Raw genomic sequence first — 63,604 nt, 5'->3', positions numbered from 1 at the left:
TTCTTTCTCGTCTATTCTGCTGTCTCCAGGCACTGCCACATCCACTATCCAGACTTTTTTGTCTTTCTTATCGACAATTGTTAAGTCCGGGGTGTTATATTATTATTATTAGTAGTAGTAGTATTTAGACATGAGGCCACCCGAAGATCTTAAAGCTGTAGACAAGGGGGGCAGGGGCCTTAAGCAAAACTCGAGAAGGTGGCAGCCTAATTCCATATTATAGCAATGAAAGATTCACGTCTAGGTCCAAAGTTCACCGTCAAGAGTCAAGTCTGTCCTGACAAAATCTTTAGCTGAGGGCTTTTCTTTCCAAACTCTGAGGACAGGGCAGTGAGTGAATAGCTTCCTTTGCTATTGCATTCTCCACATTGCTGAGTCAGCAAAACAGAAAATGACTGCCGGTCAAATCCCAGCGTTTCTGGAGAGATTGAGGGTTGAAACGCGCAGAATTGTGACAGCGCCTTTCATTTCACCTCCCAGGCAGAAGAGCGATGGATTTCATCCTGACTGTTCAGCAGGACCACTCAAAACAGTGGATTTATTCCCCCACCCCACCCCACCTCATTCTTCGCTGTCCTACATTGCAGGCAATAAGAAGGAAATACGGTCGGGCCAACGTCTGAAGCAGTGGTTCTCAACCTTTTTAATGCCGCGATCCCCAACCGGTCGTAAGTCGAGGACTATTCAACTGGTCGTAAGTCGTGGACTACTCAACTGGGGCAGCACCGTTTGCAGAATGGGACTTTTGGCGGGCTCAGCAGGGCAGAGACAGCCTGGACAATTCCTATTGGCTTTTGAAAGCCAATAGAATTAGACTCTATTCAAGAGAGTCTCTTCTATTGGCTTTCAAAAGCCAATAGAATAAAAGGGAGAAGCACAGCTAAGGAAAAGGGGGAAAAAATGGCGGACTGCGTTGTTTGGCGACCCCCGTGAAATGGTCGTTCGACCCCAAATGGGGTCCCGACCCACAGGTTGAGAACCACTGGTCTGAAGCCACTTTTTTTTCCTTGAATCCGTTTAAAACAAACGCTGCAGTAGGTCGCTGGAGACTCAGTCATCCAGGCCAAAAGCATCTCAAAAGGTTAAATCACGGCGGGCGACTGAGCCGAAGTTTGTTCATCTGAGATGTTTTGTTACTCCTCCGAGTAACTTCGTCAGTCAAAATAAAAAAATAAAATTAGTCAGAGAGCTGTTGGCATGTACTGTCTAGAGGGATTCTCAGTCAACCATGTCATGGTTATCCCAAGAGCGCTTTTTTCACGAGGCAACTGGACTTCCTTGTTTTTCTTCGAAGACGTTTCGCTTCTCATCCCAAGAAGCTTCTTCAGCTCTGACTGGATGGTGAGGAATGGAAGGATTTATACTCCTTGCAGACAGCTGGTCATTTGCATCCTTTTAGAGAGTCATGGAGGCCACTTGGAGATTTATCTCTGTGTCCTCAGGGTCACCTGAGTGGTACAAATGGGTGTGGAGCCTTTTCTTTAAGACGTTTCCCTTCCCATCCAAGAAGCTTCTTCAGCTCTGACTGGATGGTGGGGAATGGAAGGATTGATACTCCTTGCAGACTGCTGGTCATTTGCATCCTTTTTAGAGAGTCGTTGAGGCCAGTTGGAGGTTTCTCTCTGTGTCCTCGGGGTCGCCTGAGTGGTGCAAATGGGAGTGGAGCCTTCTTGGGACCACGGAAAGGACCGAGAAGGCCCCACCGCCCTTTGCACTACTCAGGTGACCAAAGACAACACAGATAAGCCTCCAAGTCCAACGTTATGATATTTTTTGCCATGCTCGTTAAATGAATCCAGCTTCCCCCATTGAGTTTGTTAGAAGCCAGTTCTTGTTACGGTTGCGGTACACCATGCTTTGTTAAAAAGTCCATAACCATGTACCAGTAATCAGGAACTACTAAGATTCAACTTTTAATTGTCTTAGGGATTGAAAGGGTATGTGGAATTCCCACATGCCATTCCTCCGTACCTTTATGGGGATGAACTTGGAAAACAGGGGGAAGCATCTGTCTAGGAAATGATCAAATATGACATATCATGAACGGTTGCAGAAGCTGGATATGTCTAGTCTAACAAAGAGAAGGACTGGGGGGGGGACATGATAGCAGTGTTCCAATATCTAAAAGACTGCTACAAAGAAGGGGAGGTGTCAAACTATTCTGCCCTAAAGAAGAGGGAGTCAAGCTCTTCTCCAAAGCCCCTGAAGGCAGGACAAGAAGCAATGGATGGAAACTCATCAAGGAGAGAAGCAAGCTAGAATTAAGGAGAAACTTCCTGACAGTGAGAACAATTAACCAGTGGAACAACCCGCCTCCAGAAGCGGTGAATGCTCCAACATGGGAAGTTTTTAAGAAGAGACTGGACAGCCATTTGTTCGAAATGGGATAAGGTCTATTCAGTAATTCCATTCCATTCTGTTCTGTTCTCTATTCTCTATTCTCCATTCTGTTCCATTCTACTCCACTCATTTTCATCTATTCTATTCTATTCTATTCTATTCTATTCTATTCTATTCCATTCCACATTCTATTCTATTCCATTCCATTCCATTCCACATTCTATTCTATTCTATTCTATTCTATTCTATTCTATTCTATTCTATTCTATTCTATTCTATTCTATTCCATTCCATATTTTCTATTCTAGTCTATTCTATTCTATTCTATTCTATTCTATTCTATTCTATTCTATTCTATTCTATTCTATTCTATTCTATTCCATTCCATTCCATTCCATTCCATTCCATTCCACATTCCATTCCATTCCACATTCTATTCTATTCTATTCTATTCTATTCTATTCTATTCTATTCTATTCTATTCTATTCTATTCTATTCTATTCTATTCCATCTCTATTCTATTCTATTCTATTCTATTCTATTCTATTCTATTCTATTCTATTCTCTTACGAGCTCACCTTTTAGCTTTTGCTGAGATGTGTGCCAAGTTTTTCTTTCCTGATCAAGCTTGCTGCATAGGGGATCTGAAAGAAAACAGAGGAACATCTCATTCAGCACCAAAAGGCACATTAAAACACAGTAGAGGTTTGCATCCAAAAATCCTGCCAGACAGGCAATCCTACCTATTATGTAGACCATAAGACTGATGTGGATAAGAGTAATGTGCGCGGATTTCATTTAAAATGAGTAAATATATAATCGAACAAAAGGGGTAGTCTTGTAGAAAATTATCCTTTACTAAAGTAAAAACAGCAGGGTGCAAAATGTCATTGAGTATTGTAGGCAACTTTACCCCCTGTGGACTTCACCTCCCACAATTCCTGAGCCAGTCATGCTGGCTCAGGAATTCTGGGAGTTGAAGTCCAAATGTCTTAAACTTGCTGAGGTGGGGACACATTGCAATAAATCAATCTGTATTTTTTTTTTTTTTGCTCCCATCTACCAAGAGGGTAGTTGGGTGCTATGGTGACTCAGGAATTCTGGGAGTTGAAGTCCATATTGCGTCAAGGGGGCTACAGAGGCTCCACCTTGTAGTACAACAGAGTACTTCAAGTTTTAACTTTTAGATCAGTGTTTCTCAACCTTGACAATTTTAAGGCATGTGGACTTCAACTCCCAGAATTCCACAGCCAGCAATGCTGGCTGTGGAATTCTGGGAGTTGAAGTCCACATGCCTTAAAATTGTCAAGGTTGAGAAACGCTGTAATTTAGATGATTCTGGACATATCAAGAACCTTTTCAAAGCACAGTGTTCCCTCTCCCCACCCCTCACAAATCTGTTTAAAGCGGATTTATGATCCTCTTCTCATCTGCCACTTTCAAAGTTTCAGATAACACACTATCAATCAGTGTTTCTCCACCTCATGCAAGTTTTAAGGAGTGTGGACGTCAACTCCCAGAATTCCCCAGACGGCATTCTGGGGAATTCTGGGAATCGAAGTCCACATCCGGGAGTTAAAGTCCGCATCCTATCATCCCAACTCACCACGGCAACCAGATCTAGGCTGCAAGACTCTGCACAGCCACTAGATGGCAGCAGCGCATCTGAGTTCCCAATTTTTGTACCCCCCCCCCCCTTGATTGTAATGCAGACTGGATTTCTGCAGCAGGGGTTAGACTAGAATAGAGCTGGAAAGGGACCTGGGAGGTCTTCTAGTCCAGCCCCCTGCTCAAGCAGGAGAACCTATGCCATCTCAGACAAGTGACTGTGACGATAGACTTCCTTCTTTTCCGCTAGATGCGGGAGGAAATAAACAGCAATCATGCTTCCACTTTTCTACGCTGTTCCCACAATTTGCTCAACTGGATGTGTGTGTGTGTGTGTGTGTGTGTGTGTGTGTGTGTGTGTGTGTGTGTGTGTTAAGCTTCTGTGCATGGGTCTCTTCACTGAAAAAGCAAATATATGAGCAATTACTTTGGTGGGTCATTGCACAAAGCACTGTTTTAACATAGGGGTCTTCCAACTTGGCCCTTTGATGACTTGTAGACTTCAACTCCCAGAATTCCTCAGCCAGGCACAGGTGCCTGGCTGAGGGATTCTGGGAGATGAAGTCCACAGTCATCACAGGGCCCAGTTGGAAGAACCCTGTGTTATATATAGCATTTCCTGATGTAAAAAGTAGTTGAGGAGTGGCGCAGACCTGGTGGATTATTCCTTCAATGAAGAATATAAAGAATATAAGCCGTTTCTTGGGTTTGCAGATTCCTCCATTGGACCTAAATGTTCTCCTTTGCCCTTTCTGGCCCATTTTATTGCTCTAAATGCAGAGATAGATTGCCTTGTAACAATAATGAAACACGATTATGACCTGTCGTGTAATAAAGACTTTTATAATATGCATTGTCGATCATTTGGCTGAGATGAATCTTGTTGAGATTTCTGGACCACGGGAAAGAGCAATGAATGATCTGTGGAAAATGAAGGAATTCTCCAGTTGGTTTTTGAAATACTTTGTGCCACAGAGAGAGTAGGGTTTAAAACAGGGGTCTTCCAACTTGGCCCTTTTATGACTGGTGGACTTCAGCTCCCAGAATTCCTCAGCCAGGCACACGTGCCTGGCTGAGGAATTCTGGGAGCTGAAGTCCACCAGTCATAAAAAGGCCAGGTTGGAAGACCCCTGTGCTAGAGGGTGCAGTAAAAAAAGTAAGCAGGCAAGGGTGCTGGGAGACTGGGATGCCTATTCCATCACCTTGACAAGAAGTGACATGGATGTGTGGGTGGGAAGTTGTTCTCTGTGTGGGCAATAAAAAATTAGCTACCGGTTCTGCTGAACTGGTGCCAACCGGCTAAATCCCACCACTGCTTATAACCATCATGATGTACAATGGAAATTCTGGACTGTGTTAAGGCCGTTAAGTTGAGGGTTAATTGTAGTGGTTTAGGCACCAGCCTAGAAATGAGAAGACCCGTAAGTTTTAGTCCCACTTTATGCACGAAGCCAGCTGAATGATTTTGGGCCAGCCTCTCTTTCACAGCCCTTAAAAGCAGGCAATGGCAAACTCCTTCTGCAAAGGTGGCCCAGAAAAATGGCAGGCAGTTGCCAGGAGTAATGCAAAGGCAGAAAATAATTAAAGTCACACTAACGCCAAAATAAAAATAAAAATAAAAAATAAACCCCAAATTCCTTTGTTCCAACCAGGGCAAATATTCACAGATATCAGAATGAGTGCATTTTTAATCCAGAGCCACTCCGCAGAGTATCTTACAATTTGTAATTGCTGAACCATTTCTTCTCGGTAGGCCAGCTCCCGCTTCATCTGATCTTGAAAATTATCTGCGCAAAAAAAAAGGACAAAAAAAGAGAAAAAGTACATGAATAGTTTTCTTGTTAATCACTGCCAATTCAATTCCCCCCCCCCCGCCCCAAAAAAGCTGCAGTTTGTTACTCTCTGGTAATTTTGCATTGAAAAAAAAATTGGTTACTGAAAAAAAAGCAGACCTGAATGTGCAGAGGTGTTAACCTTACATGAAACGAAGCATTTAAGCAATTATCCTTGGTCTATATACAAGTGGTCCTCGGTTAATGACTGTAATTGGGAGTGGATTTTCGGTCACTAGGCCAGGGGTAGGCAACCTTGGCTGTTTTATGACTGGTGGACTTCAACTCCCAGAATTCCTGAGCCAGCCATGCTGAGGGGAAAGGGAGAGGTTTCCAAGCTGAGCCAGGCTGGCTCAGGAATTCTGGGAGTTGAAGTCCACAAGCCATGAGGGGGGCATAGTTCCTCCATGCTGGCTCAGGAATTCTGGGAGTTGAAGTCCACCAGTCCTAAAAGAGCCAAGGTTGCCTACCCCTGGTCTAGACTCTAGGCCTAGGGTAGGGGTCATCAAACATGACCCTTTTATGACTCGTGGACTTCAACTCCCAGAATTCCTGAGCCAGCCATGCTGAGGGGAAAGGGAGAGGTTTCCAAGCCAAGCCGTGATGGCTCAGGAATTCTGGGAGTTGAAGTCCACCAGTCATAAAAGAGCCAAGGTTGCCTACCCCTGCACTAGGCAATGTGGCCGTAAAGCGTGATGTCACATGACTGCATTGCTTAGCAATGGCAATCCAGGCCCTCCCCATTGCCCTCATTAAGCGAGAATCATGCTTCGTTAAACAAAGACCCTCCTTGCAACTTTCTGCCAGCTTCTAGCAAGCAAAGTCACTGGGGAAGCCAGCAGGAAGTTGTAAGTCCCAGTTCACAAGCCTTCCCACAGGGAGGGAAGTAACTGCTACTGGGTGGGGGAAGGTGCACAATGGCTGCAGTGGCATGGTGAGCGATTTTAGGCCCAGGGTGATTGTTACTAAGTGGGGGAGACTTATTTGAATGATTTTCAACCTTTCCTGCTGGCTTCCCCACTGAGTCAAGCAACAGACCCTATACCAGGCATGTCAAACTCGCAACGTGACATGACGTCGCGGGACGTATCGCGACTTTTCCCCCATTGCCGGCAATGGGGTGGGTGCAGTTTCAGTGTGATGCATCCAGCCTGCGGGCTGGCAGTTTGACATGCCTGCCCTTATTAGACATACCCAATTCCAGCAGCCTTTCCTTATATGCTTTAGCCCCCTGATCATCTTTGTTGCTCTTCTCTGCACTCTTTCTAGAGAGTCTCAACATCTTTTTTTATATCGTGGTGACCAAAACTGGATGCCGTATTCCAAGTGTGGCCTTACCAAGGCCTTGTAAAGTGGTATTAATACTTCATGTGATCTTGATTCTCTCCCTCTGTTAATGCAGCCCAGCACTGTGTTGGCTTTTTGGGCAGCTCCAGCACACGGCTGGCTCCTATTTAAGGGATCGTCCACTAGGACTCCGAGATCCCTCTCACAGTTACTACTATTGAGCAAGGTACCCCCTATACTATATCTGTACATTTGGTTTTTCTTGCCTAAATGTAGAACCTTACTGTTTGGTATACTGTGTTCAAAGTGGTTAACATGCATTCCTCGTCCTAACCTTTACAACAACCTTGTTTATCTTGCCTTTTTTTTTTTAAAAAAAATGTTTCTTTGGGTTGACCTACGTGGTGCATTGTCTCTTTAAGGCTCTTGACTCAGCGAATGGGAGCCTATAAATTAGTTCCTTGGCTTTTTTTCTGATGATCCATTGTCCTCTGCTTTCTTTGTGTCCTTGGGTTTCTGATAATAAATGTTTCCTCCCTTGACAACGACAACGGGCAAAAGCTTGGGGAGGTGTTTTGTATCTGTGTAGCTCTACTACATTAACCAGAGGGAGATCTTGGTTAGATTTCTCTTACCGTGGCAGAGATTGAGCATCATAACCTTTGTTCTGTGACAATGTGAGCTTCTGTTTGTGTTTCACTCAAGCTGGGGAGAAGATACTTCTAATCAACAACCAAAAAAAGCTACCTTATTATAGAAAGTGGAAGAAAAAGATCTTTCAAAAAGATGTTGAGACTCTGGAAAGAGTGCAGCGAAGAGCAATAACGAAGATTAGGGGACTGGAGGCTAAAATATATGAAGAACAGTTGCTGGAATTGTGTATGTCCAATTTAATGAAGAGAAGGACGAGGGGGGACATGATAGCAATGTTCCAATATCTCAGGGCTGCCCCAAAGAAGAGGGAGTCAAGCTATTCTCCAAAGCGCCTGAAGGCAGGACAAGAAGCAACGGATGGAAACTCACCAAAGAGAGAAGCAACCAAGAACTAAGGAGAAACTTCCCGACAGTGAGAACAGTTGTGGCTGCTCCATCATAGAAGGTTTTAAGAAAAATGGACAGCCCTTTGTCTGAAATGGTGTAGGGCAGGGGTGTCAAACTCAATTTCATTGAGGGCCGCATCAGCATTGTGGTTGCCCTTGGGGGGCGGGTGTGTGTGTGTGTGTGTGTGTGTGTGGCCAGGTGGGTGTGGCCTACTGGGTGAGTGGATGGAGTGGGTGTGGCCTAATGGATCGGCATGGCCAGCACTACATCGTTCGCGTCAAGGGTGCCTGTGGGGGCCTGGGCAGGAGTGGGACAGATCTGAGGGTCTCTGGCAGAAGGGGGTGGGACTGGGACAAGCGCCAAGGCATGGTCCACTGGAGGAGCCTCACTGTTCCTCTCAGGCCATGTGGGGAGGGGGCTGGATGGTGGTGCGGCCTGCCGGGAGCCCTGATCAGCAGAGGTCACATGCCCAGCCTGGCCATCGAGCACCTGCGGCACCAAGCCCAGCCCCACTTCCCCAAGGGGGTGCCCAGCTACACTTACCTCTTCCTCAAGGCTGCTGCTGCTGTGCTTGCTCTCCTTAGCCAGGTGGCTCATGATGGGTACGAGGGCAAAGTCAGAGGGAGGCCCATTCCGTCTCCATGGAAGGAGACCCGGCTTTGTATCCAAAGCTTCCTTAGCAATAGGATGGGAGACCCCAGGATAGGTCAGGAGGAGGGGGCAAGGGGATGATGAAAGGGCAGCAGGGCAGGACTAAGGCAAGACTTCCCTCAGACCCTCCCTCTCCCTTCCTTCCTTCCTTCCTTCCTTCCTTCCTTCCTTCCTTCCTTCCTTCCTTCCTTCCTTCCTTCCTTCCTTCCTTCCTTCCTCCCTCCCTCCCTCCCTCCCATTTTTCCTTCCTTCCTCCCTTCCTCCCTTATTTCTTCTCCCTCACCTATCACTCCCTCCCTCCCCCCTTCCTTTTTTCCTTCCTTCCTTCCTTCCTCCCTCCCTCCCTCCCTCCCTCCCTCCCTCCCTCCCATTTTTCCTTCCTTCCTCCCTTCCTCCCTTATTTCTTCTCCCTCACCTATCACTCCCTCCCTCCCCCCTTCCTTTTTTCCTTCCTTCCTTCCTTCCTTCCTTCCTTCCTTCCTTCCTGAACAGAGTGGTGGGAAAATATTTGAGATGAGGGAGGGAGAAAAACAGGCACGAAATGCAGCTGGGGAGGTGTCACCCTTCGTGAGGAAGGAAGAAATGCACCATCGCCTGGAAGTGGCCAGCACATGGCTCTCACCTACTTCACCTATCTAGCTTGGTGGGCTCTGAGGGAGGGGATGCCATGAGCAGCGTGAGAGTCAACATTACCTGAGCAATGCCGCTCAGCCCTCAGCCTGCCCGGTCTCGGCAGGCAGCGACGTGTTCTCCTCACAGTGCCGAGAGGTTGAGCCGGGCGGTGCGAAGCTTGCTAGCTTTGCACCTTGCTGCCTGCTGAAACTGGGCAGGCTGGGGGTGAGGCAGCATTGCACTTCTCATTAGATTTGCGCCACCCGGCTCAGCCTCTCGGCGCTGTGAGGAGAGCGCCCCGCTGCCTGCCGAAACCCCTTCCCCAGAGCCCATCAAGCCAGATATGCGAAGTAGGCGAGGGCCATTTGCCGGCCACTTCCAGGCGATGGTGCATTTCTTCATTCCTCACAAAGGGTGACACCTTCCCAGCATCCACCCAGGGGACTGGACCGACGCGGCAGGGGCTGGTTCCTCGCTGTTTCTGGACGGCCTTGTGGAGCTAAGACTGAATGCGTTTCAGCATAGATGGCCACCTCAAAATTGTACATTGGCTCCTGGCCAGCCTGGGCCAGGGCCAAGGTAGTGGGGGCCGTTCCCTCACTGTTTCCAGGATGGCTTCACAGGCCACATGAAAGCACTTCGCAGGCCGCATCCAGCCCCCGGGCCTTGTGTTTGACATGTCTGGTGTAGGGTCTCCTGATTGAGCAGGGGGTTGGACTAGATGACCTCCAAGGTCCCTTCCAACTTTATTATTATTATTATTATTATTATTATTATTATTATTATTATTATTGTTATTATTGTTGTTGTTGTTGTTATTATTATTATTATTATTATTATTATTATTATTATTATCGATCATCGCACAGTCAGCCAGATGTTCAGACTGGATTTGGCATTTTGTCTACCTATCGAGTCCGTACCCAGGACCTGGGATAGGCAGATGTGGAGGTTTGATGGTATTACAGATATCGTCGCAGGATGGAAGCAGTTCCTAGTAAGGCCGCCTTTTGCAATTGACTAATAGCGAATTTGTCAATGCCAGTGGTGTTCAAGTGGTGCTCCAGTTGTTTTGGGATTGCACCCAAGGCGCCTATGACTATTGGTACTACCCTTGCTTACTTTTGCCACAGTCTTTCTATTTCTATTTGTAGGTCTTTTTGTATTTTGTTATTCTGCTGTCTCCAGGCACTGCCACGTCCACTATCCAGACTTTTTTGTCTTTCTTATCAACAATTGTTAAGTCTGGGGTTATTATTATTATTATTATTATTATTATTATTATTATTATTATTATTATTATTATTAAGGTCCCTTCCAACTGTGTTATTCTTGGCTAGTATTAAAACAGGATATTTTAATACTCTGGACAATCTGTGTTCTTGAGCGATTATGGTTTGTCACGCAGCCAGATGTTTAGACTAGATCTGGCATTTTTATCCACCTGTCAAGTCCTTCCAAAGGACCTGGGATAGGGAGATATGTATGTTTGATGGTAGTAAAGTTATTGTCGGAAAATGTAAGCTGTTCTGAGCGAAGCTGCCTTTTTAAATTGACTGTGATTTTTTTTCAACGCTGATGGAGTTCCAGATGTTTTGGGATGGTACCCAAGGCACCCATCACTTTTGCTACCATCTTTGCTTTCTTTTGCCACAGCTGTTCTATTTCTATTTGCAGATCTTTATATTTTGATTTCCTCCAGTTCACATTAAACCATCGTAGTGATAGTGTGTTTGAGTGTGTCCCCTCTTGAAAATAACACAGGTATTTGTGCCAACGCTCCTAGATGTGTGACTGCAATACTCAAAAGGGTTAATTTAGACCATTGTCTGATGCTATGTCAACATTAAGAAAACCAAGATCATGGCATCCGGCCCTCTCAATTCCTGGCCAATAGATGGGGAAGAAATGGAGGTAGTGACAGATTTTATCTTCCTGGGCTCCAAGATCACCTCAGATGGGGACTGTAGCCAAGAAATTAAAAGACGCTTGCTCCTGGGGAGGAAAGCTATGGCAAATCTAGACCGCATACTAAAAAGCAGAGACATCACCCTGCCAACAAAAGTGTGTATAGTCAAGGCCATGGTTTTCCCAGGTGCAACGTATGGATATGAAAGTTGGACCATAAGAAAGGCTGAGCGCCAAAGAATGGAGGCCTTTGAACTCTGGGGCTGGAGGAGACTCCTGCGAGTCCCCTGGACTGCAAGGCGATCCAACCGGTCAGTCCTGGAGGAGATCAACCCCGACTGCTCTTTAGAAGGCCAGATCCTGAAGTTGAAACTCAAGGACTTTGGCCACCTAATGAGAAGGAAGGACTCACTGGAGAAGAGCCTGATGCTGGGAAAGATGGAGGGCAAGAGAAGAAGGGGACGACAGAGAAGGAGGGGGCTGGACGGAGTCCCTGAAGCAAGAGGCGTGAGCTTCAATGGACTCCAGAAGATGGTGGAGGACAGGAAGGCCTGGAGGAACGTTGTCCATGGGGTTGCGATGGGTCGGACACGACTTCACAACTAACCACAACAACTGATGCTATGAGATCTATATCTGATCATCCCGTTATTAGCCTCATTGGCTAAAGCTTCTGGGCGTTTTGCGGTTCAGCATTATCTCAAGTTCAACAAATTAAAAGCCAAAGGACAACATCTTACTGAAAACTGGGAATGAGGTGGTTCCTTTCAGCACTTGGAATTCCTGCTCAAGCCTTCTGCGCCAGTCGATCTGTTCAAATAAGACCTTCTGAAGCTCTTCTAGACCAAATAACGAAGAAGGAAAAAGAACAAAGAAAGAAAATGAATTTTGTGAGCATACGGACGTTTAGCCCCTAATGTTCACAATTATAAAGGGAAAAATACTTTTGGCCGCTTAAGGCTGGCTGCAACGTGCCTTGAGCAGCTTCGGATAGATTTTTGCGCAGAAATCTATGAATACAAATCAATGCAATATATTATTTTAAAGTATTCTAGCCCAGTGTCGTGTATTGATTGATACATATGCATTAATCTCAATTATAGCCACACAAAAGGCCCATATATTATTCATATGTTGCTTGTCAAGCTTAAAATATGATTGGGAATAAAAAAAAACATGTATTACCCTTAATTGTCTTGATATTCCGCTAAAACAAAAGTCAGCCTTACTAGGAGATTTGCAACTGTTTATAACAATCCCCCCACCCTTTTTTTTACCTTTTCCCATGTTTTCCATGTCCTTTTTCAGAGAATGGGGGGCACTGGGTTCTTGAATGGGGTCACCTGAATGAAAAGAGAATTTTTTCTATATTACTGAGTCATTTGTACAGCAAACAAACAGGACAAGGCACGGATTTTGACGGAGAGTAACAATGGCAGAAAAAAACAGTCGCAACCAGCCTGCTTTCCATGGAGGACCTGCACACTGCATGAACCAGAAAAGGGGCTGAGAAAATATCTACAAACATCCTGGACATAAAATGTTTCAGCTTCTCCCCTCTGGATGCCACTTTGGGCATTGAATGCCAAAACAATTAGACACATAGTTGTCCCCCCCCCCGTGCCATCACTCCACTGAACAGCTAATTTCTGGAGCACTGTCTTAGGCCTCAAGATATTTACCCATGTAGTAGGGTTGATTTGCTATTATCCTTCTCACCTTCTCATCTTTTCTCATCTTTCCTACTACCTTCTTCTGTTGGTATCTATGATTTATGACTTGTTGTTGTAGCTTATGCTTAATGTTTGTAACTATGATCTCTGTTGTCTGTATGTACACTGAGAGTTTATGCGTCAGAGACGAATTCCTTGTGTGTCCAGTCACACTTGGCCAATAAAGAATTCTATTCTATTCTATTCTATTCTATTCTATTCTATTCTATTCTATTCTATTCTATTCTATTCTTTCTCCTATTCTATTCTATTCTATTCTATTCTATTCTATTCTATTCTATTCTATTCCATTCTATTCTACTCTACTCTACTCTACTCTACTCTACTCCACTCCACTCCACTCCATTCTCTCTCTCTCTCTCTCTCTCATCTATCATCTATGTATCATCTATCTATCATCTGTCTGTCTATCTGCCTGCCTGCCTGCCTGCCTGTCTGCCTATCTATCTATCTATCTATCTATCTATCTATCTATCTATCTATCTATCTATCTATCTATCTATCTATCTATCTATCTATCTATCTATCTATCTATCTATCTATCTACAGTATCTACCTATCTATCTACCTCTATCTCTATCTATCTACCATCTACCTACCTACCTATGTCTGTCTATCTATCTATCTATCTATCTATCTATCTATCTATCTATCTATCTATCTATCTATCTATCTATCTATCTATCTATCTATCTATCTATCTATTTAGCAATTATACAATGGAGAATACTAAACCATCAGCTCAAGACTCAAACCTACTCTGAGGCAATCTGCAGCAGTTTCTTCTTTCTAATGTTATAATATTGCATCTTACTGGATACAAGACAGGTTGTCCTTGACTTATTAACACAATTGCAACCAGAATGTCTGTTGCTAAGCAAACCGGTTGTTAAGTGAGTTGCGGCCAATTTCACATCTTTTTGCCATGGTTCTTAAGCCACGTCCCTGCGGTTGTTAAGTGAATCCTGTGGTCGTTCAGCGAACCTGGCTCCTCCCCTTGACTTTGCAGGTCAGACGTTGGTCGGGAAGGTCAAAAATGGCGTTCATTGACCTTGGGATGCCATAACCGTCCTAAGTACATGCTAGTTTCCAAGCATCTAGATTTTAATCATGTGACCAGAGAGGTGCTGGGATGGTCCTAAGCATGAGGACTGGGTCTAAGTCCTTTTTTCAGTGCTGTTGTAACTTTGAACAATCACTAAACAAATGGTTGTAAGCCCGGGACTTCTGGTAGATGTAAGCAGACTGCTCAGTACAATATCATACGCTAGTATTAAGGCTAGAGTTTTTTAATTAATGAAATTGGTGGATTAATCCATTAGAGTCTGAATAACTAGTGAAGGGCAATGTTCGTTAACTGCTGCTGTGAGTCACAAACATATTTTTGGCTCACAAAGAGAAGCTCTCTCTAATGTGTTATAATTATAAACAAAAGGAAACGCTCAATAATTACTGGGTATTCCTCTGTTTTTTTAAATAATGGATGCCTGTTTTGTTTATTAAATTCTAAAATTATCTTACGTTTCCATCACTTCATGGTACAAAATGGCCTTCCTCTTGAAGTTTGGCAATATATATTTAAATATAATTGATGGAGTAATTAAAAGGAAGATGCTTAATCAACTGGAAGTTGTTAATGGGTTGGCAGCTCATATTTCAACGAATATGAAAGATATGAAATTTCCTTCCTGTCTCCCAGAGCCTCAATTAACGTCTTCCTTCTTTCAGGTGGAAAAGATTCACAAGGGGTTAGGAGAACCACACATCAAAGGATAACGGTGGAGAAAAATACAACTAATTTTTGAAGCAACAAGGAACCGTCTATCACACCAAACAATAATTTTAACCATTGGTCCGAGTAACATGATAGATGATAGATGATAGATGATAGATAAATAGATAAATAGATAAATAGATAGGTAGATAGATAGATAAAGATAAATAGATAGATAGATGATAGATAGATAGATGATAGATAAAGATAGATGATAAGTAGATACATGAAGATAGATAAATAGATGATAGATAGATAAAGATAGATAGATATATGAAGATAGAAATAATAATAATAATAATAATAATAATAATAATAATAATAATAATAATAATAATAATAATAATATGACAAAGTAGCAACAATGGTGCATTGGAAGATCTGCAAAAAATATCATTTGCCTGTAAGCAAAAACTGGTGGGATCATAAAATAGAGAAAGTCATAGAAAATGATAAATTAAACTGCTCTGGGACTTCAGAATTCAAACAGACAAGCACCTGCAACATAACACCCCAGACTTAACAATTGTTGATAAGAAAGACAAAAAAGTTTGGATAGTGGACGTGGCAGTGCCTGGAGACAACAGAATAGACGAGAAAGAACTGGAGAAGATAACAAAATACAAAGACCTACAAACAGAAATAGAAAGACTGTGGCAAAAGCAAGCAAGGGTAGTACCAATAGTCATAGGTGCCTTGGGTGCAATCCCAAAACAACTGGAGCACCACTTGAACACCATTGGCATTGACAAATTTGCTATTAGTCAATTGCAAAAGGCGGCCTTATTAGGAACTGCTTCCATCCTGCGACGATACCTGTAATACCATCAAACATCCACATCTGCCTATCCCAGGTCCTGGGTAAGACTCGATAGGTAGACAAAATGCCAAATCCAGTCTGAACATCTGGCTGACTGTGCGATGATCGATAATAATAATAGCTTTATTGTCATTGAATGTGTATACACAGTGTACACATACAACAAAATTTACATGACACCCAAAGACCAGCTCCCACAGACATAATCCCCAAACACACTCCCACACACCCCTAAAACCACCCAAAACATCCACCCAACAGACCAAGTAATACTGTCCAACAGTTCACTGATGGTGGCCCTTTAGTTCATTATTGAGTGCAATTACAGCAGATGATAGATAAAGATAGATAGATACATGATACATAAATAGCTAGCTAGCTAGCAAGATGATAGATAGCTAAAGCGATAGCTAGATAGAAGATAGACAGATAGATACAGGTAGGTAGGTAGGTAGGTAGAGAGAGAGAGAGAGAGAGAGAGGGATGATAGATACATGATAGATACATAATAGATCTGAAGTCCACCAGTCATAAAAGAGCCAAGGTTGCCGACCCCTGTCTAGACCAGGGATCTGCAACCTTGGACAACTTTAAGACTTGTGGACTTCAACTCCCAGAATTCCTGAGTCAGTATGCTGGTTCAGGAATTCTGAGTATTGAAGTCCAGGAGTCATCAAAGAGCCACGGTTGCCTGCCCCTGTACTGTGGGGATGCCGTAAGAGACGTAAGTGTGAAAAATGGTGATAAGTCCCTTTTTTTCAGTAACTCTGAACAGTCACTAGACCAGTGTTTCTCAACCTTGACCATTTTAAGGCATGTGGACTTCAACTCCCAGAATTCCACAGCCAGCAATGCTGGCTGTGGAATTCTGGGAGTTGAAGTCCACATGCCTTAAAATGGTCAAGGTTGAGAAACACTGCACTAGATGAATAGTTGTAAGTCCAGAACTACTATATATCTCCTTCTCTATTGCTTTTGAACGTCACTGTTACTATTTATTATTACTTATTAAATTTATACATTGTCCATCTCACAATTCGAGGCAACTCGGGGCAGCTCACCCCCATGACAAATTCACTTTGGTTTTGCAACTCACAGTGGATTCTACTGTGAAAAACGTCTATGGGGATTCCGTGACCCTGGGAGAAACCATTGTAAGACCCTTTTTTTTAGTGCGGTTGTAACTAAACCACCGTTCTAACTCGAGGACTACCTGCATTGAGTTGGGATGACCAGCAATATAAGTCCGCAGAAATCCTTCAGTCCTCTTACTTGATTCTTTTCTAACTGGATATGCCAGAAATTGAACTGGGATCTTCTATGTGGAGGGGGCACAGAATAGGAGTCTTTCAGTATCTCAGGGGTTGCCCCAAAGAAGAGGGAGTCAAGCTATTCTCCAAAGCGCCTGAAGGCAGGACAAGAAGCAACGGATGGAAATTCATCAAGGAGAGAAGCAACCTGGAACTACGGAGAAACTTCCTAACAGTTTAAACAATTAACCAGTGGAACTACTTGCCTCCAGAAGTTGTGAATTCTCCAACATTGGAAGTTTTTAAGAAGAGACTGGACAGCCATTTGTTTTTAAATGGTATAAGGTTTCCTGCCTGAGTAGGGGGCTGGACTAGATTAGCTCCAAGGTCCCTTCCAGCTCTATTCTATTCTATTCTATTCTATTCTATTCTATTCTATTCTATTCTATTCTATTCTATTCTATTCTAATTAACCAATGGAACAACCTGCCTCCAGAAGCGGTGAATGCTCCAACACTGGAAGTTTTTAAGAAGAAACTAGACAGCCACTTGTCTGAAATGGTACAGGGTTTCCTGCCTGAGCAGGGGGTTGGATTAGATGGCCTCCAAGGTCCCTTCCAACTGTATTATTATTATTATTGTTGTTATTGTTTTTGTTTTTATTTTTATTACTTATAACTACAACTGAGCCCAGAATTTATGTTGCTAAGTGGGAAATTTGTTAAGTGAGTTTTTGCCCCATTTTATGACGTTTCTTACCAGAATTGTTAAGTCGATCGCTGCAGTTGTTAAGCTAGTACCACGGTTGTTAAGTGACTCTGGCTTCCCCATTGATTTTGCTTCTCAAAAGGTCACAAAAGGTAATAATAATAATAATAACAACAACAACAACAACAACAACAACAATAATAATAATAATAATGTTGGAAGGGACCTTAGAGGTCATCTAGTCCAACCCCCTGCTCAGGCAGGAAACCCTATACCATTTCAGACAAACGGCTGTCCAGTCTCTTCTTAAAAACCTCCAGTGTTGGAGAAGGGAGGGAGGGAAGGAGAAAGGAAGGAAGGAAGGAAGGAAGGAAGGAAGGAAGGAAGGAAGGAAGGAAGGAAGGAAGGAAGGAAAAAAAATTAGAAACTTGGAAGGGACCTTGGAGGTCATCTAGTCCAACCCCCTGCTCAGGCAGGAGACCCTATACCATTCCAGACAAAGGGCTGTCCAGTCTCTTCTTAAAGACTTCCAGTGTGGGAACATTCACAGCTTCTGGTGGCAGGTCGTTCCGCTGATAGGCAGGTCATTCCCCTGATCACATGACCCCGGGACACTGCGACCGTCACGAGCCAATTGCCAAATTTTGATCCTGTACTACGGGGATGCTGAAAATGTGTGAACAATGGTCGTCAGTCACTTTTTTCAGCCCCGTTCTGACTTCGAACTGTCCTAGGATGAAAGGATTGAAAGTCGAGGACTACTGTATGTCTCCTCCTCTATTGTCTTTGAACATTTTATTTATGATCACTTATTAAATTTACATGCTGTCCACCTCACAGCTGGAGGCAACTCTGAACGGCTCACCCACCATGACGAATTCACTTTGGTTTCGCCACTTATGTCGCCATAAATGCAGTAATTGTTCTCGCGCTGCTAGACTCTTCACAAGCTCACGTTACTATCTTGTGCAACTGGGGGACAGCAGTGCGATAACGGGCAGAACGCGTGGCGTTCCACCTCCAAAAGGCAAGTATCCATCTCAATCTAGGGCTGCACAAACACGACACGGGATGTCTGGGGAGATTCTTGGTCATCATTGTCTCAAAGGTGCTTATTTTTTTTATTCCAAAGGCAACTGGGTTGCTTTTCTTTCCTGACGTTTCGCTTCTTATCCAAGAAGCTTCACCAGTCCACCAGTCATCAAGGGGGCCGTAGTTCCCCCATGCTGGCTCAGGAATTCTGGGAGTTGAAGTCCATGAGTCATGAAGGGGCCATAGTTCCCCCATGCTGGCTCAGGAATTCTGGGAGTTGAAGTCCAAAAGTCATGAAGGGGCCATAGTTCCCCCATGCTGGCTCAGGAATTCTGGGAGTTGAAGTCCACCAGTCATCAAGGGGCCATAGTTCCCCCATGCTGGCTCAGGAATTCTGGGAGTTGAAGTCCACCAGCCATCAAGGGGGCCGTAGTTCCCCCGTGCTGGCTCAGGAATTCTGGGAGTTGAAGTCCACAAGTCATGAAGGGGCCATAGTTCCCCCATGCTGGCTCAGGAATTCTGGGAGTTGAAGTCCACCAGTCATCAAGGGGCCATAGTTCCCCCATGCTGGCTCAGGAATTCTGGGAGTTGAAGTCCACCAGCCATCAAGGGGGCCGTAGTTCCCCCATGCTGGCTCAGGAATTCTGGGAGTTGAAGTCCACCAGCCATCAAGGGGGCCATAGTTCCCCCATGCTGGCTCAGGAATTCTGGGAGTTGAAGGCCATCAGTCATCAAGGGGGCCGTAGTTGGAAGAGAAAAAAACCACCTTTGAGATAAAATGGGATGATGGTTAAACCAACAGAAAAAAAAAGAGGGAGAGTATGTGATGACTCCGTAAGCTTTCGACCACATCCGTTGTGTCTCTTGAAGCAGCCCCCTGATCCTCAAAAGCTTACTACCATCTAAGTAGAATTAAAACCTTGCAAACTCTCAGATGTGTTTCTGTGTGCCTTAATGTAGCGGATCTCAGAGAAATAGGTCAGGCAGACAGATGATAAATATCCGGGACGGTGTTTCTGATTTCAATAAAGGAGAATATTCACAGCTCAGGGTTGATGTGAGGGGGGTCCTGGGTGAGTTTGCTTGTTTTCTTGCAGATGTTTCATTACTGAAGTAGGTAAACATCACTGATGATGTTACCTACTTTGGGTAAGAAAACATCTGCAAGAAAACAAGCAAGGTCAGAGAGCATCCAGCATGCCTTGTTTCTGATTTTGACCCAGGCTTTAGTTTATCATCACTTGCCACGCAAGAAATTAAGCGACACCTCCAGTCACCTTAATAATTCCCTCCATAACATTTTTGATACTTAATATTTTTGCATCTTATGATTTATAATTGATCACTTTGTTGCTTGTATGTACACTGAGAGTTTCTGCACTGGAGACAAATTCTGTGTATGTCCAATCACCCTTGACTAAGAAAAGAATATTCTATTCTATTCTATTCTATTCTATTCTATTCTATTCTATTCTATTCTATTCTATTCTATTCTATTCTAATCTATTCTATTTTTATTCCATTCTATTTCCATTCTATTCTATTCTATTCTATTCCTATATTTTCTTTATTCTATTCTATTTCTATTCTATTCTATTCTATTCTATTTTTATTCCATTCTATTTCCATTCTATTCTATTCTATTCTATTCTATTCTATTCTATTCTATTCTATTCTATTCTATTCCTATATTTTCTTTATTCTATTCTATTTCTATTCTATTCTATTCTATTCTATTTTTATTCCATTCTATTTCCATTCTATTCTATTCTATTCTATTCTATTCCTATATTTTCTTTATTCTATTCTATTCTATTCTATTCTATTCTATTCTATTTTTATTCCATTCTATTTCCATTCTATTTCTATTCTATTCTATTCTATTCTATTCTATTCTATTCTATTCTATTCTATTCTATTCTATTCCTATATTTTCTTTATTCTATTCTATTTCTGTTCTGTTCTATTCTATTCTATTTTATTCTATTCTATATTTTCTTTATTCTATTCTATTCTATTTTTATTCCATTCTATTTCTATTTCTATTCTATTCTATTCTATTCTATTCTATTCTATTCCATTCCTATATTTTCTTTATTCTATTCTATTTCTGTTCTATTCTATTCTATTCTATTCTATTCTATTCTATTCTATATTTTCTTTATTCTATTCTATTTTTATTCCATTCTATTTCCTTCTATTTCTATTCTATTCTATTCTATTCTATTCTATTCTATTCTATTCTATTCTATTCTATTCTATTCTATTCTATTCCTATATTTTCTTTATTCTATTCTATTTCTATTCTATATTTTCTTTATTCTATTCTATTCTATTCTGTTCTGTTCTCCATTCCATATTCTATTCTATTCTTTTCTATTCTGTTCTGTTCTGTTCTGTTCTATTCTATTCTATATTTTCTTTATCCTATTTTATTCCATTCCATTCCATTCCATATCCTATCCTATTCTCCCGCACCTCGTTCTAACGTCCATTTCTCTTCTGATCATCCTTTCACTTTATTTAGAAGGCTACCGTTTCCTCTGTCCCCTTCTTCTTTCAGACTTTTTTTTTTAAACTAAAAAAAAATCGGGAAAAACCTTCCCTACAATGCATTCCTGGGCCTGCCATAACCCCAGGTTTCTACAACCTGGAGGAAGGTTTGTTTGGTGTTTGCAATTCCGAGTTTGCAAATGTTTTCCTCCTGGTTTTACGCACAAGATTTGAGACCCCAATTTTTGCAACTGCTTTCCATCCTCTCTCTCTCTCTCTCTCTCTCTTTCTCTCTCTCTCTCTTTCACTCTCTCTGGCTTGCTTTCTCTGTCTCATTTGACAGGCAAATTTGCAGACGTAGCCCGAGGATAACAACCTCGTTTGACAGTCAATTAACCGTGAATAGTCAAAGCCGAGACAGTTTGCATTACATAAATGGGAAATTACATTCCTCCCCCCTTCTTTTTTTTTTTTTTTTTTCCCCTGTCTCTCCTGAAACAAAACCTCCTTTCCTTGCAGCCCTCCCTGGCCAATACCCAACTTAGTATCAAAACTTCTAATCATGTTTTTTTCCCCCTCCCCTCCTTCCTTCCTTCCTTCCTCCCTTCCTCTCCTCCGCAAAAGCCTTGGAGACATTTAGCAATCAGTAAAAGGTGGTTCCATTTAATTTGTATAATGTAATTTTTGTCAATGTATTATACATTTTGTGTAGAGATCATTATCACGGAGATAATATAAATGTTGCCTTAGATCTCATAAAACACCTTTAATGTCTCTCTGACAGATATTAAAAGCAATAAGCTGTGATCCTTTTTAATGGAAGGTTTCAAAGAGAACATTTCAATTATTGTCATTTTATGCTGTTTTTTCTCTCTCCCCCCCCCCCCCTCAAACCCCCGTTCCCAGCCTGCTCCATTGTGCAACCTGATACATTTCCGGAAATTTCTTGCTAAAATAGGACCTGCAATTAATATTCTTATTGCTATCAACACAGCGTTACCCCCGCTTATATTTGTACTTTTCCCCTTAGTTATTCTATCTATTAAGGAGCATTCTAATTTTGGGGGGGTGGGGGTGGGGAGGGAAAAAAATAAAAGAAACCCTACAAAATATTCAGTCACTTGATTAAGAATTTGCAAGACGGGGGTCTGTGCATGCCAAGTAGGGAACAGACACAGTGTGAATCGGTAGGCTTACTTTGAAGTAAACATGCCGATCGGAGTTCTGGGTTCGAATCCTGATCCCCCGCTCCTTTTCGACACCCACCTGCTATATTTGTCCAGAAGTCTCCTGGATGTTCAGCGTCGGTGATGAAAAAGCTGTGCTCCTTGTTCTTATCTAAAGAGAAAGAAGACGAGGAACAAAACGGTAAATATTGCCCCAAAACGCAGAAATCTCCAATAGATATTCAGAATGAGAGAGCTGTCATACCGGTAAGTCCCTGACTTATAACATTTCATTCAGTGACCGTTCAAAGCTACAACGGCACTGAAAACAGTGACTTAAGGGCGTTTTTCACACTTAACGACCGTTGCAGAGTCACGTGATCAAAATTCGGAGGCTTCGCAACTGACTCATCTTTACGACGGTCGCAGTGTCCCGGGTCATGGAAATCCCTTTTTGCAAAGTCAACAGATTGACTTAACCACCGGGTTAGTAACTTAACCCCTGCAGTGATTCACTTCAACGACGGTGGCGACAAACATCATAAAACGGGGCAAAACGCAACCTTAAAAGCTGCCTTGTTTAGCAACAGAAATTTGGGGCTGTAAGTCATGGGCTACCTGTATTATTACATTGCTGATGTCTTATTCTTGGCCTACTGACCATGTTCGTGTGACACCCTTACTCAGATTGTGGGATTAGAAATGGGGAGGGGGGGTTATATCGGCACAGCAAGGATGAACAGGACTGTCCACCAGGGCAGGGTCAGGAAAGTCAAGATGGCGGCCATGATGGCGCCATCACTGTGCCTCCGGAGGTTGTGTGTGCTCCTTCACTGGAGGAGCATCCACAAAAAGAAGGATTCAGACAACCATTTGCCCAGAATGGTATAGGGCAGAGGTAGGCAACCTTGGCTCTTTTATGACTGGAGACTTCAACTCCCAGAATTCCTGAGCCAGCATGGAGGAACTATGGCCCTTTCATGGCTTGTGGACTTCAACTCCCAGAATTCCTGAGCCAGCATGGGGGAACTACGGCCCCCTTGATGACTGGTGGACTTCAACTCCCAGAATTCCTGAGGCATCATGGAGAACCATGGCCTCCTTGATGACTTCTGGACTTCAAACTCCCAGAATTCCTGAGCCAGCATGGGGGAAACTTTGGCCCCTTCATGACTCATGAACTTCAACTCCCAGAATTCCTAAGCCAACATGGCTCAGCTTGGAAGCCTCTCCCTTTCCCCTCAGCATGACTGGCTCAGGAATTCTGGGAGTTGAAGTCCACGAGTCATAAAAGAGCCAAGGTTGCCTACCCCTGGTATAGGGTTTCCTGCCTGAGCAGGGGGTTGGACTAGATGACCTCCAAGGTTCCCTTCCCTCCCTTTTTCTGTATTTTGTATCTTGACTTGATTCGGCCAGGCCCTGTGGATAACCCTGCTGAGTGTGGCTAGGGTTAATCTTGGTTAATCTTGTCAACACGTCTGCTATAGGCAACTGACTTAGAGCACCCCACAAACGAAGGTCATTCGATCAGAAAGGGGTTGCTCTCGCACGAACCCCAAAAATGGGTCCATTCTGTGATGTGATTAGGGCATCTTACGAAGGCAACTATTATCAGGCTAGGTTTCTCTTCTTGTAGCTCTCTTCCTCTCTCATTTTCCCATTAAATATAAATTAGATCCAGACAGAAAATAGCTCTATTCGTCTATAGAAGAGAGAAAGACAGAAGCTAGCTATCAATAAATTAAAAAAAAGGGGGGATGGGGAGAACACATTTCTCTAGCTCAGTGGTTCTCAACCTTTTTAATGCCGCGACCCCCAACCGGTCGTAAGTCGAGGACTACTCAACCGGTCGTAAGTCGAGGACTACTCGACTGGTGCAGCACCGTTTGCAGACTGGGACTTTTGGCGGGCTTAGCAGGGCAGAGACAGCCTGGACAATTCCTATTGGCTTTTGAAAGCCAATAGAATTAGACTCTAGTCAAGAGAGTCTATTCTATTGGCTTTCAAAAGACAATAGAATAAAAGGGAGTAGCACAGCTAAGGAAAAGAGAGAAAAAATGGCAGACTGCGTTGTTTGGCGACCCCCGTGAAATGGTCGTTCGACCCCAAATGGGGTCCCGACCCACAGGTTGAGAACCACTGCTCTAGCTGCAAGAAACATGTTCAAAGATGGGACACAAATAGAAAAATATATCTTTTTTTTCCTAAGTGCCTTGATATAATTGTTCCTCACCCCCACCCCATAGACGCACGATGCACATATACGTATACACATGCACAAGCACATGTTGTTTGAGGTTCAGCATCTTGACACTGAGGTTTTTCAGGAACTACACAGCAGGAGCAAAATAGTGTGGGGGTCTATTTTAGGGGAGGCCAGTCCATGTTGCGCCCCCCCCCCCACCGACTTCAGTCCAGAGTGGAAACACAATGGGAATCTGTTGCATTGCCTTGCCTGAAAAATGGTCTTCCTTGGAAGAAACGCTGACGGGGTGGGCTTCTTTGTTTTTCGGGATCTGCCAGCGTGGGAAGAAATGAACAACAAACAAAAATTAGAAGGGGGGAACGGGGGGGAGGAGAAGGAAGGAAACAGTCTCCCACCCGCAATTCAGTTGGTGAACAATTCGTAGTAGCCAAAGAACATTTGTAGGATGTGTGTATGTGTGAGGGGGGAGCAGAGGGAGGGAGAAGAACACATCCATTCCAGCCTAAATCTCAGATCAAGAATTGTGATTGCTTTAATTGGGAGACAGGGTCATTTCTTAGCATCAGCTAGCTAGAGTGACAGGTCAACATACACTCAACTTAGAACAATTCACCAGTGGAACAACCTGCCACCAGAAGCTATGAATGCTCCAACACTGACTGGACAGCCCTTTGTCTGAAATGGTCTAGGGTTTCCTGCCGGAGCAGGGGGTTGGACTAGATGACCTCCAAAGTCCCTTCCAACTCTGTTATTCTGTTGTCCTTCCTTCCTTCCTTCCTTCCTTCCTTCCTTCCTTCCTTCCTTCCTTCCTTCCTTCCTTCTTTTGTCCCACCCACCCTCCCTCCCCCCCTTCTCCAACACTGGAAGTTTTTAGGAAGAGACTGGACAGCCATTTGTCTGAAATGGTAAAGGGTTTCCTGGCTGAGCAGGGGGTTGGACTAGATGACCTCCAAGGTCCCTTCCAACTTTATTATTATGGATCATCGCACAGTCAGCCAGATGTTCAGACTGGATTTGGCATTTTGTCTACCTATCGAGTCCTTACCCAGGACCTGGGATAGGCAGATGTGGATGTTTGATGGTATTACAGATATCGTCGCAGGATGGAAGCAGTTCCTAATAAGGCCGCCTTTTGCAATTGACTAATAGCGAATTTGTCAATGCCAATGGTGTTCAAGTGGTGCTCCAGTTGTTTTGGGATTGCACCCAAGGAGCCTATTACTATTGGTACTACCCTTGCTTGCTTTTGCCACAGTCTTTCTATTTCTATTTGTAGGTCTTTGTATTTTGTTATCTTCTCCAGTTCTTTCTCTTCTATTCTGCTGTCTCCAGGCACTGCCACGTCCACTATCCAGACTTTTTTGTCTTTCTTATCGACAATTGTTAAGTCTGGGGTGTTATGTTGCAGGTGCTTGTCTGTTTGAATTCTGAAGTCCCAGAGCAGTTTAATTTTATCATTTTCTATGACTTTCTCTATTTTATGATCCCACCAGTTTTTGCTTACAGGCAATGATATTTTTTGCAGATCTTCCAATGCACCATTGTTGCTACTTTGTCATGCCGCTGCTTGTAGTCAGTCTGTGCAATCTTCTTGCAACAGCTTACCAAGTGGTCCACTGTTTCTTCAGCTTCTTTGCATAGGTGGTCGTGGTTGTTGTTGTTGTTGTTGTTGTTGTTGTTGTTATTATTATTATTATTATTATTATTATTATTATTATTATTATTATTATTATTATCTTGTAACCTAACTTACAAGTCAATAGGTATGAAGGGTGGCAATAGGGTTGCCTTTTGAGCAGAATATAAATCTCACTAAGGTCAGCGGGGATCTTTATTTTTTTAACTGAAAAAGATCCACTTCAAATATTTCCCGCCCTCAGTGTACTAGGATTTATGCTGTAATGGGATGTGAGAATGACCTTGGGAAGTGGTGCAAGAGGGGAAGATATAAGGATAATCAGATAAAAGATGGCACAGCCCACAACTGCGTGTAACAGGCAGAGAAAGAGAATCAGAAAAGATTCTCTCTAACCTATCAGTCTGTAAAGGAAAAGCGGGAGATTTGTACTTTCAGCCTTACAAGATTCTACTAATGTAGCCTTACAATACAATAGAGCTAGTTCAAAAAAGACGTTGAGACTTCGGAAAAAGTTCAGAAAAGAGCAACTAAAATGATCCAAGGCCTGGAGACTTACGAAGAACAGCTGCAGGACTTGGGTTTGGCTAGTCTAAAGAAAAGAAGAAATAGGGGAGACATGAAAGCAGAGTTCCAGTATTTGAGGGGCTGCCACAAAGAAGAGGAGGGGGTCAAGCTATTCTTCAAAGCACCAGAGGGAAAGACGAGAAACAACAGTTGGAAACTGACCAAGGAGAGAAGCAACCTGGAATTAAGGAGAAACTTCCTGACAATGAGGATAATTAACCAATGGAACAGCTTGCCACCAGAAATCGTGGGCGCTTCATCGCTGGAAGTTTTTAAAAAGAGACTGGACAATCACTTGTCTGAGATGATATAGGTTCTCCTGCTTGAGCAGGGGGCTGGACTAGAAGACCTCCAAGGTCCCTTCCAGATTCTTTTCTGTTCCATTCTCCATTCCATATTCTATTCTATTCTATTCTATTCTATTCTATTCTATTCTATTCTATTCTATTCTATTCTATTCTATTCCATTTCATTACATTACATTCATTACATTTTTTCTATTCTATTCTATTCTATTCTATTCTATTCAATTTGTTACATTTTTTCTATTCTATTCTATTCTATTACATTACATTACATTACATTTTTTCTATTCTATTCTATTCTATTCTATTCTATTCTATTCTTTCTATATTTTCTATTCTATTCTATTCCATTCATTACATTTTTTTCTATTCTATTCTATTCTATTCTATTCTATTCTATTCTATTCTATTCTATTCTATTCCATTCCTTGGGGAAACACAGGTTAAGAAACAGAGTGTCGCTTAGTGTGACATTCGCTTAATTCGTTGTACGATGTGAACTCAGCCAGGGAGATGCTTCTCATTTACATCAAGATGGCGTTCTTAATATATTGGGATTGTTTTTCCCGTAACACAGGTAGCCCTACACCGCCAAGAGCCCAAAATGTCTGCTGCCAAGTGACACAGTTATCCCAAAGATGCGTTTTCCAGGAGGCAAGTTGGACTTCCTTTTTTTTTCTTTGAAGACGTTTCGCTTCTCATCCCAGAAGCTTCTTCAGCTCTGACTGAAGAAACCATTGCACCACCATTCCAGCCAGAGCTGAAGAAGCTTCTTGGGATGAGAAGCGAAACGTCTTCAAAGAAAAAACAAGAAGAGTCCAGTTGCCTCCTGGAAAAAGCAACTTTGGGGCAACCAGGACCCAGATGACTGAGCATCTGCATAGACAAGTGAAACAGCTGTTCCGTGAGTTTTGCTCCATTTTATGACCTTTCTCGCTCCAGTTGTTAAGTGCATCGCTACAGTGGTTAAGTTAGCAATACTGTTGTTAAGTGGATAAGGCTTCCCCATTGATTTTGCTGGTCAGAAGGTGGCGATCACGTGACCCCGGGACAGGGCCACCGTCACAAATACATGTCAGTGGCCAAGCCTCCTAATTTTGATCACAGGGAGGCTGCAACGGCCAAAAAACAGCCATACGTTCCTTTTTTTCCACTCCCAGCTTCGAACAAATGGTTGTACGTCATTTTACTCTCCGAGTTCTGGGGCCTGCAAAATGCTGCCGTCTTTTCCAAATCATTTCATATTTCCCCAAGTGGCTGAAAATCTGCTCTCCCTCCCCCCCCCCCCCACATGTCAGACCTGGAAGACTAAAGTCTTCAAACATGGCTGCCTGGCTGAGGAATTCTGGGAGTTGAAGTCCACCAGTCATAAAAGGGCCAAGTTTGAAGGCCCCTGGTCTGGATCCGAGCCCACAGTTTCATCAAAATGGCCGACTGAGGAATCCTGGGAGGTGAAGTCCACCAGTCATCAAAGGGCCACGTTGGAAGACCCCTGATGTACATCAGTGTTTCTCCATCTCAGGAACTTTTAAGACATGTTGACTTCAACTCCCAGAGTTCCAAAGCTGGCACGCATCCATTCAAATAGCATTCTGGGAGTTGAAGTCCCTATGTCTTCAATTCCTGAGGAATGCTGGGAGAAAGGGCCAAGTTTGAAGGCTCCCTGTTGAAGGCCTTCTCAAGGAGGTTTGCCCTGCATATGAATTGTGCTGACAAACAACCATATTTGGGGAGAGAGGCTGCAAAGGCCAAAAAACAGCCATACGTTCCTTTTTTTCCAGTCCCAGCTTCAACAAATGGTTGTACGTCATTTTACTTTCCGAGTTCTGTGGCCTGCAAAATGGTGCCGTCCTTTCCAAATCATTTCATATTTTCCCAAATCGCTGAAAATCTGCTCTCCCCCCCCCCCCGCAAGACTAAATTCGGGAGAGAAATCCAAGCCAAGGGTGTAATCCACAAAGCCACTCACACAGGTTGCCAGTTGTGGGTTTTTGCTTTAATTTCCCTGACACCTTTCAAACTGAAGCAGCGAATAACCATTTTAGCCTTAGTGCCCCCCCCCAGTCCAAAATGCATTTAGGTGGTAAAGTTGATTAGGATTGAAGCCTGACTCCTGGGGTCCCCATGGGTAATAATAATAATAATAATAATAATAGTAGTAGTAGTAGTAGTGTAATAATAATAATAATAATAATAATAATAATAATAATAATAATAATAATAATAATAATAATAATAATAGCAGTTCCTTACTAGGAACTGTTTCCATCCTGCGACGATATCTATAATACCATCAAACATCCACATCTGCCTATCCCAGGTCCTTGGGAAAGACTCGATAGGTAGACAAAATGTCAAATCCAGTCTGAACATCTGGCTGACTGTGCGATGATCCATAATAATAATAATAATAAAGTTGGAAGGTACATTGGAGGTCATCTAGTCCAACCCCCTGCTCAGGCAGGAAACCCTATACCATTTCAGACAAATGGCTGTCCAGTCTCTTCTTAAAAACTTCCAGTGTTGGAGCATTCACAGCTTCTGGAGGCAGGTTGTTCCACTGGTTAATTGTTCTTACTGTCAGGAAGTTTCTCCTTAGTTCCAGGTTGCTTCTCTCCTTGATGAGTTTCCATCTGTTGCTTCTTGTCCTGCCTTCGGGCGCTTTGGAGAATAGCTTGACTCCCTCTTCTTTGGGGCAGCCCCTGAGATACTGGAAGATTGCTATCCTGTCCCCCCTTGTCCTTCTCTTCATTAAACTGGACATCCCCAATTCCAGCATCCGTTCCTTATATGTTTTAGCCTCCAGTCCCCTGATCATCTTTGTTGCTCTTCTCTGCACCCTTTCTAGAGTCTCAACATCTTTTTTTACATCATGCTGACCAAAACTGGATGCCGTATTCCAAGTGTGGCATTGTAAAGCGGTATTAATACCTCACCTGATCTGGATTCTAGATTGATGTTGCTTTCTTGGAAGCCACAAAAACAAGAATATTTGCAACTCAGGGTTGAAATGTGGGGTCCACGGTGCAGACCTTGGTTACATCTGGCAGATGTTTCATTACCTGACTAGGTAGCGTCATCAGTGTATAGTGAATGTGGGTGTGCTCCTTGTTTCTATGCAGTAGCTTGCTCTTGCAGTAGTTTTCTCTGCCGGTGTTGACAAACCCCACACCCACTAGCCCTGACGAGGTTATCTAATTGGGTAACACAATGTTTGCAAAAAAACAAACAGGTGAGAGAGCACCTAGGACCCCCACAAGCAACACAGAGGTGGTTTTATTATAGTTTTCTTCCAAATTTAACGGCCCGGTCACTCCTGTGATGTCGTGATAGTTTTTCCTAATCAGGCTCAATCCTGTTTAGCTCTCCAAACACAACTAAAATTGATCAGCATCATTGTGCCACCTCTCCAAAGTGATCACAAGCCACGGGTGTCCGCAGAATATGGTCAAAAGATTCAAGTGGGTTGGCCAGCCACACCCTGCCAATAAGCCTATTTAGAAGTGTGCAGTTTTACTCTCCCTGGACTGCCGTAGAGAGTTAAGATGGTTCCCTGGAGGCGACGGAGGGAAATTAAAATAGCTTTTCTGCTGATAGTCTCAAGTCAAGAAGTATGAATGGCGCTGCTGAAAAATTGCATCAAAGCAGAGCGATAGTCTAAGCCAGCCCAATCTAAAAATGGGCTTTATAGTTTTCCTGCATATATATTCTTTTCTCTTCGTTGGCAATCATTCCCATTGGTTTTTAGACCTAGAGTGTACTGTTTTAGGCTTGCAGGGTTAACAGGCATAAAGATTTTAATTTCACAACATGGAAGAAAAATCAAAACAGTTATGCTTTCCTCTTCAGCTCTGTTAGGGATGAAGTCCCAGACGTCCCTAAATATGTCTGTTTGTCAGCACAATTCATCTGCAGGGCAAACCTCCTTGAGAAGGCCTTCAGCAGGGGGTCTTCAAGCTTGGCCCTTTCTCCCAGAATTCCTCAGGAATTGAAGACATAGGGACTTCAACTCCCAGAATGCTATTTGAATGGATGCATGCCAGCTTTGGAACTCTGGGAGTTGAAGTCAACATGTCTTAAAAGTTCCTGAGATGGAGAAACACTGATCCAGACCAGGGGTCTTCTAACGTGGCCCTTTGATGACTGTGGACTTCAGCTCCCAGGATTCCTCAGTCGGCCATTTTGATGAAACTGCGGGCTTGGATCCAGACCAGGGGCCTTCAAACTTGGCCCTTTTATGACTGGTGGACTTCAACTCCCAGAATTCCTCAGCCAGGCAGCCATGTTTGAAGACTTTAGTCTTCCAGGTCTGACACGGTGGGGGGGGGGGAGAGCAGATTTTCAGCCACTTGGGGAAATATGAAATGATTTGGAAAGGACGGCAGCATTTTGCAGGCCCCAGAACTCGGAGAGTCAAATGACTTACAACCATTTGTTCGAAGCTGGGAGTGGAAAAAAAGGAACGTATGGCTGTTTTTCGGCCGTTGCAGCCTCCCTGTGATCAAAATTAGGAAGCTTGGCCACTGACATGTATTTGTGACGGTGGCCCTGTCCCGGGGTCACGTGATCGCCACCTTCTGACCAGCAAAATCAATGGGGAAGCCTTATCCACTTAACAACAGTATTGCTAACTTAACCACTGCAGCGATGCACTTAACAACTGGAGCGAGAAAGGTCATAAAATGGAGCAAAACTCACGGAACAGCTGTTTCACTTGTCTATGGAGGTTCTCCATCATCTGGGTCCTGGTTGCCCCAAAGACGCTTTTTCCAGGAGGCAACTGGACTCTTCTTGTTTTTTCTTTGAAGACATTTCGCTTCTCATCCCAAGAAGCTTCTTCAACTCTGGCTGGAATGGTGGGCAATGGTTTCTTCAGTCAGAGCTGAAGAAGCTTCTGGGATGAGAAGTGAAACGTCTTCAAAGAAAAAAAAAGGAAGTCCAACTTGCCTCCTGGAAAACGCATCTTTGGGATAACTGTGTCACTTGGCAGCAGACATTTTGGACTCTTGGCGGTGTAGGGCTACTTGTGTTACGGGAAAAACAATCCCAATATTTTAAGAACGCCCGTCTTGATGTAAATGAGAAGCATCTCCCTGGCTGAGTTCACATCGTACAACGAATTAAGCGAATGTCACACTAAGCAACACTCTGCTTCTTAACCTGTGTTTCCCCAAGGAATGGAATAGAATAGAATGGAATGGAATGGAAAAAATGTAATGTAATGTAATAGAATAGAATAGAATAGAATAGAATAGAATAGAATGGAAAAAATGTAATGAATGAAATAGAGTAGAATAGAATAGAACAGAAAATATAGAATGGAATAGAATGGAATGGAATGGAAAAAATGTAATGAATGGAATAGAATAGAATAGAATAGAGTGGAATAGAATAGAAAATATAGAATAGAATAGAATAGAATAGAAAATATAGAATAGAATAGAATAGAATAGAATAGAATAGAATAGAAAATATAGAATAGAAAATATAGAAGAGAAGAGAAGAGAAGAGAAGAGAAAAAATGTAATGAATGTAATGGAATGGAATAGAATAGAATAGAATAGAAAAGAATAGAACAGAACAGAATAGAATTAGATAATGAAATAGAATAGAATAGAATAGAATAGAATAGAATGGAATGGAATGGAATAGAATAGAATAGAATAGAATAGAATAGAATAGAATAGAATAGAATAGAATAGAGCTGGAAGGGACCTTGGAGGTCTTCTAGTCCAGCCCCCTGCTCAAGCAGGAGAACCTATACCATCTCAGACAGGTGAATGTCTAGTCTTTTCTTAAAAACCTCCAGTAAACTGTTTCCCCTGAAGGTGTGGTTTACACAATTGGCTTCCACAACTGTTTGGAAGCAAAGTAGCAGGCTGAGGCTGTAACCAGGGGCTCCGTCTCAGATTGGGGAGGGCTGTGTATGAGGATTTTCTAAAGTCACTCTCAGTTGTTTATCCCTCCCCTCCCCACAAGAGACTAGGCCAGGGGTAGGCAACCTTGGCCCCTTCATGACTTGTGGACTTCAACTCTCAGAATTCCTGAGTCAGCCTGGCTCAGCTCGGAAACCTCTCCCTTTCCCCTCAGCGTGGCTGGCTCAGGAATTCTGGGAGTTGAAGTCACAAAAAGAGCCAAGGTTGCCTACCCCTGGTCACTAGCCAGTTAAAGATGAGCTTGTACTTTTCTTCTACTTGGAAACCACTCCTGGGCTTTGGGCTTGAGGTGGAAAAAAAAATAGGACATTTGATTTTGGGTTTTGCAGGTTAGATAGGCTTGTTGTTGCAGAAATGGCTAGTTTATATTATTATATAAAAGTAAAAAGTTCAGGTTGATGCTACTGCACCAAAAGGAGTGGAAAGCAGCAATAAATAATAATAGAGTTGGAAGGTACCTTGGAGGTCATCTAGTCCAACCCCCTGCTCAGGCAGGAAACCCTATACCATTGCAGACAAATGGCTGTCCAGTCTCTTCTTAAAAACTTCCAGTGTTGGAGCATTCACAACTTCTGGAGGCAGGTTGTTCCACTGGTTAATTATTCTCACTGTCAGGAAGTTTCTCCTTAGTTCCAGGTTGCTTCTCTCCTTGGTTAGTTCCATCTGTCGCTTCTTGTCCTGCCTTCAGGCGCTTTGGAGAATAGCTTGACTCCCTCTTCTTTGGGGCAGCCCCTGAGATACTGGAGCACTGCTATCCTGTCCCCCCTCGTCCTTCTCTTCATTAAACTAGACATCCCCAATTCCAGCAACCATTCCTTACAGGTGTTTTAGCCTCCAGTCCCCTGATCATCTTCGTTGCTCTTCTCAATTCTTTCAATTCTTTCTTCCCTTTTCCCTCGCTCTCTACACTTTTCCCCTTCCCTTTTTCCCCTCCCATTATTTTCTTTTGCACACACGCACAGACACACAGACACACAGAGAGACAGAGACACATACAGAGACACAGACACAGACACACACACACACACACACACACACACACAGAGGAAAGCTGAGCAGGGAATCCCCAGATCCCAGCGACCCTCTCACCCTCCCCCAGGGCGGGGATGGGATGGGGGGGGCTATTTACATCTTTGTAGGGCGTCGTCGTCGTCGTCGTCGTGGCGATCTCCTGGCCCGGGTGGAGGGTGGGGCTGCCGGGCGCTTTGGGGAGGCCGGGGGGCGCAGGCGGGGGCGGCAGCTGCTCCTGCTCCGGGCCGGCCGGGCCCTCCTGGCCGGGGAAAGACCCCGTCGGGGCAGCGCTGGAAGCGTTCGATCTCTCTAGGTAGATCCCTTGGTCCGTCAGCCCCCGGCCTTGTGGGAAGGGGCCAGTCCCCCCGAGGGGATCCACCGGCCCGGCCTCCCCTCCTCCTTCTTCTTTCTCCTCCTCCTCCTCCTCCTCTTCCTCCTCCTCCTGCCCCCTCCGCTGCTCCTCCTCCTCTTCCTCGTCGGGCTGCCGGTGGCTCTCCACGTCCACCTCCGCCTCTTCCTCCTCCTCCTCCTCCTCTTCCTCGCTGCTGTCCTCGCTGGGGAAGCTGCCGCTGGCCCCGCCGGGGGAGAGGAGCCGGGGGAGGGCAGGCTGGCGCTCGGCCGGCAGGACCAGGAGCGGTGGCGGCGGGGGCTGGGCCGGGGGCGGCGAGGCGGGCCGGCCCGACGGCTGGTGGTGCTGATGGAGCTTGGCCAGGCTCTCCGAGTCCTCCTTGCCCCCCACCGGGCGGAAGGCGCTGGAGTGGCGGTAGGCAGAGCCCCCCGTGGGCCGCGCCGGGCCCTCCAGCAGGTGGGCGCCCTCGGAGCTGGGGGAGGCGCCCAGCTCGCCCTCCCCGCCGCCTCCACCGCCCTCGAAAGCGCGCGGCTCCCGGCTGCTGCCCCCTCCCGCAGCAGGAGGAGACCCCAGCCCGCCGGCGGACGCCCCCTCCAGCCCGGGCTCGGCGCCCAGCTCCAGGAAAGCCTGGCGGAGCAGGCGGGAGCTCTCCCCGCCCAGCGACGAGCAGCCCGGCGGTGGAGGCGGCGGGGGCGGCGGGGGCTGCAGGTAGGTGGGCAGGCCGGGCAGCCCCGCCGGCGCCCGGGGGGGCCAGAACATGCAGAAGGGCGGGTAGAAGGCGGCGGCGGCCGCCGCGGCCGCCGCGGCCGCGTCGTTGCGGGTCCCCGGCCCGAAGAGGCCCGAGAGCCCCGCTCCGGCCGGCGGGACCCCCGCCCCGGCTTTGGAAGCCCCCGAGGCGCCTGGAGCGCCGACGCCCAGCCCGTCGGACGCCTCCTCCTTCTTGTGGCAGAGGCCGAAGGCCGCGGCGGCGGCGGCCGGGAAGCCGTAGGGGTGCGGGAAGAGCCCCCCGCAGGCGGGGAACTTGGACAGGGCGCCCCCGAAGGAGCCCCCCTTGCTGGGCAGCGGCATGAGCGGGTAGCTGCGCGCCCCTTTGCCCTGCGCCATCGCCGCCGCCGCTGCTGCAGCCGCCGCCGCCACCGCTTCGTGGAGGTCGCTCTCGTCGTCGAAGCGCGGCCGCTTCTGGCCCAGGTCCGGCGGGGGCGGCGGGGGCGGCGGCGGCGGGGGTCCCCCGGCCAGGAGGTGCGGGCCCAGCAGCCCCCCTCCGCCCGCGCCCCCCGCGCCCCCCAGCCCCCCCGCGCCGCCGGCGGCCGCCTTGACCGAGCCCAGCCCGTGGCAAGGCAAAGGGGGCTGCGGGGGCTGCGGCGGGGCTCCCGTCGGGTGGTGCCCGGACGGCCCGGCGGAGCAAGGCAAGGCCCGCTTGCGGCTGCCCCCGTTGAACATGGCCTTGACGTCCTCCCAGGCGAAGACCAGCTCGTCCGGCGGCGCCCGCTCGCTCAGCTTGAGGTGGCGGCGCCAAGAGTTGAAGTTGGCCGCGTCGGGCTGCAGGTACTTGGCGTCGGGGGTGCGGTGGGAGTGGAAGATGAACTTGTTGGGCGAGAAGTAGAGGCTGCAGTAGCTGCACTTGATGCACTTGGCCCGCGAGCTGTTGTAGCGGGCCGGGATGAAGCTGCCCCGGCAGCCCCAGGCGCACTCGTGCGACACGTCGAAGGCGAAGTTATCCGGCAGCTTGGGCGGACGGTTCTCCCCCAGGAACGACTTGCACAGCCGCTCCGCCTCCCGCTTGGTGATCATGCCGCAGCGGCGCGACGAGATGGGCATGGCCCCGGCCCGGCGCAGGATCTCCAGCTGGACGGGCGTGCACTGCACGCAGGTGATGCCCAGCGCCACCCGACGGTTGTGGATCTCGTTGTAGCTGAAGGTCTTGAGCAGCGTGTTGGAGATCTGCGCCAGGCACAGGCGCTCCTGGCCGTCGATCACCAGCGAGACGATGGGGATGCCGTACAGGATCACCTGGCCCACCTGGTTGGGCTTCATGGCGCCGGGGGCCGTCGGGGGGGCGGTGGAGGCGCGGGAGGCGGCTGGCGGCTGGGGCAGCGGGTCGGGCGGGAAAGCGCCGGACGGGGCGGCCAGCAGGAGGTCTGTGGGGGCCGGCAAAGGGCTGCTGGCCATGGTCGAGGGCCCTGGGTGGCTTCCTGGCTGAGCGCTGGGGAGAGAAGAAGAGAGTGCCGCGTGAGGACTAGCGCCCTTGAAAGGCTGAGTTCGTTCGTCGGCGGCTCCCTAACCCTGCCTTTGCGGAGCGACAGGCCGGTTATTTTCACCTTCGCTAGAAGAAGAAAGAGCGGGAAGGGACCTTGGAGGTCTTCTAGTCCAGCCCCCTGTGTATTAGCTATTTGTATCAACAACTGTTGGATCCTGGATTAGAATAAAAGGAAATGGAATGGAATGAAAAATAGAATAGAATGTAGAAAGAATAGAATAGAATAGAATAGAATAGAATAGAATAGAATAGAATAGAATAGAATAGAATAGAATAGAATAGAATAGAGAAAATATGGAATAGAATAGAATAGGATAGGATAGGATAAAATATGGAATGAAGTAGAATAAAATACAGTACGGAATAGAATGTAGAATGTAGAATGGAATGGAATGGAATGGAATGGAATGGAATAGAATAGAATAGAATAGAATAGAATAGAATAGAATAGAATAGAATAGAATAGAATAGAATAGAATAGAATAGAGAAAATATGGAATAGAATAGAATAGGATAGGATAGGATAAAATATGGAATGAAGTAGAATAAAATACAGTACGGAATAGAATGTAGAATGGAATGGAATGGAATGGAATGGAATGGAATGGAATAGAATAGAATAGAATAGAATAGAATAGAGAAAATACGGAATAGAATAGAATAGGATAGGATAGGATAAAATATGGAATGAAGTAGAATAAAATACAGTACGAATTGAATAGAATGTAGAATGTAGAATAGAATAGAATAGAATAGAATAGAATAGAATAGAATAGAATAGAATATGGAATGGAATGTAGAACAGAACGGAACAGAATATAGAATAGAATAGAATACAATAGAATACAATAGAATATAGGATAGGATAGGATAGAATATGGAATGGAGTAGAATAAAATACAGTACGGAATAGAATGTAGAATAGAATGGAATGGAATGGAATAGAATAGAATAGAATAGAATAGAATAGAATAGAATAGAATAGAATAGAATAGAAGCTGGAAGGGACCTTGGAGGTCTTCTAGTCCACCCCTCTGCTCAAGCAGGAAAGATCAAAGAAACCCCCAGGTCCATCTATCGGTAACCATGGAGCCTTTTGGGGTCACAGCCTCCCCAACCTTGTCATTACAAAGACAAGGAAGAGAAGCTGGAGAGAGAACGAACCAACAACATTGAGAAAAACAACAAATTCAACCAATACCAACAGACTGCTCTATGGACTAGGAGACAAAATGTTTATTTATGGGCCGCCCATCGCAATACAGACTACCAGCCTCAAAGGCCTGCCAACCAGCTATTTTCTCCTGCAGCCTCTCAGAATTTTTTTTTTTAAATAATGGCCTTGCTGCATTAAAACTGGACTGTGCCCAATTGGGCATCATCTTGTTTACTCAGAAATAGCAATTTGGATAAGTTATTAAGAAGAAGAGTGGACAACCATTGGTCTGAAATGGTATAGGACAGGTTCTCCTGCTTGAGCAGGGGGCTGGACTAGAAGACCTCCAAGGTCCCTTCCAGCTCCTATTCTATTCTATTCTATTCTATTCTATTCTATTCTATTCTATTCTATTCTATTCTATTCTATTCTATTCTATTCTAATTCCAATATCTATTCTATTCTATTCTATTCTATTCTATTCTATTCTATTCTATTCTACATTCCATTCCATTCCATATTTTCTATTCTATTCTATTCTGTTCTGTTCTGTTCTGTTCTGTTCTGTTCTATTCTAATCCATTCCATTCCATTCCATTTTGTTTTTGCTTCTAAATTTTGCTGAGTTCGGAGAACCAGCTGAATGCACACTGCTTCCAGAAGTCCAGTCTAGGCCTGGACCGGTTCTCTTATTGGATGCAGGTCTGGGCCTCCGAGGCCTAGAACAGCCCACGGGAAATGCATGGATGCCACTTCTGGAACTCCATTCTAGGCCCTGGAGGCCAGGAGGAGGCCACCCAGGCCTAGAACAGCCCACTGGAAGTGTATGGATGCCACTTCCGGAAGTCCGTTCTAGGCCTCGGGGGCCCAGACCTGCATCCAATAAGAGAACCGGTTGTTCAGGTGTTTGAATCCCACCACTGGATTACTCTTAGGTAACCGTGCCTACAAGTGATCTTATGACTTACGACAGTTGATTTAGTGACCGTTCAAAGCGACCATGGCACTGGAGAAAAAAGTGTCTTATGACCCGTTTGCCCATGTGTGACGATCACAGCATCCTCCACGGTCACGTGATCAAAACTCCAGACCACTCGGCAACTGACTCCGGTTTATGACAGTTATGCGGTGTCCTCGGGGTCATTTGATCCCCTTTGATGACCTTTGCACCCGCAATGGTCAATGGGGCAGCCCGACTTGCTTAACGGCTGCGTTGCTAGCCTAACCACTGCAGCGACTCGCTTAACGACAGGGGTGGGAAAGGTCGTAAAATGCAGCAAAGCTCACTGAAACACTGACTTGCTTAGCCACAGAAAATCAGGGCTTGGTTGTGGCCGTAAAGTTGAGGCATACCCATACTAGCCTTCTCTAACTTGGTGCCATGGGCATCCACAATGGCCTGAATGCCTGCATCTTGTCTCAGATGCAGGTCCGTATTGTCTGAATTGGGTAATTAGCATGGGGACACCAAAAAGCCCGTGACTGCTTTTTAGTGAGGGCTCTGGCTGGTGCTTTGAGACACCCCCCCCCCCCGCTACCCCCCCAGACAGGCTGCTTTGAGATTTCAGCATCAGCCCTACACTTTAAAAAAAAAAGTCTTTTTTTTTTTCCATATTTTCAGCTGGGTGTATCCCAAGCCAGGATCCAGGGGCTGCTGGATGATCCTAAAAGGAGACGGATCCCATTAGAATCCGTTGCTGTGTGTAGCCCTGTTCAAAAGCCAGGCGTCAAATGAACCAGGAAGCGTTTGGAAAAAAATGGCAATCCGTTTGAACTAATCCAGTGGTTCTCAACCTTTTTAATGCCGCGACCCCCAACCGGTCGTAAGTCGAGGACTACTCAACCGGTCATAAGTCGAGGACTACTCAACTGGTGCAGCATCGTTTGCAGAATGGGGCTTTTGGCGGGCTCAGCAGGGCAGAGACAGCCTGGACAATTCTTATTGGCTTTTGAAAGCCAATAGAATTAGACTCTATTCAAGAGAGCCTATTCTATTGGCTTTCAAAAGCCAATAGAATAAAAGGGAGTAGCACAGCTAAGGAAAAGGGGAAAAAAATGGCGGACAGCCCGTGACCCCCGTGAAATGGTTGTTCGACCCCAAATGGGGTCCCGACCCACAGGTTGAGAACCACTGAACTAATCAGATCAATATGTCATTTGTAATAGTAAATATGCATGCAATTTATATAATCAATTGTCTCTGGGCCTGATTATCGGGATACCCTACAGAGCCATGCAGACTCGCTCTGGTTAGCGAGATGGGCTGCATATAATTTAAACAAACAAACAAAACAATAAACAAAAACAAACAAAAAAACAAATAAATAAGATTGTATACCAACACACATACTCATCAATCAATCAGAATAGATAGATTCCAACAATGGATGGAAACTGACCAAAAAGAGACGCAACCTGGAATTAAGGAGAAACTTCCTAACAGTGAGGACAATTAACCAGTGGAACAGCTTGCCACCAGAAATCTTGGGTGCTCCATCACTGGAGGTTTTTAAGAAGAGACTGGACAATCACCTGTCTGAGATGGTATATGTTCTCCTGTTTAAGCAGGGGGCTGGACTAGAAGACCTCCAAGGTCCCTTCCAGCTCTATTCTATTCTACGTATGTGAGAGGTTGCCAATTCTGAAAAGCTGGGAAAAATCCAACAAAAGACCAACAACTGCACTAGCTGCCTCTTCTCCCACCACAAGGAATGTGTTTCAGTGCCCCGAGAATCAGATAGAAAAACAGAAAAAAGCTCTTTTGCAGATGTTAAAACAGTTTTGAGTGAGCTGGTCTGGCAGAAATTACACTAGCATGGCTGACCTTGGTGCACACTAACAAGCAATCTAGCCAACCGGGAGAGGCACGTGCATAAAAATATTCTTCTTTTGGCCAATTAGCCGCAGGATTTAACCAAACCCATACCATTGGGTATGTCTAGTTTAATGAAGAGAAGGACAAGGGGGGACAGGATGGCAGTGTTCCAATATCTCAGGGGCTGCCATAAAGAAGAGGGAATTAAGCTATTTTCCAAAGCACCTGAAGGCAGGACAAGAAGCAACGGGTGGAAGCTAATCAAGGAGAGAAGCAACCTAGAACTAAGGAGAAACTTCCTGACAGTGAGAACAATTAACCAGTGGAACAACCTGCCTCCAGAAGCGGAAATGCTCCAACACTGGAAGTTTTTAAGAAGAGACTGGACAGCCATTTGTCCAAAATGGTGTAGGGTTTCCTGCCTGAGCAGGGGGTTGGACTAGATGACCTCCAAGGTCCCTTCCACTTTAATTATTATTATGGATCATCACACAGTCAGCCAGATGTTCAGACTGGATTTGGCATTTTGTCTACCTATCGAGTCCTTACCCAGGACCTGGGATAGGCAGATGTGGATGTTTGATGGTATTACAGGTATCGTCGCAGGATGGAAGCAGTTCCTAATAAGGCTGCCTTTTGCAATTGACTAATAGCGAATTTGTCAATGCCATGGTGTTCAAGTGGTGCTCCAGTTGTTTTGGATTGCACCCAAGGAGCCTATGACTATTGGTACTACCCTTGCTTGCTTTTGCCACAGTCTTTCTATTTCTATTTGTAGGTCTTTGTATTTTGTTATTTCTCCAGTTCTTTCTCTTCTATTCTGCTATCTCCAGGCACTGCCACGTCCACTATCCAGACTTTTTTGTCTTTCTTATCGACAATTGTTAAGTCTGGGGTGTTATGTTGCAGGTGCTTGTCTGTTTGAATTCTGAAGTCCCAGAGCAGTTTAATTTTATCATTTTCTATGACTTTCTCTATTTTATGATCCCACCAGTTTTTGCTTACAGGCAAATGATATTTTTTACAGATCTTCCAATGCACCATTGTTGCTACTTTGTCATGCCGCTGCTTGTAGTCAGTCTGTGCAATCTTCTTGCAACAGCTTACCAGTGGTCCACTGTTTCTTCAGCTTCTTTGCATAGGCGGCACTTACTGTCTGTTGCTGTCTTCTCAATTTTGACTTTGTATGCATTTGTCCTTAAGGCTTGGTCTTGTGCAGCCAGAATTAGTCCCTCGGTCTCTTTCTTCAATTTTCCTGCTCTTAGCCATTGCCAGGTTTTATTATTATCTGCTTTCCCAGCTATTTTTTTCATGTATTGGCCATGTAGTGCTTTGTCTTCCCATGCCTCTATTCTGTTCTTCATTTGGTCTTTCTTGTAGGCCACTTTGGTCTCTCCAGTAGTAGTAAGCCTTCCTGATATACTAATTTCAGTGCATCTTCATCATTGTTCTTCAGATAGTCTTCCAAAGCTATTTTTTTCTTCTTCAACCATCTGATGTACTTGTAGCATTCCACGCCCACCTATTTGCCTTGGTAGATAAAGTCTATCAATGTCACTGCGTTATTATTATTATTATTATTATTATTATTATTATTATTATTATTATTATTATTATTATTACCTCAGCTCACCCCCAAATCAGGGGTTATTCCCCCACTCTCTTGGTTCCCCACGAAGGACTTTCTTAGCCGCTTAGCAATTATGATTCAGTACAGCCACGTGTCCAGCGAATGTCGGTTTGATGGAAAGGCGGATTGAAATCCGAGCTAGTCATTCTTGACTGGGGCCTGGGAAAGGGGCCTTCTACTTAATTAAGTTCTGTCACATGTGAAGGCTTCTGGTTCACCCAATTCTCGGAAGCTTTCTAATCAAGTATCTTTTTTGTTCACTGAAGACTGTGGAATTAAAGTTAGCCTAGGAATCTGGTTCCGGTTGGGGAATTTTCCCCTTTGCTTTGAACGCTGCCCTGAAGCAAATCTCTGATCATCATTGCCGTCCTGGACTCAGATCAATACAGGTATTGGCCACAGTGGAGTCCAAGATTTATGTTGCTAAGCGAGACAGTGGTTGAAAGGGGTTTGCCCCCTTTTTTTCCGACAGCCACTATCGTTAAGCGAGAAGTAAGTCACTTTTTTCAGGGCTGTTGCGCATTCAAACGGTCGCTGAACACATGGATTTAATTGGGGAATAACTGTAGTCCATTTGGGGAGACCTGTCATCTGACAAGGGGAAATGGGAGGCTTCTCCATATGTCCAAGGAAGGGTGTTCATAACAGTGTTCCTCTCACATTGTGTTGTGCCTCCGAAATCCCACCAGGGATGAATCTCAGATTTTGGGCCTCGCAGAGAGCAAACTTGAAAAGTTTTTTTTTTTTCCCCACTCCAAAGCTGAAGAAAGGGAGATCTCAAAGGCAGGAACTGCTCCCCCCCCCCCGGCCAGCGAGAGGCTGTCTCTGTGTCTGCCGAATTGTGACCTTGGAATAAGAGGGAGAGAAGGAATTAAGACACCTGGACAGGTAGGAGAGTCAGTCCACAAGGTTCCCAGGCCCCTGCGAGGGATTGTGTGTTGGTTAGATTTATATCCTGCTTTTTTATCCAGGAGCTATAGATGGCTGGCTTTTTATTTCGTTTGATATTTCATTATTTTATTTTATTATCCTATTTTATTTTATTTTATTATTTTTTTGTTTTATTTTTTATTTTTATTATATTAATTATATATTATATTGTATTGTATTGTGTTGTGTTATGTTATAGTATAGTATAGTATATTGTATTATATTATATTGTATTATATTGCATTGTATTATATTGTATTATGTTATGCTATGCTATGCTATGTTATATGTTATGTTGTTATGCTATGCTATGTTATATGTTATGTTGTTATGCTATGCTATGCTATGCTGTTATATGTTATGTTGTTATGCTATGCTATGCTATAGTATAGTATATTATATTGTATTGTTATGCTATGTATGCTATGCTACGCTACACTACGCTACGCTACACTACGCTACGCTACGCTATGTTATATGTTATGTTGTTATGCTATGCTATAGTATATTGTATTATATTGTATTGTTATGCTATGCTATGCTATGTTAAATGTTATGTTGTTATGCTATGCTATGCTATAGTATAGTATATTGTATTATATTGTATTGTTATGCTATGCTATGTTATATGTTATGTTGTTATGCTATGCTATGCTATGCTATAGTATAGTATATTGTATTGTATTGTTATGCTATGCTATGTTATATGTTATGTTGTTATGCTGTGCTATGCTATAGTATAGTATATTGTATTATATTATATTATTACGCTACGCTACGCTATGCTACGCTATGCTATGTTATGCTATACATACAAGGAACGGTTGCGAGAATTGGATATGTCTAGTTTAACGAAGAGAAGGACAAGGGGGGACATGATAGCAGTATTCCAATATCTCAGGGGCTGCCATAAAGAAGAGGGAATTAAGCTATTTTCCAAAGCACCTGAAGGCAGGACAAGAAGCAACGGTGGAAACTAATCAAGGAGAGAAGCAACCTAGAACTAAGGAGAAACTTCCTGACAGTGAGAACAATTAATCAGTGGAACAGCCTGCCTCCAGAAGCAGTAAATGCTCCAACACTGGAAGTTTTTAAGAAGAGACTGGACAGCCATTTGTCCGAAATGGTGTAGGGTTTCCTGCCTGAGCAGGGGGTTGGACTAGATGACCTCCAAGGTCCCTTCCAACTTTACTACTATTACTATTACTATTACTACAAGAAGCAACGGATGGAAACTAAACAAGGAGAGAAGCAACCTGGAACTAAGGAGAAACTTCCTGACAGTGAGAACAAATAACCAGCGGAACAACCTGCCTCCAGAAGCGGTGAATGCTCCAACACTGGAAGTTTTTAAGAAGAGACTGGACAGCCATTTGTCCAAAATGGTGTAGGGTTTCCTGCCTGAGCGGGGGGTTGGACCAGATGATATTTGGACGTTTGGGTGATGGACAGTGATTAATATATATATTAATATACATGTACATATATTAATATACATACACATACACATGTGTTATGTATGTGTATAGGTAGATATGTACTTTCTTTAGAGAGCAGGCAACAGAATTTAATTTTTAATGTGGGGCAGTGTGCTCATAATAAAAAATGACAATAAAGGTTATCTATCTCAGGGATCCCCAACCCCCGGGGCCGTGGACCGGGACGTAGCATGCCAGCAACCGGTCCACACAAACAAGCAAAGCCCCATCCGCGGGATGCATGTAGCACACAAAGCTACGCACCCTCCGGTCCATGGGAAAACCTCTCCATGGAACCGGTCCCTGATGCCCAAAAGGTTGGGGACCTCTGCTCTAAGCTACAATACAGCTACAGAATGTGTAACTCAGTATTTGCAGGAGCCCAGCCCTTAGTACACTGGCTCAACGAGGCCTTCTCATTAAGTTTTTATTTTTAATTATTTAGTAAATTTATTTGCTGTCCATCTCATTGCAAGTTCTGATCAGTTTTTTTTTTTTTTTTTTTAGGGATGCAACATCTCCATCCGATTTTAGCACGTTATGTAAACCTAATTATTTTGTTAGGGGTCTGAACGCCTTGAGGAAGCCATTTTTTCTCTAGTCTAGAGCAGTGGTTCTCAACCTGTGGGTCGGGACCCCATTTGGAGTCGAACGACCATTTCACAGGGGTCGCCAAACAACGCAGTCTGCCATTTTTTTCCCCTTTTCCTTAGCTGTGCTACTCCCTTTTATTCTATTGGCTTTGGAAAGCCAATAGAATAGACTCTCTTGAATAGAGTCTCATTCTATTGGCTTTCAAAAGCCAATTGGAATTGTCCAGGCTGTCTCTGCCCTGCTGAGCCCGCCAAAAGTCCCCTTCTGCAAACGGTGCTGCACCAGTTGAGTAGTCCTCGACTTACGACCGGTTGAGTAGTCCTCGACTTACGACCGGTTGGGGGTCGCAGCATTAAAAAGGTTGAGAACCACTGCTCTAGAGAGAAAGTTAGAGAGATGTTCCTTCAGGGTGGGCTCCAGAACAAGTCCAGAAGCTCAGAAGACAAAGCTTCTGCTTCCAGGGACCGACCCAGACTGGATCCTGCAACATTATCCTAGGACAGGGGTCCCCAACCCCCCAATCTGTGGACCAGCACCGGACTGAGGCATGCCAGCAACCAGTCCGCATAAACAAGCAAAGCCCCATCTGCGGGATGCAGGAAGTACATGAAACCAGAACATGGGGGCTGACAGTGTCCATCAGCAGCCACAGCCTGCCGGCCCCTCAACCGGTGCACTCTGGGCCTCTGCAGCCCACCGCCAGCAGTTCAGAGAAGCCGCCTCTGAACTGGACGGCCGGTCGACCGACAGCTGAGGAGGCGATACAGTGGGTCGTGCCCGGGAAAAAGAGAGCATGCGAGGCCAGGAGGGATGGGACGTGGGGGGGAGGGAAACCAGCCATGCTGGGATGTATCTGGCCACATGGGACCTCAGCGAGTTAGCAGGGGCTGGTTGAAGAAGGACGGTTGCCATCTCCGGGGCATGGCGCGCGTGCCCATAGAGAGAGCTCTGAGTGCCACTTCTGGCACCCGTGCCATAGGTTCGCCACCACTGTCCTAGGACATGTACAGTATGTTCACCTTCATTCAAGGTGAATATTTGACTTAATATCTCATATCTCTTTTCAAGCATATCAACTCTGGAAGCTGGTCAGGTGTAGCAGTTAGAGTCAATGTACAGACTCTTATCGATCCATGATATTCACCAGACGAATTTGAACTACCCACCATCTCTAAAGTCAAGGTAGTCCATTTGTTTCGTGAGCATTCTAAGTTGCAACAGCAGTGGAAAAAGTCTTACGACCTGCTTTCACACATATGACCACTGCAGCATCTGAGCGGACACATGATCCAAATTCATTTCATAAATGCCTTGCTTAGCAACAGAAAGTTGAGGCTCAACTGTGGTCATAAGTTGAGGATCATCTGTAGTCAAACGGCAAAGCTGGTAGACATATACAGTATTCAGGACCCTGGACAGCGCACGCAAAAAGGGAGAACTCTTATTTCAGTGGAATAGAATAGAATAGAATAGAATAGAATAGAATAGAATAGAATAGAATAGAATAGAATAGAATAGAATAGAATAGAATAGAATAGATGGAATGGAATAGGATAGGATAGGATATAGGATATAGGATATAGGATATAGGATATAGGATATAGGATATAGGATATAGGATATAGGATATAGGATATAGGATATAGGATATAGAATGGAATGGAATGGAATGGAAAGGGATGGGATAGAACAGAACAGAACAGAATAGAATAGAATAGAATAGAATAGAATAGAATAGAATAGAATAGAATAGAATAGAATATGGAATGGAGAATAGACTAGACTAGACTAGACGAGAATAGACTAGAATAGAGCTTGAAGGGACCTTGGATGTTGAGACTCTAGAAAGAGTACACAGAAGAGCAACAAAGACAATCAGGGGACTGGAGGCTAAAACATATAAGGAACGGTTGCTGGAATTGGGTGTGTCTAGTTTAAGGAAGAGAAGGACGAGGGGGGACATGATAGCAGTCTTTCAGTATCTCAGGGGCTGCCCCAAAGAAGAGGGAGTCAAGTTATTCTCCAAAGCCCCTGAAGGCAGGACAAGAAGCAACAGATGGAAACTCATCAAGGAGAGAAGCAACCTGGAACTAAGAAGAAACTTCCTGACAGTGAGAACAACTAACCAGTGGAACTATTCCTTTAGTAACTGTTCCGAGTTAGAACAGCACTGAAAAAAGGAACTTATGACCATTTTTCACACTTAACGACCATTGCTAGCATCCCCAGGGTCACGAGATCAAAATTTGGAGGCTTGGCCACTGACTCGTATTTATGACGGTCGCCGTGTCCCTTTTGTGACCGCCTGACCAGCAAAACCAGTGGAGAAACCAGTTTCCCTTAATACCCATGTTCCTAGCTTAACAACTAATAATAATAAGAAGAAGAAGAAGAAGGAGAAGAAGAAGAAGAAGAAGAAGAAGAAGAAGAAGAAGAAGAAGAAGAAGAAGAAGAAGAAGAAGAAGAAGAAGAAGAAGAAAAAGAAGAAAAAGAAGAAGAAGAAGCAAGGGTAGTACCAATAGTCATAGGCTCCTTGGGTGCAATCCCAAAACAACTGGAGCACCACTTGAACACCATCATCGGCATTGACAAATTCGCTATTAGTCAATTGCAAAAGGCAGCCTTACTAGGAACTGCTTCCGTCCTGCGACGATACCTGTAATACCATCAAACATCCACATTTGCCTATCCCAGGTCCTGGGTAAGGACTCGATAGGTAGACAAAATGCCAAATCCAGTCTGAGCATCTGGCTGACTGTGCGATGATCCATAATAATAATAATAAAGTTGGAAGGGACCTTGGAGGTCATCTAGTCCAACTGTAGTGATCCACTTAACAACTGTGGCAAGAGAGGTCGTAAAATGGAGCAAAACTCAACAACTATTTTCACTTAGCGGCTGAAATTCTGGGGCTGAGCCCACCCCGTATACATATAAGAACATTGCTTTTCTGGCTTCCTCTCTGCTGGCTTTTGAGTAAACGGCAGCAATTTGCAGCCTATATCTTTTATCAGATCCCCAATTAGCCTAGAGGAAACATTTGTGTCTCAAAATATGATGTCAAATGCTTTTTTTTACTGAAGGAACTCCTCCATTTCCCCGCGGGATCCCTTCGTTTAAAAAGGACAAGGGTTTTCTTAATGAAGCCAACACAGTGCTAGGCTGCATTAAGGGAGGGATAGAATGAAGATCACGTGAAGTGTTAATACCACTTTACAATGCCTTGGTAAGGCCACACTTGGAATCCTGCATCCAGTTTTGGTCACCACGATGTAAAAAAGATGTTGAGACTCTAGAAAGAGTGCAGAGAAGAGCAACAAAGATGATCAGGGGACTGGAGGCTAAAGCATATAAGGAACGGCTGCTGGAATTGGGTATGTCCAGTTTAACGAAGAGAAGGATGAGGGGGGACATGATAGCAGTCTTCCAGTATCTCAAAGAAGAGGGAGTCAAGCTATTCTCCAAAGCCCCTGAAGGCAGGACAAGAAGCAACGGATGGAAACTAATCAAGGAGAGAAGCAACCAGGAACTAAGGAGAAACTTCCTGACAGTGAGAACAATTAACCAATGGAACCACCTGCCTCCAGAAGCTGTGAATGCTCCAACACTGGAAGTTTTTAAAGAAGAGACTGGACAGACATTTGTCTGAAATGGTATAGGGTGTCCTGCCTGAGCAGGGGGTTGGGCTAGATGACCTCCAAGGTCCCTTCCAATTTTATTATTATTGTTATTAAATCATAACGGTGGAATAAAAAAGGTAGCAAATAAATGAGTTGTCTGAAATCAAGGCCCTGTTTTTAAAAAGTCGGTCTTCGGTGGGAGGGTGATAGAATGTTTGGGCCCAGAACTACCACTTAAAATGAAAGCAGCTCGCTCACTGAAATCGCAGGAGCAAAGGAAAACAAAAGAAGCAGTATGGCCTAGTGGCTAAAGGCACCGAGGTAGAAACCAGGAGACCACGGGTTCTAATCCTGCCTTAGGCACAATCCCAGCTGGGTGATCCTAAGCCCCTTCCTCTCTCTCTGTCTCTCAGCCCTACCAAGAAGGGGGGGGGACAAATAGCTTCTGAAAACGTTGCGAGGAAAATCACAGGGTCACCAGGAGTGAAAACGAGCTCAAAGGCAAGCAAAATAAAAAGAAAGGAAAAGCAAATCATAGAAAGAGGAGAGTCAGTTTTTACCCTCTCCCCCCCCCCCCGCAACAACAAACCAAAACCATCCATCAAAGCCAGTTATGCTCATTAATGTATTACAAGCCCCTGACTTGAGACTTTCATAAATATGCAACAGGGCTGCTGCGTGGCTCAGCCTGCTGGCCGGTCTGAATGGACAGAGGCCTGGTTTCCGAGGCTGCAGGAAGGAGACACGCCAAGCAGAGCTGGCCTTAAGGAATAGGCTCTACTGCTGCTTGTTCCATAGGAAATGATAGAATGGACTGTACCTTGATGGAAAGAAAGAAAGAAAGAAAGAAAGAAAGAAAGAAAGAAAGAAAGAAAGAAAGAAAGAAAGAAAGAGGAAGGAAGGAAGGAGGGAGGGAAGTAAGAAAGGTAGGAAGAAAGGAGGAGGAACAGGGAGAGAGAAAGGGATGAAGGAAGAAAGGAAGAAGAAAGAAAGAAAGAAAGAAAGAAAGAGCAAGCAAGGAAAGAAGATAGGAGAGAGAGGAAGGAGGGAGGGAGAGAGAGGAAGGAAGGGAAGGAAGGAAGGCAGGAAAGAAGGAGGAGGGAGGGAGAAAAGTAAGAAAGGTAGGAAGAAAGGAGGAGGGAGAGAGAAAGGGTTGAAGGAAGAAGGGAAGGAAGAAAAGAAAGAAAGAAAGAAAGAAAGAAAAAGGAAGGAAGGAAGGAGAGAGAGAGGGAGGGAGAGAGAGAGAGGAAGGAAGGGAAGGGAAGGAAGGAAGGAGGAGGAGGAAGAAGAGGGAGAGAGAAGGGGATAAAGAAGAAGAGAAGGAAGGAAGAAGAAAGAAAGAGAAAGGAGAAGGAAGGAAGGAAGGAGGGAAGGAGGGAAGAGGAGGGAGGGAAGGAGAAAGAGCAAGGAAGGAGGGAAGGAGGGAAGGAGGGGAAGAGGAGGGAGGGAAGGAGAAAGCAAGGAAGGAAGGTAGGAAGGAAGAAAGAGGAGGAGGGAGAAAGGGAGGAAGGAAGAAGGGAAGAAAGAAAGAAAGAAAGAAAGAAAGAAAGAAAGAGTAGGAGGGAGGGAAGGAGGGAGGGACAGAGAAAGGGAAGAAGGAAGAAGGGAAAGAAGGAAGGGAGGGAGGGAGGAAGGATCCTTAATTCAAGCATGTTAGAAAGAAAGGTCCAGCCCTATATCACCAACATTTAACCTGGCTAATTCTAGGGGAAAGTCAATATAATTTCAAAGAGGAAACATCTTCAGAATCAAAGCAAACCACAGTTCCGTATCTTGTAAATCTGACAGATCAGCAAGAAGCAGAAAAATGTTTTTTCTCTCTCTCTCTAACAAATCGGTGAAGAAATGCAACCGGACCAAGCAGGCATTTCACGGCCTGCTGCCTTCTCTGGTGGGAAGCTCCCTCTTGGGGTTTCCGTGGAGATCCCAATCCAGAGACGAGCAGAACTGGGGCGACTGGGAAAGCATGAAAAACCCGGGTGAATCCCATCCAATCGCTCCGCTCCCTGCGCTGGCGGCTGAGAAAACAGACATGGGAAACTTCAACGGTCAGCCCAACGGCAGGGGAATTATGTGAGATCAATTGAACGGCTACATTTAAGTACGTCAGGGGGGGAGGAAAAGGGGGAGGGGAAAGAAGGAAAGGAAAAGAAGGGAAAGGAAAGAGGATGGGAAGGGAAGGGAAGGGAAGGAAAGGGAAGGAAGAGAGAAGGAAAGGGAAGGGAAGGGAAGGGAAGGGATGGGATGGGATGGGATGGAATGGGATGGGAAGGAAAAGAAAAGAAAGAGGATGGGATGGGAAGGAAAGGAAAGGAAGAAGGAAGGAAAGGATGGGAAGGAAAGGAAAGGGAAGGGAAGGAAAGGAAGGGAAGGGAAGAGAAGGGAAAGGGATGGGATGGGATGGGAAGGATAGGAAAGCAAAGGAAAGAGGAAAGGAAAGGGATGGGATGGAATGGGAAGGGAAGGGAAGGGAAGGGAAGGGAAGGGAAGGAAAGGAAAGAGGATGCAAAGGAAAGGAAAGGGATGGAATGGGAAGGGAAAGGAAGGAAAGCGAAGGAAAGGAAAGGAAAGGGATGGAATGGGAAAGGAAGGGAGGGAAAGGAAAGGAAAGGAAGATGAAGGGATGGGAAGGGAAGGGAAGGGATGGGATGGGATGGGAAGGAAAGGAAAGGAAAAGAGAGGAAAGGGAAGGCAAAGGCACAGGCAAAGAAAAACGTGGATGGGATTTATTTTGCAAATGGAAAGTATTGTGTCTTCTTTTTGAAAGAAGAAAAAGTCCCTTCGTTTTACAGGCCTGGACTCTGCCTATTTGAGATGCACTTTCATCTTAGACTCTTAACAGACAAGGAGACTAAGCTAGCCCTGTCTTCTAGGCTCCCATCTGTAGCTCAGGTTTAGCTCCTGACAAGGCCAGGCACGTGTGTGTGTGTGTGTGTGTGTGTGTGTGTGTGTGTGTGTGTGTGTTGGCGTGCACGTGCGTGTCTGCTGTGTGTATTTTTGAAAGTTTGAGGTGCTGCCATTCCTTTCCCACGCAGCTCAAAGCTTTGGGACAGGCGAGGACTCCAACCCTGAACGTAGAAATGCCAGCCTGGTTTCACTGCTTGGAAATTGCTGTTCAGGATCCCGGGTCGGGTCATTGGGATTGTCTGAACGGCATCCTGGTCTCATCAAGGGATGCCTTCCGCTGCTACAGGGTGGAGAGGAAGCATCCCTGCCGATTCAGTTCGGCAGATGAGAAGGTCTATTACAGTGTTTCTCAACCTTGACCATTTTAAGGCATGTGGACTTCAACTCCCAGAATTCCACAGCCAGCCATGCTGGCTGTGGAATTCTGGAAGTTGAAGTCCACATGCCTTAACATGATCAAGGTTGAGAAACATTGGTCTATAATATCCTGCCATTTGCTCCCCAACCCCAAGTTCATTCTGGCTCCCGGTTGCGAGGAGTCGGGAGACTGCGTTCACACGACCCACCCACCCACTTCAGCTACGTAAACAAGCCACAGTTCGGGCGGGGCCCTTCAGACCCACTTCCTCTTACAAGTTGCGGGATCCAGGATTGGAAGACCGAAAGAACAAAAATGAAAAATAAACCAAAGTATTCGGCCAGATCCTTCTCTTACTGCTTAATTTCTGCATCGCTGATGAAAAGGAGGCCACGAAGAAGCACCAAAGCTTTGTGTGTGTGTGTGTGTGTTTGTGAGCTTAAAGGATTCCCCCTCGGGCAAAAAGTGTGTTCCCCGGAAAACACACTCTGCTTTGCGTTCTTGATTTTTCCTTTCTCTTTGTGAAATCTCTCTCTCTCCCCCCCACCCTTCCAGCCTTTCCAGTCTAAACGAAAGTTTCCCACTTTGCTCCATAAACGTTACACCAACCGACCCTCTCGCCACATTAAAATACGGAGTGCCTTTTTATCTCGGTGGGCCAAAAACTCCAATGGAAACGCAAAGAAAGTATTTGGGCGGGATCCCCCAAAAGAGCCCGGGGGGGGGTTAATTTAATTCCAGGGAAATAATTTGGATTATTTATGACTCTGTAACTGAACTGTTCATTGTTATTGACTAAATAATAATTCCTGCAACTAATCCACTCCCCTAGCAATGCGCCGGCTTGAGGTTTCCATCTTGACCTTTTCGGAAAAGAACAGTCTCTCTCTCTCTCTCTCTCTCTCTCTCTCTCTCTCTCTCTCTCTCTCACACACACACACACACACACACACACACACACACACACACAAGAGGCGAGACAGATTGCACCACAGCATCACCCTTGCGTCTAAACGATAATAATTCCCCAGGAGTCAGACAAATTAATAATAATAATAACAACAACAACAACAACAACAACAACAACAACACTTGAACACCATTGGCATTGACAAATTCGCTATTAGTCAATTGCAAAAGGCAGCCTTATTAGGAACTGCTTCCATCCTGTGACGATACCTGTAATACCATCAAACATCCACATCTGCCTATCCCAGGTCCTGGGTAAGGACTCGATAGGTAGACAAATTGCCAAATCCAGTCTGAACATCTGGCTGACTGTGCGATGATCCAAAATAAATAAATAAATAAATAAATAAATAAATAAATAAATAATAATAATAATAATAATAATAATAATAATAATAATAATAATTCCTTACTAGGAACTGCTTCCATTCCGAGACGATATCTGTAATACCATCAAACATCCACATCTGCCTATCCCAGGTCCTGGGTAAGGACTCGATAGGTAGACAAAATGCCAAATCCAGTCTGAACATCTGGCTGACTGTGCGATAATCCATAATAATAATAATAATAATAATAATAATAATAATAATAATAATAATAATAATAATAATAATAATAATAATAATAATAATAATGATAATAATAATACTACAAAAACTGGATTACTCAGCAGCTGGGTCCACAAATATTTAAGACTACCTCCGGTTGGGTTGATGCCCCCCCCCCCGTCAGCTGCATCAGCCAGCCAAGATAAGATTTTTTTTCCTTTTACTTCTTTAATGGATACTACCGGTATTTGTAAATAAATGTCCTGGAGCAGGTAACGGGGAAAGAAAAAGAACCAAGATTGCCTTTACGCATGTACCACATCAGTTTACAATCCATTCCGCGGCCAGGCGGGGGCTGAAGATGCTGAAACTGGGGGGGGGGCGTCTCGCTCCAAGGGCCAAAGACCCTCCACGGTTTGGGGGGTGGGGGTCGCGGCTATAGCGTTCCCCCCCCCTTTAAAAAAAAAAAAACTAGTTTGCTTTTAACCTGGATATCCTGCAAGCGGGCCGCCTGGCCATCCAAGAAACCGTGGGAAACGTTGCCTTCTGCTGCCAGCCGAGGTCTTGCTTTATCCTCCGTCGGCTCGGCGGAGTAAAAGGCGGATCCCCGAGCCGAGAGAAAGACTCAGGATCCGGCTTGGCCACTGCGCCTCGAATTCAGGACGAGAAATCGGAGGAGAAAAGCGCAAGAGCAGCTGAAGGACGATGCCAGGTCGAGCCAAAAAAAAAGACCTCAAAGTCCAGATGGGACAAGAAGGGAACTGCGCAGGTGGGGATGATGGGGTGCCGGCCCCTTCTCTGCCCCCACAGCCCCCCGGGGTGGGGGGGCCAAGGCGGGCTGGGAACCCCCAACCCCCCCTCTCCTCCCCCAAGTCTCCAAGGGCGCGCGGATCGCTCCCCCGTCGCTTCGAGGGCTGCATTTTTTCGGAGGCCCCCCTGGAAAGTTTGGGGTGCCAAAACGGGGGGGGAGAACTAAGATCCCCCCCCAGGTAAACCCACCTGCCCCCGCCTTTCCTGCGGTCTGAAGGTTTCCCCCAGCCTAGCCCAGCCCAGCCCCGCGCAGGAACCCTACGGTAGCTCTTTCCAGTTTAGGATTCCGCTCAGCTTGCTCGTCGGGACTCCTTAGGATGCGCGCACCCCCCCCCCCCAGAGAGAGTTACACCCTCCAATTCGCTTCCCGAAGCTGCGGAGTTCGAAGCCCGGCCGGAGCCCGATTGGAAAAAGGGAAGGAGGGAAAGATTTATTGAGAGAGAAAAAAGAGGAGTGGAGGGGAGGGAAGGGGGGGGAGTTAAAAGACTTATGGAGGGGGGGGGGCGCGCGGAGGTGCGCGAAGAGGACCGGATTAGCCGAGCGGCGTCCGTGCGGGAGAAAGCTTGAGCGGGACCCCCCCCCCGCCTCCCCCGTTCGTCCCCTTCCAAGGACTTCTCTCTTGCTCCCTGCCTCAGTTTCCCCAGCTGTTCTGGAATAAGAGGCGGGTTCTCGAGGCGCAGAAATCCTCGCGGGTCGCCAATCCAGGCAGAAGGGGTTCCCCCCCCCCGGGGAGGAGAGCCGCCGAGCGGGCTGGAAAGATCGCCTCTTCCTTGACGGATCGCCCCCTTTTTTTTTTTCCAGCCCGACGGTAGACTGCCTCTAGACGTGGAGGTTCCACCGAGCTCCAGGTCAAGGAACGCCCGAGCTGGTTCTTGGGCCTGGGCTGAGGAACGTCCACCCGCCGCCCCCCACCCCCCCCCCCAAGGTCGGGCGGACCCCCGATTTTACCTGCTAAGCTCGGCTGCTGCTCGCGGGGGCGTCCGCAGGTCTCCGAGGGGGACGCATCCGGACCGCTTGGGCGCGCCAGCCCGCCCGCTCGCTGGATCTTCGGGCGCAACTGGCGGCCCAGGCTTGGCCCGGGGCTGCGCGCGCTCCGATCCGGAGCCCGGGTGGTAGCAGCAGCGGCGGCAGCAGAAGCGGCCTGCTCCGTTTGGCAGCCGGGAGAAGCGAGCTAGCGCCGCGCCCGTCCGCCCGCCCGCCGCCTCCCTTGCGCCGGGGGGGGGGGGAGAGAGTCGGGAATCTCCACGCCCTGCGCTGCTTCTTCTTCTTCTCTCTCTCTCTCTCTTTCTCTCCTCCCTCTCCGTTTCTCTTTCTCTTTCTCTCTCTGTTTCTCTCTGTCTCTCTTTCTCCTCCCTCTCTCTCTCCTCCCTTTCTCTCTTTCTCTCCTTCCTCTCTCTCTCTTTCTCTCTCTCTGTTTCCCTCTCTCTGTCTCCCCTCTCCTCTCTTTCTTTCTCTCTCTCTCTCCTCCCTCTCTCTCGCTCCTCTCTCTCTCTCTTTCTCTCCTTCCTTTTGTCTCTCTCTTTCTCTCTCTCTGTTTCCCTCTCTCTGTCCACCCTCTCCTCTCTCTCTTTCTCTCTCTCTCCTCCCTCTCTCTCGCTCCTCTCTCTCTCTCTCTCTTTCCTCTCTGTCTTTCTCTCTCTCCTCCCTCTCCTCCCTTTTTCTCTTTCTTTTTCTCTTTCTCTCTCTCTCCCCTCCCTCTCTGTCTCTCTGTCTGCCTCTCTCTCTCTCTCTCTCTCTCTCTCTTTCTTTCTCTCCTCCCTCCCTCTTGCTCCTCCCTCTCTCTCTTTCTCCCCTTCCTCTCTGTCTCTCTTTCTCTCTCTTTCTCTCTCTCCTCCCTCCCTCTCCTCCCTTTTTCTCTTTATTTTTCTCTTTCTCTCTCTCTCCTCCCTCTCTCTCTCTCTCTCTCTCTCTCTCTCTCTCTCTCTCTGAGGCGGACTGAAGGGACGACACCCACTGGCCAGGGTGACGTCACCGCCCCCACCCCCACCCCGACCGCGCTTCCTGCGAGAAGGACGAGAAACCCGCGCCGAATCCAAAACAGGCGATCCAAGGTGAGGGTACGGGGTGGGGGGGGGAGGGCCTTCAGGGCGTCTGCCAAAGAGCTAAAAACTTTGGGGAGGGCTCTCTCTCTCTGTGTGTGTGTGTGTGTGTGTGTGTGTGTGTGTGTGTGTGTGTCGAAGTACGGCTGGGTTGGGTTGGTTTCTCGGAACTGCGTTCACCCACCCCGCGCCGAAACCCGGAGTGGACTCCATCGGACGACGAAGCCAGCCCCCAAACGCCCCACGGTTAACTCTACACGGGGGCGTAACGCGTGTATCGCGCGAAGCTCACCGCTCGCTTTCCTTGACCTGGAAAATGCGTGTTGGGCGGAGGTATAAACGGACTTCGACACCCGCTCTGGCTCCCGGGTTCCCACGCCCCCGCCGCCCCTAAAACCTTCCAATTTGCAACACACCGGCAGTATTAGGTCGTACATTAAAAGGAAAAATAGAATTAACCTATTATCACGTAGCTATATATGCATACAGTGCGGCGCAGAGAGTCTGTTCTATTTTAGGGTATTTTTTAAAGGCAGCTTCCCTGCCGTCACCTTTGTCCTAATTTCAGCGGGTTACCTATGGATGGCAAGTGTTCAGATGGACAGGTTTTGTTGGGTTCCTTAATCCCTGGCCCGGCCGGATTAGAAGATTGCAAAACAGCGGAGTTGCCTCTATCTCGGTTGCCGGATCCTTTCTCCATCAAGTAACCTGCAAGATGCTTTGCTGGGGTTTCTTGGTGGTCTCCTATCCGAGCATCTACGCAGGGCGCCTTTCTCAAGGGTGGTGACTCTAAAATAGGGGGACCTCAACTCCCAGAATTCCCCAGCCAGCGTAGAATTGAAGTCCACCTATCGTAAATGTAAAACGCTTGCACCGGGCCCGTTTCTCCTTAGTTTCCTGACTTAAATAAGATCAGCCATTGGACAGCCATTTGTCCGAAATGGTATAGGGTTTCCTGCCTGAGCAGGGGGTTGGACTAGATGACCTCCAAGGTCCCTTAGAACATTATTATTATCATCATCATCATCATCATCATCATCATCATCATCATCATCTGAATTGTATCTGAATATTCAGACAAATGTACTCTTTTCCAAGAATGCGTCATTAAGAGCCTCATCCCTTTCAAACCCAGAAATATTGACCTACAAGTACAATCCGCGACTCCCCCCCCGCCCGAAGCTCAGCGCTTCGCCTTTAAGAAGACCCGCGGCTCAAGAGTTCCTTGCAAAGAAACGTGCAGAAAACGGCGCCCAAAATTTGCTTTCCGAGAGAAATCGCAGAATTGAATCCAGAAGCCTGTTTACTTTGGAGGAAATAGGCCAAGGACCGGTTGATTTCCAGCCTCCAGTAAAATACCCAAACAGCAAGATGCACGTCAATATGGATACTCTGAACCGGGCACTCCGATTGGGCGGGGGGGGGGCTAGACTAGATGACCTCCAAGGTCCCTTCCAACGATTCTATTCTATTCTATTCTATTCTATTCTATTCTATTCCATTCCATTCCATTCCATGCTATTCTATTCTATATTCCAATATCCATTCCATTCCATTCTATTCTATTCTATTCTATTCTATTCTATTCTATTCTATTCTATTCTATTCTATTCTATTCTCTTCTCTTCTCTTCTCTTCTCTTCTATTCTATTCTATTCTATTCTATTCTATTCTGTATCCTATTCTATATTCTATATTCTATTCTATCCTATCTTATCCTATCCTATTCTATTCTGCATCTTATTCTATTCTATTCTATTCTATTCTATTCTATTCTATTCTATTCTATTCTATTCTATTCTATTCTATTCTATTCTATTCTATTCTATTCTATTCTATTCCATTCCCAAATGTAAGATGTGGAATATTATGAATAGGTCTTGATTTCTGCTTCCAGGGGAAAAAAAATAAGAATAAGTCTGGAATTAGGAACATGAGATGGACAATGTGAATTGGTGCCCTCCAATACTGTTTGGACCAGCCCTGGTAGCCGAGACTGATGGGTAGCCGGGATATTTAACGTGCGCAAAGTCCCTATTCCTTAATTACAAGGGACGAGGAAATGGGGTGGAAAGCATTTACAGGCCGAGCCTGGATTGGAAAGTATTGTCAGGGAAGTGTGCAGGACCCTCTAAATACAATGTTTCTCAAACTTGGCAATTTTAAGGCATGTGGACTTCAACTCCCAGAATTCCACAGCCAGCATTGCTGGCTGTGGAATTCTGGGAGTTGAAGTCCACATGCCTTAAAATTGTCAAGGTTGAGAAACACTGCTCTAAAAGAAGGCAGCTGTCCGCAAGGAGTATAAATCCTTCCATTCCCCACCATCCAGTCAGAGCTGAAGAAGCTTCTTGGAGGAGAAGCGAAACGTCTTCAAAGGAAAAGAAGAAGAGTCCAGTTGCCTCCTGGAAAAAGCAACTTTGGGGCAACCAGGACCCGGATGACGGAGCATCTCCATAGACAAGTGAAACAGATGTTCCGTGAGTTTTGCTCCATTTTATGACCTTTCTCGCTCCAGTCGTTAAATGCATCGCTGCAGTGGTTAGCCTAGACAAAGCGTGCAGCAAAATCCAATCCTCGCTCGGAATCAATATTGGGATTTTTGGGCAGAATGGCCCCTAAAGCCAAGTTTACGAAACGCCCGGCTGTATTCTGGCAACATGCCACGGTAAGATCTGAATCTGAATCCCGAAGGATCCAACAGAGGGTTTTATCCTGGCTTAGCACGCCGTCGTGTGAACCTCCGATCCTTGCAATGCGATTCCCTCGGCGCCCCTGAGCATAGCAAGGCCTCCGACCTAGCCTGGGAGGGGAGGCAGCTCCAGCCTGTTGGGACTAGTCTAAAAGTAATCCTGTGTTAGAAAGAAAGAAAGAAAGAAAGAAAGAAAGAAAGAAAGAAAGAAAGAAAGAAAGAAAGAAAGAAAGAAAGAAAGAAAGAAAGAAAGAAAGAGGAAGGAAAGAAGGAAGGAAGGAAGAAACTTGAATGAAGTTAACACCCTGGTATCTACTTCATAAATATAGCAAAATCATTGATGATTGAGTAACTCGTGTACAGGATCTCTGAGGTAAACAGAAGAAAAAGAAAGAAAGAAAGAAAGAAAGAAGAAAGAAAGAAAGAAAGAAAGAAAAAAGAAAGAAAGAAAGAAAGAGGGAGGGAGGGGGGGGGGAGGAAGGAAGGAAAGGAAGGAAGGAAGGAAGGAAGGAAGGAAGGAAGGAAGGAAGGAAGGAAGGAACTTAACTGAAGTTAACACCCTGGTACCTACTTAATAAATATAGCAAAATCATTGATGATTGAGTAACTCGTGTACAGGATCTCTGAGGTAAACAGAAGAAAGAAAGAAAGAAAGAAAGAAAGAAAGAAAGAAAGAAAGAAAGGAGGGAGGGAGGGAGGGAGGGAGGGAGGGAGGGAGGGAGGGAGGGAGGGAGGAAGGAACTTGACTGAAGTTAACCACCTGGTATCTACTTCATAAACATAGCAAAATCATTGCTGATTGAATAACTCGTGTAGGGGATCTCTGAGGTAAACAGAAGAAAGAAAGAAAGAAAGAGAGAGAGAGAGAGAGAGAGAGAGAGAGAGAGAGAGAGAGAGAGAGAGAAAGGAAGGAAGGAAGGAAGGAAGGAAGGAAGGAAGGAAGGAAGGAAGGAAGGAACTTAACTGAAGTTAACACCCTGGTACCTACTTAATAAATATAGCAAAATCATTGATGATTGAGTAACTCGTGTACAGGATCTCTGAGGTAAACAGAAGAAAAAGAAAGAAAGAAAGAAAGAAGAAAGAAAGAAAGAAAGAAAGAAAGAAAGAAAGAAAGAAAGAAAGAGAGAAAGAAAGAACTACTCAATCATTGATCATTCTGAGGTAAACAGAAGAAAGAAAGAAAGAAAGGAAGGAAGGAAGGAAGGAAGGAAGGAAGGAAGGAAAGAAAGAAAGAAAGAAAGAAGGAAAGAAAGAAAGAAAGAAAGAAAGAAAGAAAGAAAGAAAGAAAGAAAGAAAGAAAGAATATTTTTATCTGTGAGGTCTCACCTACCTTCAACCAAGAACTGAGCGGGTCTGCCTCCCAACTTCATCGCCTCCCCCTCCCCCATTTTTTAATTGATTTACTTTCTATTAATGCAAAAGGAGATCTTTGGGGGGGGGGCGGGAAAAACCTTTCGGATCGGGCGCAAATGCCCCCTGCGGGTTTTCCAGGCACCGAGCGCGGCCGCGGAGCATCAGGAAGTCAAAAGCTTGGTCTATTCTCGTTTTTCCAAAGGAAGAGGAAAGATGGGCTTCCCTCTCGCCCCTCCCTGATTTCTGCACCCCCCCCGCCAAGGACTGTGGGGCGGGGGGGGAGGCTTGGATCTAACGTCAGGGGGTCCTGCTTCTAAACTGCCCCACGGATTGGGCAGGGGAAGGTCGCTTTGCTTGCCAGTAAAGACGAATGACTTTCCGGATAAATTCCGGATTGCCTCTAATTAATAACAACAACAACAACAACAATAACAACAACAACAACAATAATAATAAAGTTGGAAGGGACCTTTAAGGTCATTAGATAAATTCCTGATTTCCTCTTATCAATAATAATAATAATAATAACAATAATAATAGTTGGGACTTTGAGATCATCTAGATAAATTCCTGATTTCCTCTTATCAATAATAATACTACTACTGCTACTACTACTACTACTAATAATAATAATAAAGTGGGAAGGGACCTTTGAGGTCATCTAGATAAATTCCTGATTTCCTCTTATCAATAATAATAATAATAATAATAATAATAATAATAAAGTGGGAAGGGACCTTTGAGGTCATCTAGATAAATTCCTGATTTTCTCTTATCAATAATAATAATAATAATAATAAAGTGGGAAGGGACCTTTGAGGTCATCTAGATAAATTCCTGATTTCCTCTTATCAATAATAATAATAATAATAATAATAATAATAATAATAATAATAATAATAGTGGGAAGGGACCTTGGAGTTCACCTAGATAAATTCCTGATTTCCTCTTATCAATAATAATAATAATAATAACAATAATAATAAAGTTGGAAGGGATCTTGGAGGTCATCTAGTCCAACCCCCTGCTCAAGCAGGAAAGCCTACGCCATTTCAGACAAAGGGTTGTCCGGTCTCTTCTTTAAAAACTTCCAGTGTTGGAGCATTCACAGCTTCGCTGGTCTCTCGAGAGCCTGTCTGTTTCTACTTTATTAAAAGTAGTTTCTTTCCAAGAGGATTGACTCTTATCAGGAATTATATTTAAGAGACGGAATGCCCGATTCTTTCCAAACAGCTGCAGATTTTCGAATTTCGATGGAAACCAAACTTTTAAACCGCTCGAGAAACGGCCCGAAATAGGTACTTCAATTTTAAAAATAGTTTTGAAAGGAAGTTGTTGGCCTTGTTTTGTCTTAGAGGTTGCGGCCACCAAACCCGGGAGCTCCATTGGCAGGACACGTGTACATTTCCCGATGTTTAACCAGACCTGTTAGCTTATTCGGCCGCTAACCCCACGTTCTGAGATACTATCAAGGGCCGAACCATAAACTGGCCTGGCAGGATCTTGATTCCCAAACCACACTAAACTAAAACGGGGTATGTTGGATTGTGAGTTTAATGTGTCGTGTGAATTTAGCCAGTATTAAGAGCGGAGACTTGCTCCGGGAGAATCTCGTCTACGCCTTCGCTTTGAACTCTTCTGCAGGTGGGGAAAAATACGTATTTTAAAGCAGTTTATCCCGGATGAAGAGACCCCAGGAAGCAATCTTGACCCACTCCCTTAAATGCTTTAATGCAGTGTTTCTCAACCTTGACAATTTTAAGGCATGTGGACTTCAACTCCCAGAATTCCACAGCCAGCATTGCTGGCTGTGGAATTCTGGGAGTTGAAGTCCACATGCCTTAAAATTGTCAAGGTTGAGAAACACTGCTTTAATGGCTGCATTCTCACAACAGGCTAAGTTGGGTTCGTGCTAACTTTGAATACTTTTTAAAATAATGTACAGTATTTTACGGAAATCCACCCGGTCGGTTAGTTGGCCATTTCACCCCTGGCCACAAAAAGAGATCGGATGAGTAAGGCTTTAATAAAGAATAAGTTTTAATGAAGAGAAGGACGAGGGGGGGCAGGATAGCAGCATTCCACTATCTCAGGGGCTGCCCCAAAGAAGAGGGAGTCAAGCTATTCTCCAAAGCGCCCGAAGGCAGGACAAGAAGCGGTAAAGGATAAAATATAGAAATAACAGTTGCAGGAATTAGGTATGTCCAGTTTAATGAAGAGAAGGACGAGGAGTGACACGAGAACAATATCTCAGTATCTCTGGGGCTGCCCCAAAGAAGAGGCAGTTAAGCCATTCTCCAAAGCCCCTGAAGGCAGGACAAGAAGCAACGGATGGAAACTCACCAAAGAGAGAAGCAACCTGGAACTAAGGAGAAACTTCCTGACAGTGAAGACAATTAACCAGTGGAACCACCTGCCTCCAGAAGCGGTGAATGCTCCAACACTGGAAGTGTTTAAGAGACTGGACAGCCATTTGTCCAAAATGGTATAGGGTTTCCTGCCTGAGCAGGGGGTTGGACTAGATGACCTCCAAGGTCCCTTCTGAGTCTCTTATTTTTTTTCCTTCCTTCCTTCCTTCCTTCCTTCCTTCCTTCCTTCCTTCCTTCCTTCCTTCCTTCCTTCCTTCCTTCCTCCTTCCCTCCCTCCCTTCTCCAACACTGGAAGTTTTTAAGAAGAGACTGGACAGCCATTTGTCTGAAATGGTGCAGGGTTTCCTGCCTGAGCAGGGGGCTGGACTAGATGACCTCCAAGGTCCCTTCCAACTTTATTATTATGGATCATCGAACAGTCAGCCAGATGTTCAGACTGGATTTGGCATTTTGTCTACCTGTCGAGTCCTTACCCAGGACCTGGGATAGGCAGATGTGGATGTTTGATGGTATTACAGATATTGTCGCAGGATGGAAGCCGTTCCTATTAAGGCCGCCTTTTGCAATTGACTGATGGCGAATCTGTCAATGCCAATGGTGTTCAAGTTATTATTATTTATTATTATTAATTATTGATGATGGTGATGATGATGATGATGGCTGTCCTGGGAAAAAGACCTTTCCCTTGCCGCTTGGCGACTCCCCCGGATTTCCCTCAGCCCAGATCGGATGATCCTAATTTAGAACCTTTTCCAATGCCGCCCAAGTGTAAATTCAGCTCATTGGGAAGCCCTGCGGTGGGGAACC

At 45.2% G+C, this 63,604-nt stretch overlaps 1 protein-coding gene across 1 annotated transcript; it reads right to left on the bottom strand.

Annotated features, from left to right (window-relative positions):
- Nucleotides 1–2,922: 2,922 nt before the first annotated feature.
- On the bottom strand, nucleotides 2,923–54,053 carry LOC120318563 (SKI family transcriptional corepressor 2-like). Its single transcript, XM_039366315.1, has 9 exons — nucleotides 54,019–54,053; nucleotides 34,417–36,469; nucleotides 34,036–34,176; nucleotides 24,712–24,772; nucleotides 22,357–22,428; nucleotides 12,558–12,623; nucleotides 12,021–12,119; nucleotides 5,669–5,736; nucleotides 2,923–2,985 (listed from the first exon to the last, which is right to left on the bottom strand). The coding sequence occupies exons 1-9, from the start codon at nucleotides 54,048–54,050 to the stop codon at nucleotides 2,923–2,925; spliced, it is 2,655 nt and encodes an 884-aa protein (XP_039222249.1). The 5' UTR covers nucleotides 54,051–54,053.
- Between the last annotated feature and the right edge of the window lie 9,551 nt (nucleotides 54,054–63,604).

This window comes from Crotalus tigris, unplaced genomic scaffold (genome assembly GCF_016545835.1).
Source record: "Crotalus tigris isolate CLP2741 ecotype Arizona unplaced genomic scaffold, ASM1654583v1 scf7180000020250.188148, whole genome shotgun sequence".
In the NCBI taxonomy this organism is placed as follows: Eukaryota; Metazoa; Chordata; class Lepidosauria; order Squamata; family Viperidae; genus Crotalus; species Crotalus tigris.
Note: the sequence above shows the minus strand (reverse complement) of the source record. Positions and strands in the feature narration are given on the sequence as shown.

What these genes read in the sequence shown, in the direction of transcription:
- LOC120318563 (XM_039366315.1), bottom strand. Translation starts at nt 54,050, where the DNA reads ATGGCCAGGCGGCCCGCTTGCAGGATATCCAG. An exon ending in CAAGGAAGACCATTTTTCAG is followed by an intron (nt 22,429 to 24,711) that starts GCAAGGCAATGC and finishes CTTTCTCTTTAG; the next exon opens with ATAAGAACAAGGAGCACAGC. An exon ending in CATGGAAAACATGGGAAAAG is followed by an intron (nt 12,120 to 12,557) that starts GTAAAAAAAAGG and finishes TATTTGGTCTAG; the next exon opens with AAGAGCTTCAGAAGGTCTTA.